At 42.8% G+C, this 72,089-nt stretch overlaps 2 protein-coding genes across 15 annotated transcripts; one reads left to right on the top strand and one right to left on the bottom strand.

Moving 5' to 3' along the window:
* The first annotated feature begins 13,256 nt into the window (after nucleotides 1–13,256).
* Nucleotides 13,257–17,713, top strand: LOC116945409 (uncharacterized). Its single transcript, XM_032959732.2, has 3 exons — nucleotides 13,257–13,870; nucleotides 15,599–15,949; nucleotides 16,584–17,713. The coding sequence occupies exons 1-3, from the start codon at nucleotides 13,781–13,783 to the stop codon at nucleotides 16,803–16,805; spliced, it is 663 nt and encodes a 220-aa protein (XP_032815623.2). The 5' UTR covers nucleotides 13,257–13,780; the 3' UTR covers nucleotides 16,806–17,713.
* Nucleotides 17,714–37,187: 19,474 nt separating this feature from the next.
* On the bottom strand, nucleotides 37,188–60,165 carry LOC116945426 (uncharacterized). Of its 14 annotated transcripts, none has more exons than XM_076071229.1 (6): nucleotides 60,047–60,165; nucleotides 44,444–44,552; nucleotides 40,940–41,001; nucleotides 40,060–40,119; nucleotides 39,845–39,947; nucleotides 37,188–37,632 (listed from the first exon to the last, which is right to left on the bottom strand). In XM_076071229.1, the coding sequence occupies exons 2-6, from the start codon at nucleotides 44,483–44,485 to the stop codon at nucleotides 37,603–37,605; spliced, it is 297 nt and encodes a 98-aa protein (XP_075927344.1). In that variant the 5' UTR covers nucleotides 44,486–44,552; nucleotides 60,047–60,165; the 3' UTR covers nucleotides 37,188–37,602. The 14 variants fall into 14 exon arrangements, 10 of the variants coding, with proteins under 10 accessions (XP_075927344.1, XP_075927341.1, XP_075927329.1 ...); XM_076071226.1 differs by having other exon boundaries at nucleotides 39,845–39,950; nucleotides 60,047–60,164; XM_076071214.1 differs by having other exon boundaries at nucleotides 39,845–39,950; nucleotides 40,940–41,147; nucleotides 60,047–60,162.
* Nucleotides 60,166–72,089: the final 11,924 nt, after the last annotated feature.

Genomic DNA, 72,089 nt, shown 5'->3' with positions numbered 1-72,089 from the left:
GATGGTCAAGAATAATAATGGATTGGCAGCCAAGAGCACGTCCAACGAGCAGATGGAGCGATGAAATCAGTTCATGTGCAGGTGCTGGGTGGATTGTTACATTTCAGGATCGTAAAAGGTGTCAACAGCTTGGGGAGGCCTTCATCCAGCAGTGGATTGAGCAATGCTGCTGCTAACTGTGTAAGGATTTTTTTATTTTTTTGGTCATGGGTAGTAAGTGTCATTTCCTAATTATGTATACCCCAAAAGTACAGAAGATGGCTATTATTCCCCAAAAACTTTTCTTTTGTGACCAGAACATTGATATTTTTAAATTGACCAATTTTGCAGAACATTCCAGATTTGATTCAGTGTTGAGTAAACTTGGAGTAACTTCTAGAACATTGTAGAACTTTCCAGTAATATAAATAGGAGTATAAATACAGTTTAGTTCCAGCTGCCTAAGTGGATACATATCTGCATTTTTCTGAGATGGCATCAAGAGGCTGCAAGCATCCGGCAGACGCATTTTACTATGTCTGCAGCCAATTTATCAAGACAAGAGCAATAAAGTACTCTGTGGAGGCATCTGCTAAGATGTGTGAGGCCTACAAGGCATATTTCGGCATGTCTTTCGGGGATCAAGACAAACCCTGGGCACCTCCTTTCACCTGCGAGCAATGCAAAACAACTCTGGAAGGTAAGATAGACAATTGTTGCTTGGAATTGTATGGAAGAAATTTGTTAAAATATTTTTTTAAGTTTTGAATTTTTAAATGTTTTACAATGTTCAATGTTATTGAAAAAAAATATCATATATGAAAAATGTTGCGAGAATCTATTACACATTAGTCATGGGTGAAATAAATGTACTTTTGTAGGATGGTACAGAGGGGGAAAGAGAGCCATGAGGTTCGCTAGCCCAATAATTTGACGGGAACCCACTGACCACTTTATCAACTGCTACTTCTGCATGGTGGACCCTTCCAAACGTGGGACAGGCAAGAATGCACCTGCTATCATGTATTCGGACCGTCCTTGATCCATCGCCCGGTGCCACTCTACCATGAGCTGCCCGTACCCACTCCTCGCGCGGAATCAGAGCTCAAAGTCCCTTGTATGTCAACCGGACCCAGGTGAGAGCCGGAACAGTGGGAGAGAGTTCCAAATTGCTGGTGCAGTTGCGGAGAAATGCCGCTAAGCCAAAATAGTCCTGGTTCTGGGTGTGATGTATACGTTGTTTTATGTGCTCCGTATGATGCGTAGGCTCACTGTGATAATGAAGCTGTGTTCTCCCTTGGTCACTCACTCGGCCATAGTGGCTAGAGAGCCGGAGGTGGTAGGAGTGTGGAGCGAGAGGTGGGAAATACTGAATGGGAGAGGATGAAGCCACACATACTAACGATTCATGGGAACACAACTCGACACAGCTCAGCATAATTCAGACCGAGGTACGCCTCTGGCTCATTTATAACACTTTGCTTCCCACAAATCATCCAGGCCCTCCATGCTCCTTTACGTGAGTCACTGACCCGCTCTGACGTCATGTGAGTCACCTATATAAAAATATATTCTCTCATGGCATACTAAATGATCTCGCAATGTTTTAATTACATATGTAGGGACAGTGCGGAAAGAGAGAGATGGTGCGTGGGTGGAGATAATGAGGGGATCGGGACAGTGCGTGGTCAGGTGGTCACGAGGGATAATTACAGGAGGGAACCATGGGGAATGTTCGGGTTGGGCCGAGCCATTTCTTGAAAGAGGGCGTGGCCGGGGGTGGGGCGTGGCTGGGGGCGGGGCGAGGCCACACCAGGGGGGAATAAAAGGGGGAGTCTGAGAGAGCTCGGGGCTGTCTTGGGATCGGGATGGACTGGATCTACGCCGCCGTTGCCTTCGGGCCGTCGCTGTCTCCATGCGGTAGTTGCTTGGGTGCTGTCCTAGGCAAAGTATCTGTAGTTATCCTAGCCCAAGTATCTGTTGTTATACTAGCTCAGTACTGTATGCTAGTCGTAGCTAAGTACTGTAGGATATGAGAGTACGTTATCTGCGTCCTAATAAATAAAGAAGAAAGAAATCAAGTGTCCGAGAGTCATTACACATACATAAAGCTTTGATGACGTCCATACCGTATTATCAATATGTAGATTTGTTGACGGAAATGATTTGAATGTATAATTGGATGCATTAATAATCATGCATTTCAGAGAAATGAATTATTTAGCTTCATAGTTAAGTGCTTTGATGTTCTTTTCCATTGATAGCCATTACTGAATATTGTTACCACATGATTAAAAACTGCTGTGAGTTTATTGCTTGATAGTCATCCCGATTAATGTTAATGGGTGTCGTTTTTTAATAGCCCGCCTGTGTGTTACTGCGAGTGTATTTGTATTGGGAAAGATGGTGCAACCGGTACACAACTGAGGAAACGTATCTATCAATGTTTAAGTGTCTCCCTGTTCAAACGGGCATTGGATGGAGTGCATCCCCTCTGAATGTAAACATCAATAACTGGCAGAAATTTTTCATTCGCTGTGTAGCACCAGTCTTTCCATTGTGATTTCCCATAAAGTGGTAATCATCTTTAAAAACCCTGGAGGGATGTTTGGCTGAGATTTCCCCTGGCCAGCATTTTAACTTGTAACCTTCCACTGGTGAGTCAAGCATCCGATTCATCTGCCTAGCCAGACCATAAATAATATACCTACACATTCGTTTCAGTCCTGGTGTTCAGTGTTGATACACTGGAGATATACAATGTATACCCAAAGTAAACTGTTTAGAGAACATAAATTATGTATCGGGCCTATGGGGCCCTATGAACTCCAAGTGTTATTTTGTGTAAAAAAAATACTGGACACATTGATTCAACTATATGATACCCAGTGGGTGTCAACAAAAAAGATATTACAAATTACAGCATTCACCTTGAACGCACCATTAAATAATTTTATGGTAGGTTTATTTGAACAGTGAGAGACAGAATAACAACCACAAAATCCAGGAAAATGCATGTAAAAAATGTTATAAATTGATTTGCATTTTAATGAGGGAAATAAGTATTTAACCCCTCTGCAAAACATGACTTAGAACTAGGTGGCAAAACCCTTGTTGGCAATCACAGAGGTCAGACGTTTCTTGTAGTTGGCCACCGGGTTTGCACACATCTCAGGAGGGATTTTGTCCCACTCCTCTTTGCAGATCTTCTCCAAGTCATTAAGGTTTCGAGGCTGACGTTTGGCAACTCGAACCTTCAGCTCCCTCCACAGATTTTCTAAGGGATTAAGGTCTGGAGACTGGCTAGGCCACTCCAGGACCTTAATGTGCTTCTTCTAGAGCCACTCCTTTGTTGCCTTGGCCGTGTGTTTTGGGTCATTGTCATGCTGGAATACCCATCCACGACCCATTTTCAATGCCCTGGCTGTGGGAAGGAGATTCTCACCCAAGATTTGACGGTACATGGCCCCGTCCATCGTCCCTTTGATGCGGTGGAGTTGTCCTGTCCCCTTAGCAGAAAAACACCCCCAAAGCATAATGTTTCCACCTCCATGTTTGACGGTGGGGATGGTGTTCTTGGGGTCATAGGCAGCATTCCTCCTCCTCCTCCAAACACGGCGAGTTGAGTTGATGCCAAAGAGCTCCATTTTGGTCTCATCTGACCACAACACTTTCACCCAGTTGTCCTCTGAATCATTCAGATGTTCATTGGCAAACTTCAGACGGGCATGTATATGTGCTTTCTTGAGCAGGGGGACCTTGCGGGCGCTGCAGGATTTCAGTCCTTCACGGCGTAGTGTGTTACCAATTGTTTTTTTGGTGACTATGGTCCCAGCTGCCTTGAGATCATTGACAAGATCCTCCCGTGTAGTTCTGGGCTGATTCCTCACTGTTCTCATGATCATTGCAACTCCACGAGGTGAGATCTTGCATGGAGCCCCAGGCCGAGGGAGATTGACTGTTATTTTGTGTTGATTTCATTTGCGAATAATCGCACCAACTGTTGTCACCTTCTCACCAAGCTGCTTGGAAATGGTCTCGTAGCCCATTCCAGCCTTGTGTAGGTCTACAATCTTATCCCTAACATCCTTGGAGAGCTCTTGGGCTTGGCCATGGTGGAGAGTTTGGAATATGATTGATTGATTGCTTCTGTGGACAGGTGTCTTTTATACAGGTAACACGCTGAGATTAGGAGCACTCCCTTTAAGAGTGTGCTCCTAATCTCAGCTCGTTACCTGTATAAAAGACACCTAGGAGCCAGAAATCTTTCTGATTGAGAGGGGGTCAAATACGTATTTCCCTCATTAAAATGCAAATCAATTTATAACATTTTTGACATGCGTTTTTCTGGATTTTGTTGTTGTTATTCTGTCTCTCACTGTTCAAATAAACCTACCATTAAAATTATAGACTGATCATTTCTTTGTCAGTGGGCAAACGTACAAAATCAGCAGGGGATCAAATACTTTTTTTCCCTCACTGTAGCTTCAAATCAATAATAGTGGATGCTAGACATAATTGCTTTGTGGAAAGGATATTTCAGCTCCCATTACCAAATAGGAAAATTGCTGGCTCACTCCATTTAACACACGTAAGTCAGCCCAGTGCATTTTCTTATTTAGGAATGACAGCGTAATACAACTCTTAATGATGCATGCCTGCATTGTACATTGTGTTTGATGGCTGACTGGTGACAAGCTTTAGTAAGCCACATTGCCCATGGTGAGAATGGACGGCGGGAGTCAAGATTATGAGCTGCTATCCTGGATTTTGACCAAGTGTGTGTGGGTTTAATTACTGCCAACACAGCATTCTGCGACAATGTTTTTTCGGGCCAATAACAGCTTCCCAGAGGGTAGCACAGCGGTTAGAGTGTTTGGCTTGTTATTTTAACTTCATAAGCATTGTTACTGAATATTACGAGTGCCACTTTGTGGAAATTCTACAGTGGATGTCCTATAAAGAGACTGCAGCCATTAAAGGAATGTCCACCACTGACATAAAAGGAGATGAACATTACCCACTGCTCTCTTGAGCTAGGATACACGAACTTTTGACTTTGATATAGCAGAGTGAGGCCAAGACAAGTGACACTAATGCCTCTCAAATATTGGAGTTGATTGACATGTTAGGGCATACTACAGAAATGTATTGTGCTTTTTTGCGTGACACTAGGATATGAAATGGATGTCCTGTTTAGTTTCACATCATTTTGTTTTACCAAAGTTGATTCCCCAATATCTGAAATATCCATGTGTGCTGAGAATAGGTTTTCCCCTTTTTTCTGGCAACAAAACAGGTATTAAGATGTTAAACCACCAAACTTAAACCTTTTACAAGGAATAATTTCTGCATTAACCACAATACTTGTGGTCAGCATGCAAACAAAAAACGTACACTGATCATATTATGCATTGTCTTTGAAACTTATTGGTCAACAATCAATGCTTGTCTTTGTGCTGTACGCCTTTTGGCGTCCTCTGGTCTAACACCGCTTTGAGACGAGGCTCAAAAGAAAGCTGTCTCTGGTGTAGACCAATCAGTTTCAAAGACAATGCATAATATGATCAGAGTACGTTTTCTGTTTGCATGCTGACCACAAGTATTGTGGTTAATGCAGACATCGTTCCTTGTAAAAGGTTTCAGTTTGGTGTTTTAACATCTTAACACCTATATTCTTAGTTTTTCGGTAAAGTCACGTTGAAGAGAAACAACAAAATAATAAAATATATATAAAACAATAAAAAATTCTCACGACGTTTCGACCATAACTCAAACGGTCATCTTCAGGTGTGTTGGTTTGCATAAATTTATTTTTAAACGGCGCATTTATTTATTTATAAAAAAAATTTATGCAAACCAACACACCTGAAGATGACCGTTTGAGTTATGGTCGAAACGTCGTGAGAATTGTTTTATTGTTTTATATATATTTTATTATTTTGTAGTTTCTCTTCAACGTGACTTTACCGAAAAAACTAAGAAAATGAATTACTGCAGTCACGAAAGCTTTAAATCAAAATCTTAACACCTGTTTTGTTGCCAGAGAAAAGGGGAAAACCTATTCTCATATTTTGGTACTGACAAAGGAGGTCCCATGATATCCATGTGTGCTATTTACAGAAACTCTTTATTCCAAGAAGCCAAAAATGGTCACGGTTAGATGTAAAATTGACGTGGTGCTTTTTTTAATGCATGATTTGCGCGTGAGATCGTTGATGTGAATAAATATTGTCTGGCTTGTCATCGCACGCAAAGTTGTAGCTCTTACCACGCACACTTAAGCCCACACCTTTCCACCCTGTCAAGACACGAAACCCATTACAGCAACACTGTCAGCAAACAACATTCAAACTGGCATGCAGTCTGAGCACATGCCTCATGATGTTTTAACTTGTCCTATGTGTTTTTTTAATTACACATCCTTCTGAATAATATTCCAAAGGATTGCCTTCTCATATGAGTGAACATCAGTTAAAAGTTGAGTTATATTTGTGCATGTGCATCATCGATGCAGTCATAAAAAAAAAAGTCTGAATCTCATGGCTGAGTGCAAATTATTCACATTTAACTAATTTAGTACTTATTTACAGGTATAATTATAATTGATTCAATTCGCAGGGGTTGAACCCAAAAGATAACTTTATTTAAGTAAGAAATATATCGTGCAATAATTTGTTTTCATATTTTTTACCTTGTAAGGGACATGATGTGAACAAATTTGGCAGCCATGAAAACAAGTTTTATGTTAATATCGTATTTCATATTTACTAAAAAAAGTTAATTACACTCGTATATCATGTTAGCCTTAACTCGATTACAGTTACGTACATCGATAATGTGTTTTTAATACCAGCATGGCAGAGAAATACAGGACAATGGGCAAAACAGAATAAACTTCCTTAGAGCTGAATTTGGTGCTGATGAAATGAAAATTAAAATTGACTTAAAACTTGTTGATTTTCATGTTGTATAAGTTATAGGGAAATTAATACAGCAAAACAAGTCACGGATAAAGGTAAAAACGTAGATGAAACATTTAAAATCTATAATATTGAGTTATATTCTATTGTGACAAATTGAACAAAAATGTTCTTCTTGCCTTTTCAGATATATAAACATAGCTGCTGGCTCAAATAATTCTGTCGAGAGAGGACAATGTATTTGCGGAAGACAGATCATATGTAGTTGGGCTAAGAGGCTCAATGTTTCGTATATCACAAAGACAAGCAGTCGACACATACAAAGACCGATTCTATGAAACTCTCCTAATGAAATCAAACCATGGCACAAAAAATGTTAACAATTTCAAAGGGAAGTACAAGTGACTGAATTGGTTGTCCTCTGGATTCTGGATAAGTATGACTTACAGAATGCACGTAAGTTGGGAAAACAAAAATAGCAAGCGTACACCCCAGCTGTTATGCATCCAGGTACCTAGTAATCAATCATACCAAGACTGGGCTTCAGACAGACACACAAGCGTGTGGGTTTGTCTCAGATACATAGCCGTTAAAGTAGTGCATGAAAATCATACAAATCCCTTCCAGACCGGTTGACCAAATGTATTTGTCATTCAGAATACAAATAAACATCACCATACATGGTGGCACACATCTCTTATCCATCGCCCTGGAGATGGAGTTGGTGGATCACACTGAGATCATTATTCACGTGATACTCATCTAAATGAGCCAAAGGGGTATTTTATGCAGCAGTAGATTTGGAGTGCTTCTTCCTCATATGAGTGGGTTTTCTCAAGGCACTCGCATTACTTCCCACACACAATAACACTCGAACAATTACTGGCCAAAAAATGTCAGGTAGGACCCTCTTGAAAAAATATTCTTGAGACTCAAATGAGACTTGTCAAGGTAAATAAAGGACTGATTCTATTACTGTGTTATGAAAGGAGACATTGCAGTTGCCAAGCTAAGGTAATGGGATACACCAAGTACAATCTTGCAAAGGTTTTGTGATATGCATCTTAATATTCATGAAGTCACTTGAATAGTTTATGAACTGACACTGGTCTTACAAGAACTTGTGTCAAGTTAGACAATGGAGTTCAGTACAACTATGCCTTGTTTAAGGTTTTTTAAAGAAAGTAAGAAAAAACCCACCATGAATAAATGATAACCTTTTGAGCCCATTTTGTGGGATGGGAAGTAATCAGACTGTTTGTCGTGAGCGCAAGGTATTCGTGAGCCTTGATGTAGAAGCAGACAAAAATACTCTACCGCAGAGAAGTAATGCTTTGAACCAGGACTCTTCCAGTCCAGGTATTAGAATGCGTATTGTTTTGTATTGTATTGAAGGTTGCCAGTAGATTTTGATTTAAAGCTTTCGTGACAGCAGTGATTCATATTCTTGGTTCTTTCGGTAAAGTCACGTAGAAGGGAAACAATAAAATATATATAAAACAATAAAATTTTCACGACGTTTCGACTGCAACACAAGCAGTCATTATCAGGTGTGAAAACCAACGGCAAGAACATTTGAAAGAAGTGGCGGTTAGTATTTCTTTATTTTTAAACGTTAGCACCACGGATAGCGATTTGATAGTTTGTTTAGATGGACGAGTCCATCTATGTTCGGAAAAGAGGAAGGGGGAGACGAAAAATTAATGTATGCTGTCTGAAAGCCACCGTAAGCGTGAACAATCAATTAAGACCCGAAATGGTTTATCATATATAGGTTGCCAGTAGGTCAAGATATACATTGTATTATCAGGACAGGTTCTCCGATGGACTGCATGAAGCGCTTTGGAAGAATGTTAAAAGACGTGTTTGAGGCAGGTATGGGTTCATAAGGACGAGCTGTAAGAAGCAGGGCCGTATTATCCAATAGGCACAGTGTCTACGAATTTTTTACCGTGTTTTTTTATTTGTATGATCAAATTAATGCAACCAATATATCTTCTTGAATAAATATATTTCTATAGCAAGAATAGGCAAAGTGTATATACAGAGGCAGAGTCATGGCAAATTTGTTTTCATAAGCTTAGAGAAATTAACACCGGAGATTAACTTTTCGAGATTTTTTCATTGCAGAATTTGTAATAACATCTTCAAATGGTGTTTTCCCTCTATTGAGAGTAGTGCAAGGTAAAACGAGCGTTGTTGTCCATGGTTGATCGGAAACAGTTTTTTTTACAAAAAATCTGATTTAGCTTCGAAAAAAAATGCTTCCACTCCACATTTATAAACATGTGTTTAGAGCATTTGTCTGCAATACACATCCACATGACAAGCTACTCAATTGAGCTATCGTTTGTGGCCAGGTCGCTTGTGAAAAAGAGCTATACAGTTCAGTGGGCCTTACCTGGTAAATAAATAAAGTTATATACAGCGTGAATGTGCCTCATTTTTCTCAGTGATGCATGTCCCACTATATGTCTGTACAGTATATTATGTACAGCGTCGTGTGCCTCACATCTGCTATACAGATGCAATATAGAAAATGTAGAGCGAATTGTATTGTACCGCGGTCACTTCAACAGCCTTCTCTCAGCCGACACATTATCTGTAACCTGTGCTGTTTGTTTAATGTAATTCTCAAAGCCGGAGTAATAGTTTACAGGCCTGGATCAAGGGTCATGTTGGGTCATCGAAGTCGTTGCACCATACTTGACCAACTGGGTCGGTGCAGGTTAGTGAAGTGGGTGGTGGGGGAGGACTAGTTTCACCACTGATGTTAGCTGTGGCTGGGAATCGAACTCAGGTGGCCACTTACATGGTGCAGTTTACCAGCCACTGTGTCACTGCTGAATTAAAAAAACAAATGTCCATCCTATATTTTGTGCGGTCATCGGTGAGCGTGCTGAAACGTCAACTCATTGCACGTGAACATCTGGGCTAATCAGAGACGGCTGAAACCTGGATTCGAATCAAGAAATTCAGGTCAAAGCAATTGAGCGTAGTCAGCTCAGTTGCCTCCGACAGGGATTTGAGCCCCGAGAGAGCCACCCAGTAACGTCTGTGCTGCAAAGCAGAGGCATTTGCCGTGCCATCATAGCCACATGTCTGCAAAGGGGGTCAGCTGCTATTGGAACGCTTCAGCCCTGACACTCACATAAGCAGGGGACAGATGCCCCAAGCCTGGGTTCTTCCTTGTGCATAAACGAGTTACAGCTCGGGTGCGGGCTGGAATCCTCGGTAGGCCATGAGCCGTCTGTGCCTCTTAAAAGCGACGTTGTTTTGACTGCGACGTTCTCACTGCCACGGAACCCACGAGTGGCAGCCAACGGCAGCTCCTGAAAGATTAGCAATTCAAAGTACCTGCTTTATATGAAGAGTGCCATGTCTTTGTTTGGGATTCACCACCTGAGTTATCAGATGAACGATCTTCATAAGCGTGCGCATGTACAGCTGTGTAGTATGCAAGTAAAGTGCCTCAAGAGTGGTTCTTTATTCAAAATCCATGCATGAGCCAGCAGTGGAAACTCCACTTTCCTATTGTGATGCTCTATCACAAAAGGGGAACCGATGTCGATTTTCCACAGGGCTGTACCCGTGTTATCAACCCTTGGAAGACGATCCGATATAACAACAACGGACAAAATGTCCATCACTCTGATAGACGTTTGGTTAAACAGCTCTGATGAGTGGCAATGAGAATTAATGATTTCCCGAGCAACCATGTCCACCACGCAAGATGCGGGTCACCTGATTTCCCAGAAGTCTGCTTGCAGCGCATTATAGAATGGAAGTTGAAGCCAGACAAACGATGCCGTTTCATGCACGTGTACGGTCACCGTTTCCAGCTCACGTATAGTCATTGAGGCGGTGCTCATCTCCCATGTACAGCCTTGGGCCAGTGGTGAAAAGTCCACGTTCACATGGTGGGTGCGAGTCACGCAAAGCGGTGACTCATTCACCTCTCACCTGTCCGCGTGGGCATTAACGTGAAGTGAGAACACGTGGGCTTTGTGCGTGATGGCTGCAATAAGGATGCTGCTATACGCAATGTTCGTCATATTGCTGCCTACAGCCGTCTCGCATTTCCCATCCAGCCCCTTCACGGAGGACGATATATCCACCACCATCCGACAGCGCGTCATGTGTTGGCGATCAACATAGACTCATCTGTTGCTTAATGTGTCCAACCATGTAATTTCCCCCCCCCATTTTCGGGTCTGCTCTGCTCTATCAGCCCATCTATTCGTCGATCGTCCTCTGCCACTCTTAGCTTCCACTATGTATGTATGTTGAACTTCTTTCGCACCGTACGTAGCCAACCGTGCTAATCAGAGGTGTGGGGGAAGGACAAGGAACTGAATACAAAAAGCAGTTCCAAAGAAATTAGTTTTCCACTAGAGTTGCCCTGTTGGCCCTACTAATTACCGCAAAGTACCGGAAGCCCTCGTTTAACACGGTAGATGTGTTCCTGAAAAGTGCCGCGTTAAGCGAAACATGCGTTTAGCGAAAACGAATTGACCATCAACGATGTAACTATAACGTTTGGCGAGATACGATGTACACACACACGGTAACATGGTGGGACAAATGACAAGAGGCTACGCTGCCGCGTTATAATATCATTACGCATACTGTAGCGCTCAAACACGCAACTCATAAAAGCAGTTCGTCGTCGATCGTTTAGAAACCGCATTGTCACGGGGTAAGCGTTCTCCGTTGTAACGGCACGCGTTCCGCGTTGTGCGAAAAGTGCTCCGTAATGGAAGAACCGCGTCATTGCGAACGCGCGTTGTGTGAGCACGCGTTAAGCGAGGACGCACCGTACGGCAGAGTCTCACAAAGCGACCCCCCCCCCAACTCACGGCCACACCCCAAACTCACAGCCGCTCCCCACTCTCGCGCTCCCCACCGACTAGCGCGCGTTTTGATTGGCCGCAGCCCACGTGCCAGCCAGCGCGTAGGGAGGGGTAGGCAGTGGGCTCTGGGAGTCCCGCCCGTGGGTGGGGATGTGCGAGGGGGCCGAGTGGGGGGGGGGGCGTTGGGGGAGAACGCGAGTGGGGGGGGGGCTAGGGGAAGCGAGTTGGGCGGGGGGGCCCCCTTTGTCGTACTTTGTGGTACGACTTGGATCCTTGCCATTTTTTGCTCTTTCTGGATTTCGGTTTGGCGCTATCACAGCGCTGGATGGTGCCAAAGGGAGTACCTGAGCACGTGGTGCAAGCCGTGATATGAAGAAGGCCCATTGCCCGAAACGTCGCATATTATATATTTTGCTTTTAAGGGCATAGTGCTATTGACGCCCGTGTTGAGTTTGTGTTATTGTTTGTGCTGGTGCACCAAATATATACTGCATTTTTAATCGCAGAGATAAAGGCATTGTGACCAATGAAAATCGAGGAAACAGAGTTTGCCCAGAACAGCCGAGAGGACTAAGACAGTTTAACAATTGAACAGTATAACGATTCGTATTTATATGGCGCTTAAACGCCTCTACAGCATAACATGTCAACCATTGCTTTACTCTGCGACAGTCTGAACTAAGGTGAGCCCCCAGTGGGAGCCATCCCTTCGCAACACTGGTCTACAAATGGGTAAAATAAATGTTAATAAATGAGGTGTAAATAAATCAGAATTACTCTTATTGGGCTAAAAATATATCAGCATATCAAAGCTCCGGATAACACATTCGCAAGCAGTTTATATATTGTTTTAAATTTTTATTATTTTATTGTTTCCCTTCTACGTGACTTTACCGAAAGAACCAAGAATATACAGTTTATAATGTTTGATTAACAGACGGGCGTATATTCTGCATATCGAGGTTGTTCTCCATGAACTGAAAGGTCCGTGTGATAATTACGCGTGAGTTTGGCTGTGTTTTAAAGTAAGGGCAGGTGTGAGTCACCTGCGGCTGGGATATAAGGCAGTGTTCTGCTGCTGTATTTTCTTTGCATGCAACTGAATCGCTCCTATGTGGATGCTTATAACCAGTTGTGGGCATATTTATATTCTTGGTTCTTTCGGTAAAGCCACGTAGAAGGGAAACAATAAAATAATAAAAATATAAAACAATACTAATTTCTTGCTGTGGTTTTCACACCTGATGATGATTGCTTGTGTTGCAGCCGAAACGTCGTGAGAATTTTATTTTTTTATATTTGTATTATTTTATTGTTTCCCTTCTACGTGGTGACTTTACCGAAAGAATCAAGAATATGAATCCCTGCAGTCACGAAAGCTTTAAATCAAAAATTCAGTTGTGGGCAGTTGCGCAACTGCCCATGGAACGTGGAAAGTTGGGGCCAACGTTGGGGCCAACGTTGGTCCAACGTTGGTCCAACGTTGGTCCAACGTTGGTCCAACGGTTCCAACCACACGCCAGAGTTTTTGCCCAACGTTGGAATGTTTACTTGGCGGTTGCTGACGGTAGAAACGGACTCGACTCTAAAGCCATCGGCGCAGCGATTTGTGGCGACATACCTCAATTGTAATTTCCTTATTGTGCATCTGCTCGCGCGGATGGACAAAGCAGTTGTATTCAATTGAGTTGCGCTCTTTCGAGAGAGAAAGTTTTGTTGGGTAACTTATTGATCGCTCGGGTGAGGACCCGACGTTAGGACAGGCGGGTCATTGGGATTACGGCCACGAACTGTGGTTAACTGTGGTTAGGGCTCGACTCAAGCCACCCTTCAGTGCAGTGTGGTCATTTCCATAAGCACCGTGGTTATATAATGCGTGTAAATGTGTGACAGGAGGGGGAAGCCACGTCACCCTCTTAAAGTTATCCTTGTGACGTGACCACGAACGCACGAGTGATTTGAAAATAATTGCACGCAAAAAGGTGCGTCTCGTGACTTATTAACACGTCTCTCGCTTGAATAACAATGGGAGAATGCAACGTGAAGACTACGGGGGCGTTTGAACTCAACTTGCCTCCCAGGAGGAAACCGGGAGTGACTGAGACACCCGCGGAGGTGAGTGGCTACCGACCGACTCTGGCACGTGAACACTTCATGGCCCATGACTTTAAATATCTACCCCACCCGCCCCCAGACGTGATGGGCAAGGGTAGGCCATTTCTCGTGCCTAATTTGTTAAAATTAAAAAGTAGCCTGCAAGTTACTCAAGTTGTTTCACTGTTCTCTACTGAAAGCCCTTATTGCCAGCTCGCGGCGATGTAAAGCGCTCAGGCGTTAACGGCGCTATATATTTAAAAAAAAAATCACATCGTTGTTTTTGTTAACGGCGATGAGGTGTGATGGTTAGCCCACTGGATTTGCAATCCAGAGGTCGCCAGTTTGCGCGGCAGTTGAAACAATGAGCAAGCTTCTTAAATCTCCCCCGCCTCTGTCCACCCAGCAGTACGAGTCCACCACGGGCAATCGGCAGGTCGCGTGTAGTGATGTAGAGTGTGGGGACTCCCACCTCTTACCAAGCTGGGGCGCCGCGGGGGAGAGATGCCAACTGCCTCGCCTGGTATAGAGGCGTGCGTGGGATTCGATCCCGACCCCTGACGGTCACAGTCCCTATGATCACTGTTACATTGCATTTATGGCTTTATTTTGGTGATTTCGAAAACGTTTTTTGGTTTGGCCATGTTTTTGTTTATTGTAGTACGGAGTTAGACTGATGGCCTTAATCTTAATTGTCTTGTGGTTGTTGTTGTTGTTTGACTTGCATCCCACTGGGATTTTTGCACACAGCGTTGGTGTACGGTGCTATTTCATGAATATTTTGATGTTTTTTCCTGGATTTTCTGTTTGCACAAAGTCACATAGTCACTTTAAGATGTTTTCTTGTTCGTGTTTTTGTTTGTTGCGGTTGCACCCGATTCAAGAGCAGAATGGCTCACAGGGCTATACCAAAATAAATGGAACTATTAACTATGACGCCTACTCATTGGTAAAGTCACGTATGTAGAAATACCATCAAATTATATTAAAACAATATAATTTTAATATCATTTTATGGTATTTCTACATACGTGACTTTACCGAAAAAAAAACAATGAGTAATTTATGCAGTCACGAAAGCTTTAATTCTTTATGAACAATGACGCCTGTCTATTTGAAGTCTGCACGTCTCTCTCCGTGGTTGCGTGGATTTATTCGGGTCCTCCGGTTTTTTCCTCCACGTTTATAATTAACATGCGTTCCGAACATTTGGCTGCTACGCATTTCAACATGTTAAGTCACTTTGTTGAGCTATCATTTTGGACCCAGGTCGCTTCTGAAAGAGAGCCGTATAGCTCAGCGGGCCTTACCTGGTAATGTAAAAAAAAATGTTTTAATAGTTTAATTTAGTAAGTTGTCTGAGTAGCGTGGAGTAGTAGAGCTCCCTCACAAAGCAAAGTTTGTGGGGAATAATAGCCATTTTCTATACTTTTTAGGCATAAGCAATTAAAAAATAACACTTAGTACCCAAGAACAAAAATTGTGTTACATAGTGTAATAATTTCACAATTGTCCAATGACATGATGCTGATAGCACCATTAACAATATAACGCGAATTGCTAAAAAAAATATAACATGAAGATTTTTTATGTACATACATTGACATGACTGGATGCTCAAGGAATGTTGATACTGTAAGGGTTATTGTTAATATTATAACATGTTCAGATCAGGTAATGACACTCAAGCCTGATTGCAAATTACATGTAATTCATAAACACGTTAAACATTTTTTTTTTCCCCCATAGGACACATTGGATAGCTTTGACCGGGCTGTCACTCACTTCCATAAATGGATCATTGATACGGTCGATGATATTGATGCAGTCCTCCAGCAAACCGATGAGGAGTTTTCACAAGCTGAGGCCAGCTTGGACAACTTATTTAAACCCTTTAGAAGCACGGCAACAGACAGCCTGGAGGATTATGTGATTGACAATTGTGAATGGCCCAAGAAAATTGATAAAAGCCACTGGGATGGTAGCACCGAACCTCGTCATGATATTTATTCTGAAGTCAAGCAGCAATCCAGGCTTTTCAAGCAGCAAGAAATGCAAGATGCGGAGGATAACTGCACTTACCAGAAGCCTCAGGAGCAGGTACACTTGAAACTGTATTGTATTTTCAGCATTGCCATTTTTAAACTAGGCTTTTTTCACCTGAAGACGATTACTTGTGTTGCGATCGAAACGTCGTGATATTGTTATTATTTTGATAATTATTTCTATCTACGTGGCTTTACCGAAATACCCAAAGAATAGGATATTAATGTCTCTGCTCGTTATTCATGTTCCTTTTTTGTATACCTTGGTCCGATTATTAGAATTGCCAGTGCTAGACATGATGTATGCACGTTCATGCAGATGGCACCCATAACGTTGTGAACATTAATCATCTTCAGCAAAAATCAATCCACTACTAGATAAAGGCTCCCCAAGTCATCAGTATCGCTGATAGTTCTGCGACGCAACAATCCACCCAGCACCGGCACACACGCGGATTTCATCGCTCCGCTTCCCCGGTGGAAGTCCACTTGGATGCATTCCATTCCTTGGCTGCCACCCCATCACTAATCTTGGCCACCGGTCATCATCCCTTCTAGCAACGTGTCCTGCCCAAGCCCCTTTGCTTTTCTTGACAGTATGAATTGTGACATTAGGAATACGTGTACTTTGCAAAGAGTAAATTGAGCCGAATCCATCAGGGTGACCCTTTGCTTCTCTTTGGTTCCAGCTGTACGTCCATGGCCCTGGCGAAGACGTGGAGGTGCTTGGTGCCAGCGGCTCTGATGAGAGCCGTGAGCGAGCCGTCACCGTGCCGCGCCCCGCCAAGGAGCACCTGCTGCGGGCACGGCCATGTCGATACCTGCGCAGACTGAGCGGCAATGGACGGCACAGCAGCTGGTTTAGAAGGCTCATTTTCTCAGGGTGCATGGCTTCCTCAAAGCAAGAGTAACAGCAAAAGAGCATTTACTTGGGACATTTTGCAGACGTGTTTCATCAAATGAATATTACCAAGAGTCATGGGTATGCAGAAGTGCTCATTTAAATGTTGTGACCCTGAGGTCATGAAAGGGGTTGTGGGGAGGGGGGGGGGGGTTTGGACTGATTCAGATGTCACTCACCACTGATGTTAACTATGTCCAGAAACTAGACGCAGGTCGTCAGGTCCACAGCAAAATGCCTGAACCAATGCACCATCGCTCCACCCAATTGCATTAATTGTAAAAAAAACGAATTAATATACCAGCTGGTTGGTGCTCTGGCAGAGCACTTGACTCGCAGTTTGGAGGTCACGTGTTTACATCCTGATCTGAGGTTAACGACCACACTTTCCCATTTGCTTGCATAATCCAGCAGCTCCTGCGGGGAATGGACAAACATTTTACAAGGCAGAGAGAGAGAGGTGTTATGTTTGTGAAGTGGACTTGTAGCTGGGCTAGTGGATTTGCCACCGGCTGGCACTGGCAGTTTAAGGACCGGCATCTGTAGAAGATGCTTATGGAGGATACCACTGGGTTGACAGTGGTGGCTGCCCTCCAATAACAACAGGCGGTGGAGGAGTAATGCGCCGAGTAAACAAAGAGCCAGGCGGTGTTTCGGCAGCAAGTGGGGTTGTGGAGGCCTCAGTTGGTGTACAAATTGGCCCACGTTGGCCTGCAAATCCAACAATAGCACATGGGTTTGTCCTTTGACCATCTGTCAATAAGCCTTTAATGCGTGTGGTTGTAAAGAGCACCAAGTCAACATAGAATGCTACTGTGACGCCATCGTCATTTAGTGGTGAATGCTGTACGTAATTGCGTTTGTTGCCTGGGGTGGTTCTTGTACACACTGACCACAATAAATATAATGATAAATATAGCTGTGACTTTAGTATTTATTTCTCTTCAATGAGGTGGATATTTGTTGTATTTTACAAAAACGGAATACAAATTAATCGAATCCATGCACAGCTGTGTATAGGTACAGATTGAAAATACCTCACCGCAGCTGTCACGAACAATTCTATGGTCCACAAAATATCACATACAAAATATATATAGCAGAGAAAGCATTGACAGATATTGACAAAAATGCCTCCTCAGCTCTGCGAAATGGCCATTGCCCAATACTTTAGCCTCTGATATATGTTTTCCTGAGTTCAAGTCATGGTCTTGGGTTTCACTTGGTCAATAAAATTAGCAACATTTGTGGGAAATCAATAGTGATTGCATTGCAGAGGCTTGTCCCTGGCGCAATAATGTAGCATTTCTACTCCCGGTTCACAGCCACCAAGAGTGGCGAGGCACAAACAACCTTTTTAATTGAAGGAAGTGGTGACGGAAATGGCGAAGATGTCTTTTTGTCCATTATTTTTTTTTATAAAAATATGAAATAAAATTGGCTGTGTCGGGTGGTGGCAGGTTTAATGGCACAATTGTATTTACGGGATCTAACAAAAAAATGTTGTGGATATGAAATAAATGTTAGTTATGTTCTAAAATTGTAAGTGTGGAATTGCGATATTATTAAGTCTGAGGAGAAAATATATTTTATGATTTCGCAAATGTCTTCTGCTCAAATAAATATTGGGGTGGTTCTCATCTCTATTAAAGACCATACCTCACATCGATAATTCCACATTCTTATGGAATGGGCCAGTCTGTTCATTTAACAATTTTGCCTTCCCACTCGGCAATGCTCATTTCAGTTCATCAACCCCCAAGGTATAATGGGCTGAGTTAGCCCTGAGTAGGATGTTGACTTCTACAGTTCAAGAGTTATTGGATAAAGTCGGCCAGCTTACAATTGAACTCTCAAAACACCCCAAGTTAAAGATAATTTAAATAAATATGTAAGTGGGTGCCTCAGAGGTCAGATTTTCGAGTTGGCAGTAACTGTGATTAAACTCGGTTCTTGGGTGTAGTGCATTGATGATCTCAGCATGGTCACCAATGATTCATGAAATAACAAAACATTAAAATTTTGATTTAAAGTTTTCGTGACTGCAGGGATTCATATTCTTGGTTCTTTCGGTAAAGTCACGTTGAAGGGAAACAATAAAATAATAAAAATATAAAACAATACAAATTTCTTGCTGTGGTTTTCACACCTGATGATGATTGAATGTGTTGCAGTCGAAACGTCGTGAGAATTTTATTGTTTTATATTTTTATTATTTTATTGTTTCCCTTCTACGCGGTGGTGACTTTACCGAAAGAACCAAGAATAACAAAACATTTGTTTCACTGCAAAATTTGGCCCAGCCCAGTTCCGTTGAGTAATATGTTCATTATCAATGTAACAAACTATCTTTACAGAAAATAATGGAGTGACATCTTGTTTTGCTTGATAGAAGACTATGAAAGTGATTCTAAATGTAGTTGTCTGGCATCATCTGCTGGAGCTGTTATCTCACACTAGCCTTTTGCCCGTCCAAGGACGGGTGTATTTCAGTAAATCTGAAACTTGCAAGCGAAAAGCAGACTGCGACGTGTTATATTCATTCCATCCATTCGTGTGCAATTTGTAAGGCCGCTGTGACACAGACTTATTTCATGTAAAGGTTATAAACCCTTGTTCATCATGACGTCCTTTTTACTTTGATGTCTCAATAGCGTTGCGGAGATCACGTGACGTGAGGGTTCTGCCTTTGATGCTGAGTAGGGGGGAGGAGGCGCCTCGCCGCCCCCCCCCCCATGTGGAGTGACGTCACCCGCTAATTATTAATAACAGGGGGGGGGGGTGTCCATTTGGAAGACGTCACCTCTTCATGATTATTTATGTGGGGTGCTGTTCGATATGGAGTGACGTCACCTGCTCATGATTATTACTGAGGAGGGGGGGTTAGTGCTACATGTGTATTGACGTCACCCACTCATGATTATTAATAAGGGGGGCTGGCCGACGTGGAGTGACGTCACGCACGGGACACACAGACATTCTTGGCTCATTATAGTAATAAATGATGTGATGTCCTCATGACTGTGAGAATGTTAGAATTACATCTGTCACCTCATCACGTGCCTCTGAAAACTGAATCGGCATATGATGGTTATAAAAAAAAGAAGCAAAATATAAATCAGCTGTCTGAAGGATGTCACCATTCGAGTGGCGGGCTGCGAAATTCCTCTCTCCCCTGCACATCACTCTTTCTCTCTCTCTCTCTCTCTTCCACTGCACAATAAAACACATTTTAAAACCGACAAAATCCTCCTCCACCGTACATTGAGAAAGAAGCCGAGACAGTTCCTGCCCCCTCACCATCGACCTCACACTTATTTTAGGCACTGTTGTGCACATACAGTGCCCGTGGAGATTTTTAAAAAATATCTTCTGACAACCAAAGATCATTATTTGAAGCATCTAATGAAACTCAGCACCCGCTAAGGCTTTTATTCACAAAAAATGTGCAATTACTATATTGTTTAACGCCTTCAGTCCTCACAAAGACTTTGTTGTATAATTAATCCAATAATCAGTTGATTATGGGATCAATAGGTGAATGTTAGCTGTTGCAGAAATAATTTACACGTCGTTATGCAATATCGCTGCTTACTTGTGCATAAACATGTCTGTACACTAAGTAGTCATACAGAAAGTAGTTACATTTGAGCTTGTGGTGGAGTATGCATGTATGTTGAACTTCTTTCTCACCGTACATAGCCAACCGTGCTAATCGGAGGTGCGAGGGAAGGAAAACAAACTAAACAGAAAAAGGAGTTGTAAAGAAATGAATTTTAAATCTGGATGATTTAAAAGTGCATAGCTCCAGTGGCTTCATAATATCGGAAGAAAGAGCATTCCAGACGGCCGCAGAAGCTTTACATTACACAATAGCCAGCATGGTTTAAGTATGGTTAAAAACTACCCTACTCAACATGACGTGGGAAGACCTTCATCCATTCGTGGATTGAGAATGGCTGAAGACTTATATTTTACAGATTATGTGCTGAATCATGTGCACGCTTGCTATCCTAAAATCAGCTGATGAACCATCATATAATATTCTTTCAGATCAAAGTAAAATTGACTTCTTGCTTAAACAAGCCAATCAAGGTCTGCACTTATATCCATCAGAGGCTCTCGGACAATAGTTGGGATTCCACATTTCTATGGCAGGGCCAGTATTTTCATAGGACGACCACTGTTGCATTCCTAGAAAGTTTCATTAATTTCATCGAGCCCAAAGGGATGGGTCGACCCCTGGCCAAGATAATTCTCCACCTTACATTTTTTAATCAAATGCTTTAACTACAGAACTGCCACCAGCCAAATTAACAAGTAGACCAGTACCAAAAAAAAAATCACAAATAGATACAGACACCTCTAAAAGGTTCCCAGCGGCATATCTAAAGTGACTTAACGTATTTACAGATTCCTTACATTAGAAAATGTGACCGCTTCAATTATAGTAGGGCTGTGTTTCTGTCACGTAAAAACAATAAGAGAAAGAAACGAAAGCATGTCATTATTTGAGTATTGATGATATTAAGGTAAAGCTGCCTGACAGCACAGCTAACAGCTTTGGTAAAATACAAAAGTACCCTCTGTCATGTGTGCTCGTAACCACTACAGTCTTTATGGCATCAGGTGATGGATCTACACAGATAAAAGGAGGAAGAATAAAATAAATGGAGCCCCTGAGGTGTGCCAATACAATTTAGGTCGTGTCCTGAAAGAACCCCATTCAAAAATGCCTTTTGTGGTATTTGTAAAGACAACACATTCCAGCAACATTCGTAGAATTTCAGGATTTAGCAGTTTTCATAAGAAAACAGAGTTGCAGAGAATGTTTTAGAACGTATACATGTGTAGTGTTGACAAAGGAGGCAGAGACTTCTTCGTAGGCAACACTGTTTATTTACTCTAACGGCAGAGAACGTGCCTAACACAGAGAGGCCACGGCCTCTCCCACCCGATAGCCTAGAGGATGATACGTCCTCATACTTACTGTGCCCTCCTCACACTATACTCCGCTTAACGGGTACCGCCACTGGGTAAGTTCGGACCTGGCACTGACAAGGGCCAGAGGTCGGAAGTCCCAGGGGGCACTATCTCGATGTCTTGAGTCTTGATGTGAGTGCGGACTGACTCACGCTGAGAGAGCTGCTGCTGCCCTTTATATCCTTCCTCTCCCAGCCGTCCTGTCTCTCGAGAGGGTCTGGGTCCAACCGTTGCCCCCCCCAGCCCTCTCCCTCAGTGGGCTCTGGCCCCCTCACCCCTGGTCAACGGTTATTGTTGCCGTGACTCATGCAATACTGCTTCGCAGGTAAGTATACATGTTGCGCGTAACAATGCCGCTACGTGTGTAACTGAATAGTTAGGGACCAATGGTGTGGTGTGTGGCATACTGTGCTGGAAACTCAGCTACCTGAGTTAAATTTTCAGCCACAGCTAACCACTGTAAGCTATGTCGGAACTTGTTCCAGGCCCACCTCCTAGGTCGACTCAGTCTTAAGGGAGTGCCTGGCATGGTGTGTAACCGTCAGCACAGAAGAGATGAAGGTGGCCTGATATGGTTCTGGTCACACCGCCCCCTCATGCATTATGCCACTCTTTATAGTTGATTGCTAAACAGCACTGAGCAAAACAGTAATGAAATGGCTCAAATGGGCCTCTTTGTCGTTATTATTATAAATGTGTATATAATGGGTAAAATTGCGTTTGCCAAAAAAACAGAAGGGAAATAATTGTATTGAAAATGCATGTTGACAAATACCATGTTTGTGATGCGTGCCGTTAATCTAGCACTTTGGAGACAGGGGTGGGAATCTTGCAGGTATCACATATCCGGGACATCCAATAGGAAGGGCTACGATGTGGTAGTAGATGGTAGTACAGCAAGTATGTTGCTAAATTGTCTCTGTATATGTATTCGTGCTTTTCCCTCATATAAAAAACACAAATTTTAAAAAGAAATTGTCGAAATGCAGATCTCTCATGAGTAAGTCATGAGACTCAGTGAAACTTTCCTGGATAAATACGTTTTATTATCATTATATAACATAAATCACATTTGTGGGATATCTCCAGGCACTCCAGCTTCCTCCAAAATGCAAAATACTCTATAGAATTGGCCAAACATACCGATCTGGGACTGACCCTCTTGATAAAAAAAGTTTTAAGAGTCAGTGAGGCTGCCTTGCATGTTACCCTTTGCACTGGTCTCTATATGATTGTATGCTAATAGTGGGAATTTGCAAGATAAACATCCAGGCTGTACATATTGCTAACCCTTGATCATTGTGTCATAATGAGTGTTTAATGTACTATGAGTGAAAATATAGAATGACAATCACGAAAAATGATTTTAATCTAGATTTTAAAAATACAATTGAATTCTGAATATTATTTTATGGTTGTCTAAAACTCTATGCATTCACTTACAAAAAAACTTAAACAGGACTTATTGAATTTTTCAGTCAATGTATTTATCCACGTTAATTACCGCAGAAATATTAGCTTTAACTATTCTGGAACACGTGCAAGGAGGCTACCACTTTTCATAATAACTTAAACAACTTTATAATTAAACTTTAGGAGTTGAACAGATTGTCCAACGCTGGATTGAGGTGATAACATTTTTGGAGAGGATACTTTTCTTCAAACCAGAAAACTGGAGAAACTCCGAATTAAACGAATGAAGCTGTTGTCTTCACTGGCGTTCCTCAAAAGATGCAGAGATGCAAAGGTAATTCCACACGCATTTAAAGTAACTCATCACATTAAGTCACATAAAGCTCATCAGATACGACATGAAGCTAGTGAGTTGTTGCTAAAAGAGAGAATACAGCACAATAGAAGTGAAGTTATTCACACTTCTAAATCACTAATGTCCTTACGCGTAAAAATGAGTAACAGTGTCTCTACAGATCACTGGAATATAATCGACACAATTACACAGCAATCGGCTGATAATGTATTTAACAAAACTAATACTACCCAAATGAACAAATTTTCTAGACTAACTAACAAACAACTCTCAACTAATACTTAACATTTCATGAACAAAACGGTTATCAACATGACTAACGTTGAATTATCCAGCGATGTGATATCAGTCCTGTCTAAAGGTCTTAACTTGCTGTTGCCCCACGTATAATCCCTGTCGATGAGATAATTGCTGAAGTGGAATCAGCAGTTAGACATCTCCCCCATAATCAAGATGACGAGGTACGAGGTTGCCAAAATTATTGAGAACAGCAAAGTGCCAAAAACAAATGTTAACTTCAGTGAAGCAAAATCCTTAAGAGCAAATAAAAATATCAAAATTCTTGCTGCTAATAAGGGCCTATCGACTGTTGTGATGCCCCTTGAGGACTGATAATAAAATCAAAGATTTACTCGATGAAGATGCCTAACAACTAGCACCTTCGAACGTAAAACAACGGCAATCATTGCCAAGTCATCAATTCCCAAGGAAGAGCAATACCTGATGAAACCAAGGGCATAAAAAAACAAGACTTTATGGGCTACCAAAAATTCACAAACCTGATGTCCTATTAAGACCCATAGTACAATAGGCTCTGCCACATACAAATTAGCACAATACGTAACGAAACAAATACAGCCTTACATCGATAGGACCTCTTCATTCATCAAAAACTCTGAACATCTCCTAAATATGATAAAAAAAAATATTAAGCTTAACCCTAAATTATATTATCGTAAGTTTTGATGTGACTTCTCTGTTCACAAGGGTTCCGGTCAACGAGTAAATTAAATTACTCGACACTGGTAACGAACAACGGTTTAGCCAAAGATATCCCAAGACTAGCTGAACACTGTCTAAAGGAAACATAATTCTTGTGGCAAGGTGACTTCTATAAAGAAAAGAAAGGAGCAGCAATGGGCTATCCTTTGTCTCCTGTGATAGCGAATTTGTACTTGGAAGATTTTGAAAGAAAAGCAATAGCTTCAAGCACAATAAACCCCTCTGCTTGGTTTAGATATGTGGATGACACATTGGTGGTCTGGCCACACGGCAAAGGTACACTGAACGCATTTCTAAATCATCTCAACTCGCAAACCCCATCCATCCAGTTCACCATGGAAGTGGAAGCTGACAGAACTCTGCAATTTCTGGATATTCTGCTCGGACGGGGTAGAAATTGTAAAATAACATACAGTGTTTACTGAAAGAAAACGCATACTGACACCTATATGAATGCAGAGTCACACCATCACCCCGCACAGAAATCTGCTCTTATCAAGACGCTCATTCATCGAGCTAAGAAAGTGTCAGATGGTGACAGTCTGAGAACTGAAATTCAACATTGTTAAAGAAGCCCTGCAAATGAACGGTTACAATGATGCACAAATCAACAGGGCATTGAATTCCAAAACCAAATCCAATATCAACAGCATTGAAACTGCCCAAGTAATTAAAACGATCAAAATACCGTACATTGCGGGAGTAACTGATAAACTAACAAAACATCCGAGTCAGATTTGGCACGGTACATAAAATACAGAATTTAATATCTTGTACAAAAGATGTATTACCGAAGCTATCAACAGAAGTTGTGTACAGGATTAACTGCACGTGTGGTAAATGTTATGTTGGGCAAACAGGACGAATGATCAGCACGAGACTAAAATAACATCAGAGAAATATTAAATTCTGCCAAATACAACTGTCAACTGTAGCAGAACACGCGTGCCAACAAGGACACTCAATTGATTTTGATAATGTTGAAGTTTTGTGCAAAACTAGCTGCTACTGGCCAAGACTAATTAGAGAATCTATCGAAATTGAAATAAATCAAAATAACTTTAACCGTTTGGATAGCGATCGTCTTAGTGCTGCATGGAAGTGAATCAACAAATAATACATGATTTAAATGCGTGCCATTGTAGTGCTCCCAAGACACCGTCGTAGACGTTGTCTTGGGAGCAACACTATTTATTTCACCAACTCAACACACAACATAACGTAACCTACACTTGGGTGTTGAACGCCCATCTAACCACGCTACGGCAGAACTAGACACGGTCCCGCTATCCCGGTCCGGACCACAAGCTGGGTCCCGGACCGCGTGGCTAGAGGCTTCCAACCCGACGTGAATCTTCGTCACCAACAACCCGAAGAACCCCTAACCCCTCACGGGGCCCCCGTTATATCGGCCTGGGCTGGGGCTGGCTCCGCCCCTCGCCCCGCCCACCTTCTAGATGTCTCTCGAGCTCTTTCCCGAAGTCTCTCGAGAGCTCCTCTATACCACGTGACCGCCCAGCGGCCCCCGTCCGCCGGTGGCTCCCCTCCAATATCATCCTGTCACGTGTCGGCAGGTCAACCAGCGTATCATGCCCCAACGTGGCCCTGGCTGGCTGACACTTCCTCTCGCTCCCTCACCGGGAGCCCGCACCGCACGCTGTACGTGGTGCCTCTGCGCGAACCAGTGCTCACCCAAGCCCCGCTAGGGCTGGTACTACGCCCAGTAACCGGGCTGCACATAATGACAACGCATTATCCACCGTGGCCTCGCAAGCCCGGCGCCACACCGTGACATTCACAGTCACTACACCTACAAAGGGCAGCGTACTTCAATAGGGATTACCGTTGGTAAGGCTATTTTAATAAACACTATAGATAGGAAGGACAAATTCCAAGGGCTCGCATAATGCACGTGCAAATGTACGTTGCCTCAGTAATCACCCCCCCCCCGTCCCACGTTGTGCAAGACCGCAGAAGGGTGGTCAACACATCTACGCCTCTATATAAGGAATGAAACAGTTAGACTTCTCCACAAATCTGGCTGTCGCCTGATGATGCCAGTTGTAATTACTGACGAAACGTCGTACTCAGAGTGTAAATGTTGTGGCTTGGCTCTCCAACACACCGGTGTGCTGTACTAGTGACGAATTGGCGACGTTCTGTTTTATCGTGACAACTCTTACTAGTGGGCTGTGTCGGGTGGTGACGGATTTTAACGACACATTTATATATTTAGGCGATCTAAGCCAAATAAAACCTATTATGGATTATATTGGTCGCAAAAGCCTACGTGTTAAAGATTTTGCTGTTTGGTACATTGAGTAAGTTGCCCATGCACCAGCAATCAAGCTGTGCATGAGAGAATGGCTGCTGTGATGTTTAACCCAATTTTGTGAGAGCATGAAAATCAACATTCAACAGGTCCCTGCAGGGTGGGCTGGTAGGAACATTGGAATTTTGCGCAATTTTATTACACCCAACAGCACGAGATTTCACTTCGTTAAAGTATTGAAATGGGATGGACGGACACATTAATCTATTGCAGGCTGGTACACTCAGTTTACAACTTCGTTCCTACCAGTAAAAGCAATATTACTGGTTTATATGTCCAAGAAAGCCTCACTGAGTTTCAATTAACTTTTTTCAGACGGCCCTTTGGGAAGTATGCCCAATTCCCCCATGATGTTTTGCATGTGGGCAAAATAAGAGAACCTGCAGAATACCCATGCACCATGCCACGCTAGTTTGCGGAGGGATATATGCACACATAAAAATAAGTAAATGTCGTTTTAAGCCTGAATTGAAAACACTTCAGAATTGTATGATTATCATTAACCCTGTCTGCTCAGTTTAAAAATCCCACTTGTTTTGGCAGGTGTCAGTAAAACGCATATTACCAGCATTTACATAACAATTGCCGATTAACCTTAAACTAATCTTGATGAGAATAATAGGGTTTTTCCCCTTTTTTTCTGGCAACAAAACTTAAACCTTTTTACAATAATTCATGTCTTTTTTACAAGAATTTATGTCTGCATTAACCTTGTATAAAGGTGTCAGTTTTGGTGCCAGATAAAAGGGTAAAAACCTATTACTATATCTTGCTACTGGAAATGGAGGTCTCATAGTGTAAATGCTTGCCCCGAGCTCTCAATACTCTGATAGTGCGCTGTTTTTGAGTTGTACGCCTTTTGGCGTCTTCTGGTCCAACACCAGTGGAGACTAGGCTCTAAGAAAAGCTGTCTCGGGTGTGGACCAATCAATTTCAAGGACAGTGCATATCATTATCAGAGTTGTCTCTTTTTGTTTGCATTTTGACTGCTTGTGTCGTGGTTACTGCAAACATGATCCCTTGACTAAAGGTGTCAGTTTTGGTGCCAGATAAAAGGGTAAAAACCTATTACTATATCTTGCTACTGGCAATGGAGGTCTCATAGTATATGCATTGTCGTTGAAACTGATTGGTCCACACCAAGGGACGGCTTTCTTTTGAGCCTCGACCCAATTGGTGCTCGACCAGATGACGCCAAAAGGCGTACAGCTCAAAGACAATGCACTATCAAAGTAATGAGGGCTCGGGGTGAGCATCTACATCATTAGACCTCCTTTGCCAGTACCAATATGTAATAATAGTTTTGTTGCCAAAGAAAGGGGAAACACCCTATGATTACATTTTGGTACTGGCAAAGGAGGTCTAATGATGTAATCTTGATAAGGTTAACATTCCCATTAATATTCTACTCATAATACACTGAACATATTGATAAAATTCGCATGGTCATGACTCTGCAGTCCTAATTTGTTAATAGAATAAAAAATAATTAACACGCAATCATTTGCGGTTTACCCCCTTTCATTCACATGTGACTTTGAATTTGTTAAGATGTTAAAAGATATAATTTTTTTTTAATATGACTTGACTATCTCTATATTAATCAGCTTACTTTTTTTTACAAGTGCAGGGAAGAGAGTGACATTTATTGATATGATCTGCTCCAAATTACCCAGGAAGTATTAAAATATCTCTTTGCTCAAATGACCCATGGGACTTTGCTCACCTCTGGTGGCAGCCCTGAGCCAATGGTAGAAAATCCACATTTTGGTGGCAGGGCCAGATTCTGCATCAGAAAACTACAGTTGAGTTCCCAGAAAGTGATACTAATTTAATCTGCTCCAATGGGATGGGTTGAAAAAAACAACCCTTTCAGCTGTGAATTCAAATTCGCAGACTACTGTGCCTGCTGGCCAAATACACAGACACGAGAGGAACTATTGGTTGACATTTTCATTATTTTCTCAGGCAGTGACAATTTTTCCTGAGTGATTTTTAGTCTTGCATTCTTAAGAAAACTCATCTTTTCAAAATATTTCAAAATATCCCAACAATATTTTTCATAATTGCTTTAAACTTGCCCAACATATTGCGTCAAATATTGAAAAATATTGTGTCAAAGCAGTTATTTACATTTATACACAAATTAAGTTATCCTTGGGCAAGTGTCTTTACAAAAAAATGAATATAAATGGTATGCATTTTTTTCATATTTGGAGATTTTTTCAAGCTATACAAGGTCATTTATATCGACTTGGGATGGTTTTTCTGAACTAATTTGAACCCTTTCATGCATAGCTCTAAAAAAAGTTAAGTTCAGAGTTAAAGAACCCCTCAAATGTGTTGTGTAATATAATTTCGCAAGTCATATATAGCATATATGCAATTGCAATACACCTCAGTGGACATGATGCATGCGAGGGTTTCAATGGGTTCTTTTTGGGTTGTTGGGCCAATTCCTTAAAAAAGTATTTCACAGATAGGACATCAACCTACATGCTTTGCTTCTTGAGACATGATCCTCATTAACTTGCAATTGAGCATATAATTTTGAATGGCCCCATCTCAACCCCATATCAAAGTCGCTGCAATACAGCCATTCTTCCGCACTCAGTTAATACCCATAATCAATCAATGAGGATTGATTTGAACAAAATGAACCGTATTAATATTACAAGGTAACTTTAAATAGAGCCATACTCTGTAGATTAACTCTGAAGCCGAGCAGAGACAAGAGACAATAGAAACAGGTTCATGCTTCCTGTCGGAGTGACTCAGGGAGTGATATTTTAATTAATATAAAAACACTATAATGTACAGTTGCTTTAGGTGGATTGTGACCAGGCTAAAACAAAATGAATCATAAATGTTCATAAAAAAAATCAGTGTTTCGGTGTGAAAGCTAGTTTTACATAAGTAACTGATCATGTGGATAATTTTTTTACGCACTTAAGTTAAAGTCAGAGTAAAATTATCTACATGCTCAAACAATCTCTGGAGCAGCATTAATCTCTTTGTTGCCCTGGACCAGTGGTGGATATTCCCCATACATGGTGTGTCCAGTTTATCCACGAACACCAATAAATGTTGCTTATCATATATATTTTTAGCGAGATGTCATTGACAAATGTGTTAACACCATTGGAACCTCCATTGCCAGTAGCAAAATATGATAATTGTTTTTTTTTACCCTTTTTTCTGGCAACAAAACTGACACCTTTTTTTAAAAAGGAGTCATGTTTGCATTGACCACAATACCTGCGGTCGGAATGCAAACAAAAAACATAACTCTGATAATGTATGCACTGTCCTTGAAATTGATTGGTCCACACCCGAGACAGCTTTTCTTAGAGCCTATTCTCACATGGTGTTGGCGTCATCTGGTCCAATCAATTTCAAGGACAGTGCACACTTTATCAGAGTTATGTTTTTTGTTTGCATTCCGACCGCAGGGATTGTGGCCAATGCAAACATGACTCCTTGTAAAAAAAGGTGTCAGTTTTGTTGCAAGAAAAAAGGGTACAAAATCCAATTATCAAATGTGTTAACGTTTTGTTGTTTGTGGCATAGGCCAGGTATTTTATCCACCAGAGAGGATGGACTTCGTTGAATGTGAAGCGTTATAATTGCACATGAAATGCTTTGCAAGTGCCACACACCTGAAAATATCAACGTAAGACACCGGAATTATGGTGGGCAAAGTGAAAGGAGTTCTACAGAGGTATGCGAGAGGCTGTGGGAAGCAATAGGGATGCGCACAGTATAAGAGCAAGAGAGGAGATGATTGAGGAGAAGGGGGAGAGGTAAAGAAAGCGTTGGAACATGCTTGAACCAAACACAGGTATTATTGCTGCCCTTCTCCCACACCTTCAAATTACCCCGGTTGGCTAAATATGATTAGAAAGAAGTTTAACATACATACAATGTAGAAAAATAAAAGTTTCCATCAGGGTCAGTAATTGTTTTCTCTCAGTAATTCAGAGGAGTCCACCTCTGTACCATACAAAATAATCATCACATCTTTCTCTTGTGCCAGAATTTAGTTTCATTCAGAGATCTTGAAGACTATTCACGTCGTGTCAACAGTTAAAATTCACGTGGTGAAACGATCAACGTGCTCCTTGAATACGACTACGTGGTCATCATTCTGGACGGCATCTAAGGCCCTTGTGGACTTTTCTCACAGTTATCGTACCATATTATTTTGTCAAAAATGTAAAAACATTTATGCTTGTGAGGCATTCAGCATTTGCAGATTGTTAAGTTGTGAATATTGAGCAGTTAAGAGAAACGGAATTCCTCTTGATTAGGCACATATTATATTACATATATATCCAATCTCAATTTGACTTTAAATTAGCGGTAAACTTTAATTTGACCAGATCAATGTCAAAGTGCTACATTTAACAACCTAATTGTATTATTGTTTTATATTTTAATTATTATATCGTTTCCCTTCTACGTGACTTTACCGAAAGAACCAAGAATATGAACCTAATTGTATATTACAAGTATTGTAATGGAATTGCAACATTTCAAGTGTCCAAAAAATGTGTACGTTTGGTAGCCAAGAAGCCTCCGTTTCCCAATAGGCACAGCCAAATGAGCACCGTCAAAAGTTTCTAGATGAGTAGACTGTGTTGTTTGTAACTTGAGATAATAAAAGCTGTCAATCACCGGAATGCATATTGCACAGCCGCAACAATGTGACGACTCAAAGCTTCGAGTAAAAGCTTCAGCTTTCCTTCTCTTCGCCATTGGAAAGTCGAATGTCATCCTGCTCAAAACGAGCGATGGGGCAACACTAATGTTCATTGATGGGTTTGACCCAAGTGAATTTTCCACATTCCCATGGCAGGGGTCAGCCTCTTCATGCTACAATCACTGCTGATTTCCCTTACCGTGATACCACTTTATATGCACCAAAGTAATACGTTTTGAGAATAGGTTTTCCCCTTTTTTTCTGGCAACAAAACTGGTGTTGAGATGTTAAAACACCAAACTGAAACCTCTTACAAAGAATCATGTCTGCATTAACTACAATACTTGTGGTCAGCATGCAAACAAAAAACTCTGATAATATATGCATTGTCTTTGAAACTGAATGGTCCACACCAGAGACAGCTTTCTTTTGAGCCTAGTCTCAAAACGGTGTAAGACCAGAGGACTGGCAAAGGAGGTCCCATGATGTAGCTGCTCACCCCGAGCTCTCATTACTCTGATAGTGCGTTGTCTTTGTGCTGTACGCCTTTTGGCGTCTTCTGGTCTAACACCGTTTTGAGACTAGGAATCAGCTAACTATCCCAATAAAGGAACATCCGCAAAAAGGAGTATTGAAATTGTATGTCCTGGTAAAATAAAGAATTAACGGTATTACAATATCCAGCTGTATGGTGCAGCGGTTTGGGCTCTCGATGCGATCGTACATTTGCGAGTTCAAATCCGAGGCAGGGGCCAATACAGGCGAACAACCATCCAGGGGCAATACAATAAGTACCACTTCTAGGGAGCTCAATCAAGGTCATCTTAAGGAGAAATTGAGCTCCAGCTATAGAAATATCGAATTTTCACAATGGATCCAGCACTGCCAATGAAGATGAACAATGTCCAAAACAAATTTGAGAAGGGAGACCGTTTGACTGACATTGAGAAAACTAGCACATTGCAATAATAAATCAGGCAAAGCTCTTTTCTTTCTCGTTGCCAAAATTAAATACTAACCCATTGATCAAACAGGTCCCTGCAGGGTGGGCTGGTAGGAACATTGGAATTTTGCGCAATTTTATGACATTGTTACGCATTCCTGTTAAGTGACTTCCAAATGTTGGGTGCAATAAGACATATCAAGTCTCTGCGCTGTCTATTGCTGATTTTACACCCAACAGCACGAGATTTCACTTCGTTAAAGTATTGAAAGGGGACGGACGGACGGACACATTCATCTATTGCAGGCTGGTACACTCAGTTTACAACTTCGTTCCTTCCAGTATAAACGCTCCATACCAACATTTTAGACAGGCCTTGGTATGGTTTTAACTTTGCTGAATCTCATCAGCAACATGTGGCTGCCTGTTAAAACATTGTACCTGTGCCGTCTGATATTATACACACGACCCATATAAACATTGTGGAAGCCTCTGTTGCTTATTTCTCTATTCCCGTAATCCTCCTGGACAGCACATGATCATATTTAAAATATTTATTTTCAAGATATTTAAGGAATGAACAAGGCACTGTTTATGCCCCCTTCTAAATACCAGGGATGCTTGAAATTGCACATTAACCTTGAACCAACCCTGCCGACTCTCTTGACACATACGAATACGTGCCTATTTCGACTGGAAACACTGAAGACATTATTAACAGTCGCAATAGCATCGCCCTCGGTAGCGAACAAGCCACACATGTTCATTGCCTCCCATTCATTTATTTTGAAAGGGAATGATTTCAGACCATCCTCACTATTTTTCTCCAGACGATGTTATCAGCATTAGAACATGCATATCTTGACAGACTTGTCCCCATCTCAGCAAGGACCTATGGAAGAACATACTTTGTTTACAGATATGGTCGTAACAATCTATCATTGTCCTGTGGGTAGTGTGTGTGGGTGGTGCGACCTTGATGGCAATCAAAGCAATTTCGTGAACCTGCTTGTTTTAATAAAGCATGCGTTTGACTTCACGTTTCAATGGAACAATGTCAACGTGTATAAAGGTTGGATGTATAAAACAAAATGGGAATGCTGCAGCCAGAATTATTTCCAGAATCCTAGCATCCCAAGCTTCAGATTCTTTAAACTCCTCCCAAACAAATGCCAAATCTACTCCAAGATGTAACTCCCCTTATACGGACCCTCTCTCCACTTATTCCCTGTGCCACCCAACTTCAACAACCTTCTGTCAATATGCTACCCAAGTTCCACTTCTGCTCAATGGGAGATTGCTCATTCTACGCTGCTGCTCCCACTGTTTAGCAATTCCACCCTCTCCCTGCTTGTCCACATTGCTGACACCCCCCCCCCAACTCTGGTCAAGTCCAGGTTTAAGATTGTACCACATGCTTAATTTGCATCTTCGCTGCAATGATTGCAATTACAGTGAAGATGCAACGATTGACATTGCAGTATGTCCCTCTTCCAATACGTACAGCAACGTGAGATAGTCCTATATACTGCATACAATGCATGCCGTCTAATGTCAGTCCAACGTAAGTGGAGGGCTTTGCCACACCGTGTCCGTCATGAGGGTTATTTTACCTTGCTTGACAGTGCAGGTTGGTGGTGTACAGTACACCTATGGATCTTTCTGCACTGCCCTCAGCTGCCCAGAAAGCAGCCCCACAGTAGCCTATAGCACATGTTTTATCGATGGTGGTCACTCATCCAAGCACTACGCAGGCTCAACTCTGCTTAGCTTTCAAGCTTGACAATATTGTGGCACATCCCAGGTGAATTGCTCAGAAGCATATCTATTTCTATTAATTATATTTAAACGCTTTTTTTGAATATCCACATACCATTGCATTAGGTTGTATTATACGTGCAAAATGGCTTTAAGCTTGAAGATACTAGGGAATACTTTAATTCCATATCACTTGGAACCCGGGATGCGTCTCCTGTTGGCAAAGCAACATTGCAGGCAGCAAAAGGCGTTGGAGGCTTTCCTTCGTCTAGTGGATGTGTCCATTGCACCTCCAATTCGAAGTCAAAGAGTCCATGACCGTGACTGGAGACGTTTTAAAAGGAGGGTGATCAGGCAGCCCTCTGGGTTGACATCAAGGATGACTCAAACCAGGATTTGAATTGACACTTCAGCAGTGTCATTAAGGACAAGTTTCTCATGTGCATTCAACTTATTTGTCTTCGCTCTGTCACCAATGACTGCACAAACATAAATTACGTTACATTGAGTTTGTCACCTTGTAATTTTCCATGTGCGAGACGTAAATAATTTGGTATAGCTTTCATGCTAGGAACACCACTTTTACAGGAACTAAAAGCGTGCACTGCCTCGCGTGGATGAGAGGCCTGTCATTTAAAAAGTAGGTCTATAATGTTTGAGGAAACATTCGCCGACCAGATGTGTCATACAGACACTGTCGGTTTAAAATGAAGGATTTTTTTGTCAAGGGGTATGATTCCAATAGCTCGACTCAAATATATATGAAAAAAACATTTTAAAAAGGATAATGGAAATGCACTTCTTTAATCGCTAAAAAAATATAATCACCATTGAGCACAGTTTAGCATTTTAATATGTTGGGATTATTAACGATTGTATCATTTACCACAGAAGACAAATGCATATGTCTGTAGGCGCAAATTCGAACATGACAGTGTGATTGTTAGGGAGGCTGCCCCCCGCCTCCCCGTCCTCCTGTGACCCACAGTCCTCCTGCTCTCCCCCCTTAGCTGCTGCGCCTCGGGGCACGATTTCAACAGCCACACCACCCAACGCACAGCCACACCACCCAACGCACAGCCACACCACCCAACGCACAGCCACACCACCCAACGCACAGCCACACCACCCAACGCACAGCCACACCACCCAACGCACAGCCACACCACCCAACGCACAGCCACACCACCCAACGCACAGCCACACCACCCAACGCACAGCCACACCACCCAACGCACAGCCACACCACCCAACGCACTCCTCTCCCTCCCCGTGCTCACAGAGACGACACGACACGGGTTAGTGTCTACTGGTGGTTTATTTTCTGTTTAATTAAGAGTTAATCCCCCGTGCCAGTGTAGACCAGCAGGACAGATCTAACCTCTCTCTCTCTCTACTGTTTAGGGCTCAATTTGCCTAGTCTCTCCCTACTCACCCCTCTACGGGATTTTATCCTCAGACTTACCTCTCCACTCTATACTTACGCTGCATAAGTGTATAGAGCTGGGAAAGCTGGCCCCGGCTGCTCTCTTGACTCGTCCCGCGGACGTTCGAGAGGCAGGGAGCATGACGACTCTTCGATTGCCCTCTCCAGTTGACCCCCAGCACAAAGAGACCTTGCTTCCCAATGTCACTCCCTTTCATCCCCAGCTTCAGAGCCTACGTGCCGCCGACCCGCCGGCCCCTTATCCAATCGGTAGCCTCGCCTCTGCCGCCGCACCCCCCTGTCGTGTACTCTTCCCAAAGGGTCAACCGGTGCCGCCCCGCTCCCCCCTCATTGTTTGACGGAGTGCGCCGCGTCATGGGCATCGACCTTCGCCGTCCCGCTCCACACCTGCCTGCTGGTCCGCGGGTGCCTTGGGCATTTCCTCAATGCGGTTCTCGGCGAGTTCGCCGTGGCCGTACAATTTTAAGTCACTCCACGGCGCCGCAGTGTCGTTCGGCCTGGGAGGGAGGGGGCCTGCCAATTCCCTGGCCCTGAGACACCGTGAAGCACCCCCACGAGGGGGTCCTCTAGGGTAAAAACTCAGGGGCAGGCGACCCCCCCCCCCCCGCCGCGAGGCCCTACGTGAGGGCAGCTGTGTGTGTGTGTGTGTTTATTTGGGGGGGTGTTGGGGGGGGGATCGCTGTGACGGGAGCCAGGTGGCTCCTCGGCCACAGCAGCACAGCGACGGTCCCGGTCTCGACGGAGCAGCTTCGCTGCCGTGACGTCACAATCGTGAAGCAAAATGGTCACCGAGAATATCACCGCTCATTATCTTGACGATTTGGCACGGAGGTTGCAACCATAATTCCGCCGATGCGTATGCATTAATACGCCCACAAAAAAAACGTGTCAGATAATTCACTGTATATGTTATGAACCCCCAATGTGCCATTTTTCTGGCATGACAATCGTAATGGACGAGTTAGCCTATGTCTGCATCTACGGCACTACAACTATGCTTCCTGCTGCACGTATTTATTTCCTCAAAAACAGGGAAGTTCAACCTATATAGGCCACACGACTTCCTCTTTAACCTGCTCCCTTCCGCCTTTAGGTCCCAACCCTTTCTAATTAGGTCCCAGCCCTTCCTACCCATGCCCCATCTCTTCCTTTTTAAGCTCTGCATCTTTCCTTTTTAAGCCCCACCTTTTCCTCTTTAGGCTCCGCCTCATCATGATTAGCCTCCGCCAGGCCTCTCCCCATTTCCATTTAGGCCCCTTCTCCCACACATGGGTTTTTGCTGGTTTAGGGGTAGTGGCGAAGGTTGTGAAAGGGGTGGCGGAGGTCATTAAGGGTAGGGGTGGCTTCAGAACCAAAATCACTTTCAATGAGCTGCAATATAATAAGAGATGTATGATGTGTACACATCAGACATGAAGCATTCAACACCGCATTATTCAAATACTGCCTTTTCAAAGTTAAAATTGGAGGAAACATTTAATAACAAAATAATCACACGTTCTTTTTATACAACTATGAAACCTTCACCGACTAGAATGTTAAAATATTAGATTTTCCCTCACAATTATGCATTATCCTGTGGTAGAGGACGTCACAGACATTCTTCCGAGCCTCTTGTTCACGAGGATGTTTGGCATCTCCTATTTGTGATCACTATGCAATTTTCCACACTCAATACTTCAAAAGATGATTTGAATTCAAATAATGAGTTATTTTGGTGCCAGCGGCACTTTGCACCAGTTTTCTCCGTTGCTCCAACATGACAAGGCGTTGCGCCTTTGGTGCACTGTCCACTTGCTGTACCCCATGTTTCCCGCTGAGTAGCTTGGTGCAAGTCGCATTTGTGTCGTCCGTTGCTTTTCTTTCCATATTTTATTCATTGCTTGCACCAGATGTGAAGAACTGTGGAAAAGAGAAGGAGAAAGAATTGCAAAATGTATTATTTCACCTCCATACAGCCGACCTGGCCACGGTTGAAATAATAACACAGAGCAAAGGCAGAATTATTTCCCTACGTGTGACTCATGCCTCAATTGTTTGACATGCATTTTAAATTTCTTATTATTCATTATCACCAGACAGAAGCCCAATCTGTAATAAAAATCGTGCAGTTAATGAAAAACACATTTGCTGATTGCCTTAATAGTGTGATGTTAAGGAGGTCGAAAGAGCTGAGTTTTACTGTATTTGGTGTATTAACTCCGAGCATGCTCATACTAAACGCTTTATTACTCAAGTCTACGGTCAATTAACCAGTTTTATTACCGTTGAGCCTTCCAGCATTTATTCTAGATACATGGGAAGGGCGTCTACGAATATATTATTCAGCGATGTCTGCAGGAGCGGAAGTTTTTTCAGGCACACAAACTCAAGTATTGAGCCCAATTAGGTGAAATGTCATCACCCTACCTACGCTTGCAGTAGAAACTCTAAAGCAGAAACCACACTTTCTAAACTGTGTGATATCAATGGTCGTCGACCGTATTCCATCCACCACTACCTCCATCTCAGCGATACCTACACTTAAGCACATCATAATTGCAGGGAATTTTCACCGACTACTACTCCTTGCTGCAGTGAAATGTCTCACCTTGTAAAATATAAATGATGATATTAAATGATACACTTGACTTTAGGAACATTTCAACATCTCCATAATCCGCTAAAATATAATCTCCTGTTTTGTTATTTTTCACCACCTTTCACAAATGTTTACTTTCCTGTAAATTATTTAAAACTTTCCTGAAGTCACTCAAATAGATGCTAACCAATGACTCAAACACTTAACGGTGAATTAAATTAGACTGAGGATGTAGTGCACAGAAAACTATATATTGATTAAAATGTTACGTTCTTTAGGGCATGGGGGACAAGGAGGTGTCATCGTGTTCCCACTTCGTATTTTATTCATTAATCAATACAGACGCCCTCTTTTATTTCAATGCCATTAATCTACTGTTCCCAGAGGTTGGATTTTTTTCCCTCACTTGTGGCACATAAATGATTATTACAAAAGGACACCACATCTAACCAATAATGGCTGTAACAGTGATTAACAGTGTGCTCTCCCACACACTGAAAGGCGTACATACAAAATGGTTCGGGAAATATACAATCTAAACCAAACGCATAGAGTTCTCGGTGCTCCCGCAGGACAGGCAACCAAAAACACTGGTTGTGTACGCGTGCTCGGCAATATATCCACTACCACACGCAAGCAAACAGGTTCTTGGGAAGGATGTCAATTAGTCAATATCATATGGCCAGGTGGTGCTGTGGTTTAAATTCCGGACTCACAATTCAAAGGATAACACTGACACAATTTTTGTTCCTGGGTAGTAAGTATTATTTTGTGATTGCTTATGTATAAAAAGTAAATAAAATTGCTAATATTCTCCACAAACTTTGCTTTTGTGACCAGGACAGTGATATTTGAAATTCACCTATTTTAATTGAGAAAACGGGCGAATGTGTCTTTTTGTTCACGTAACGTCAGAAATAAAATAAAAACATACGAATCAAAATTAACATGTATTTATGAAGTAATACAAAAAAGGACTACAAAAGATTTAGAAGCGAGTAGTTTTTCGAGATTTACGATTATACTGTAAATCACTTTCACGAATCAGTCCACAAATGTAGTCTCCCAAACCGTTATACCTGCCCTTGGTAGCGGTGTTCAAAGTCCAGTATATCCTGGTGGAAACACTCGCCTTGCTCCTCCGAGTACGCTCCCATGTTCTCCTTGAATTGATCAAGATGAGCATCAAGGATATGGACTTTGAGGGACATCCTAAGCCCATTGTGCCTTAGTTTTTAACCAGAATCTTAACCAGCTCCTCAGTTTGACCTTGTGATTGCCCAGGAAGCCACGAACCACCGCGACAAAGCTCTTCCAAGCCGCTTTCTCCTTACTAGTGAGCTTCTTGGGGAATTCATTGCACTCCAGGATCTTATTTATCTGTGGTCTGACGAAGACACCGGCTTTGACCTTTGCCTCAGACAGCTTAAGGAAGAAGTCTTGAAGGTAATTGAAGGCTGCCGACTCTTTATCTACAGCTCTGACAAATTGTTTCATAAGGCCCAATTTGATGTGCAGTGGTGGCATCAGCACCTTCCGAGGGTCCACAAGTGGCTCCCACTTGACCTTGTTCCTCCCCACAGAGAACTCTGTCCGCTGTGACCAGTCCTGCCCGTGGTAGTGCGCCTTGGTGTACCTGCTGTCACAAAAGGCAAAGATGGCACGGAAACTTGGTAAAACTGCCTTGGAGACTCATCAGGAATGCCACCATTTGAAGTCTCCAATGACCTCCCAGTCACTCATCATACTTAAAAGCGTCCAGCAAGGCCTTGATGCTGTTGTAATCCGCTGAGGTGCACCGAGTGAGCCTGGGGAAGAGATGGGTAGTTGTTACCAGTATGGAGCAGCACAGCTTTGAGGCTCTTGAATGAGCTGTCAATGAAGAGGCGCCACTCATTCTGGTTACAGGTGATTCCAATTGCCTCCAACAGACTGGTCACATTGTGGCAGAAGCAGAGCCCATCTTGACGGGTGAAGAAGCTGCAAAAAGGTTGGTGACACACTTCCTCTGGTCTGTGCTTGCACACTTTCATCCAACAAGTTCCACTGCTTGAGTCTAGACGTCAAACGCTCGGCATTGGACTTGGCGAGACCAAGATCTCTGATCACGTCGTTGAGGTCTTTTTGGTTGGGGTAGTATGGGTTTCTCTCCTCAGCTCCACCTCTGAATTTATAATCTAGATCTACAACGTCTTCCTCGTTCTCCGACTTGCTGCTCTCTTCTAAAGACGGCTGCTCTCTCTCCGGAGGAGTGGGTACGGGAGCTCATGGCAGTGTGGCAGCAAGGCGATGGATGAAGGAAGGTCCAGATACGTGATAGCAGGTGCATTCTTGCCAGTCCGACATTTGGAAGGGTCCACCATGCAGAAGTAGCAGTTGCTTGAGTGGTCAGTGGGTTCCCGCCAAATTAGTGGGATAACGAACTTCATGGCTCTCTTTTCCCCTTTGTGCCATCCTACAAAAATAAATGTATTTCACCCATGACTAATGTGTAAGAGGTTCTCGCAACATTTTTGCATATATATTTTTTCAATAACATTGAAAATTGCTAAAATTTTTAAGTTAAAAACGTTTCCAATTTTTAAAATTTTATAATGTCAAATTCCGAGCAACAATTGTCCATCTTACCTTCCAGAGTTGTTTTGCATAGCTTGCAGGTGAAATGAGGTGCCCAGGGTTTGTCTTGATCCCTGACAGGCATGCCGAAATATGCCTTGTAGGCCTCACTCGTCTTAGCAGATGCTTCCACAGAGTACTTTCTTGCTCTTTTCTTGATAAATTGGCCGTAGACATGGCAAAATGCGTCTGCCAGATGCTTCCAGCCTCTTGATGCCATCTCAGAAAAATGCAGATATGTATCCACTTAGGCAGCTGGAACTAAATTGTATTTATACTCGTTTTTATTTTACTGAAAAGTTCTAGAATATTCTAGAAGTTTCTCCAGGTTTACTCAGCACTGAAGCGATCTGGAATGTTCTGGAAAATAGGTAAATTTCTAAATATCACTGTCCTGGGTCACAAAAGCAAAGTTTATGGGGAATAATAGCCATTTTCTGTACTTGAGGGATAAGCAATTAGGAAATGACACTTACTACCCAGGAACAAAAAAAAAGTTGTTACACAGTATAATCATTCAAATGCCTTCTGGAGGTCAGCTTAGCCCATCATTCCTCTGCAGTCACATTTCGTGGAGAGTCAACTGTAGTCATCCTACAGCAAGACTGGCCCCCTGCCAAGAGAATGTGGAATTTCTAGCAGCGGTTCAGGGTTGTCAGACATGTGCGATTTTTCACTGTTTGAGTTGGGAGATGCTTGGCCAATTTAAATTAATAGCAATGAACTCTGGGCTAATGCGAGGCCACCAACGACCCTTCAATGCTGGCAACCTGATACTAAACAAATTCTCGTAAACCAAACATCCTGTCATGGTTGTAGAGAAACGTGTCATTTTTTCTGTACATGTAGTAATCAAGGGTCTGTTTATTAGGAAGCCACCGGAGCTTGCACTTTTAAATCTAAAATGAAAATTCACTTCTTTAAAAACTGCTTTTTGTGTTTAGTTTTTGTCCTTCCCCCGCACCTCCGATTAGCAGGGTTGGTTACGCAGACGGCACGAAAGAAGTTCAACATACAAATGCAGTCTAGGTCAAACTGCGATTACATTACAGAAGAAACATTGCGGGCAATTATTTATAGAGTGGACACATTGTGTTTATGTATATTACACTTAATTCCTATGTAACTTAATGGATACATTATGGAAATGATTGAGTCAGTTTATTATAGCACGAGTTGTTTTGGAAAATGTAATTTAACCTCCACGAGGCTCTCTTCCGCAGAGCCTCGTGCGGCACCGCAGAGCCTTCTGCACGTATCCAACGAGGGTATCAAAACCACTCCCCATATGTCCTTTGCAATAGAGCAGAGCTGCTGGGATTTATAAATGAAGCAATATTCTCAGCCTTTTGTTACTCTGATGAATTCAGAAAGATGGAGGATGCCTTCACAGGGCGTTCGCTTTGTGAATGTTCATATTAATCAATGAATCAGAATTTTTATGCCGAACCAAGCGTTGAGATGCAATATCTATTTCTGCAAAGGAAATTAATATCTGTTTAACACCTATGCTTTCGCGACCAATCTTATTCATACAAAGAGTTTTGGGTTAGATCGCGTTATTTATGTGTAGCAACCCTCCACCACCCGACACAGCCAATCAGTAAAAAAATGTGTCACGTTGACAAAATACAAATAGTTCACTACTTTAGCTTACCGGTGTGTTGAAGAGTGAATCCACAACATTTAATTGAGTACGACGTTTCGCTGGTAAATACATCCAGCATCATCGGGCAATTTGCCAGAATGTGTGGGTGTGGTGAGGTAAGGGCTGGATGTAATTACCAGCGAAACGTCGTACTCAAAAACTGTAAATGTTGTAGATTCACTCAACACACCGGTGGGCTAAAGTAGAACTATTTGTCTTTTGTCAACGTGACAGATCTTTTACTAATTGGCCGTGTCGGGTGGTGGAGAGTTACGACACATTTATAAATAACGAGATCCAACCCAAAAACCTTTATTATGGAAATTAATATCTTCCTCCACCTAGGCTACATTCTCTTTGGTTATTTCGGTAAAGTCACGTAGGCAGAAAAATAAAATAAATACAAAATAATTTAATCACGACGTTTCGATCACAACACAAGCGATCGTCCTCAGGCGGAAAAAAAAATATCCAGCAGTGGAACTGCTGAACCAGGAATAACACATCGGGGTTTTTTTTTTACCTACGTGACTTCACCAAATGAACCAAAGAGTATGGATTCCTGCAGTCACGAAAGCTTCTAATCTAGGCGACATTCTTATGCTCCGTGAGATTATATTTCTTGTCTAAGGCTTCGCCAGTCAAGCTTGCCTGTACAACTGTTGAAGTGTGCAATCAAAACGTGCAGGAAAGTGCCTTATCCGAATCACGTGTACACACTCCTGCTCAGACCAATTTCCCTGCCTACCCTGTGGCTTGCCTTTCAGGCACTCACCCCCTTTTATCATTATCTTTTTCCATTTGATGCCCCGTAAAAAAAGTGTGTTAGGTTGGTCTCTATCAAATCAATGCCCATTCTTTTGGAACGCCTGTATGTGGTTAAATTTACTGCAAACAATCCTGTCATTATGTTTCAATAGAGCAGGGTAACATGAAGCCATGTAGTACTCTGATCTTCTCCAATCCTGATGCACGAGTAGTCTAGTTTTTTCTGTGATCATTTTGGTTCATTTATCTCCAACGCTGCCAGTAACAGCCGTTTCTCGAAGAGACATACTTTAAAAAAATGTTGTTCAACTGGCTGCCATTTACTGACGCCCTTCCATAAAGTCTGGGATCATGACCTCCCTGGAATTAAACACTTCCAGAAAAAAAAGAGGGGTGCCACCCACCCTTTCCCATACCCACCCCACGCAACTTTCCCCACGTCCCCACCAGTTTCCCTAGCCCTTACCTCCCCACACCCACACAAATAAAACCGGATGGATTCCAACTGGACGAACATTTTCAATGTTATTATTGTTTTTGTTATGCTACTTCGAGTCACATTTTTCAATATGATGCACTTTAAAAAGAACAATGGTGTTTTTTTTTTATCCAGAAAACCTCTAGACACTATCAGGTGGACCCTGAATTATGTAAATGAAGATTGATTTTGCATTTAGGACGAAGTGATTTAGAAAAGTGAGTGGGGGTTATTGTAATGGCGGAATTTTAATTGGCAACTTACGAGCTACAGGGATAGAGATATATTGTAATAAAACAATAGTTGTATCAGTCCAGATTGACGTAGCAATATGCATTCAATGCCGCGGCATTTGATTTCAGTAAAAGTCACTCATCACGCCAATGCGGTCCCAGCCACATGATGAAAACGCGAGCACAGGAAGGAGTAGTAGCTGGCAGCCTCTGTACACGGTCTATAGCAGATTGACTGCACTTTGCACCGAGACTGACCTAAATTCTTGCTGGCACCAGCACAAACGTGCAATGAATGCCCACCATATATGCCATACATAGCGTGAGCTGCATATATTGTATGTGTTTCTCTAACAGTTTATGGTGGGAGATAGAAAGCAACGACTAACCTTGATGAAGCTGTTATTTTCAACAGTTGCCATGAAGCGCATATTCCGTCCATGTTCCAAGGCTTTAATTCATGTCTAGAAGAACTTTTCAATTTGCTCCACAGAGCACCTTTTCACAGAACATCACATAATTGTGAGTAAAACATAGCACTTTCCCCCTAAATCATTTCAACTCTAGAAACATGCGGGACAAACTAGTAAACCGGTCTGGTAAGAATACGTTCTGCAGATTTCAGTGGATTTTCTACAATTTGTATCGGGGTTTTTTTCAGATATCTATGTACGCCAGTTAAAAGACAAATTACATTTAAAAAAAGCACATGAGAGCAAATCTATTGCCATTACCTCTTGTAATCTCCTCCTCTAACAGTCGCCTGCTGATATAACGCCTTCGAATTTAGGCCATGGATTTTTCCCATCATTTTTTCACCAGTGATTAATTGCATAAGTAGTGCCGAGCGACACAGCCCAGACAAGTATTATAATCCCGTAAGTCGAGATATTCGGAATGGTATTAGTTACGCGAATGGCATATCGCTAAGTTAATCTGTGGGCTGCTGACTATTTATGCCAAATTCTCCTTGCTCAAATGGGCTTTTGGAAAATCCTCCTACCTTGGTGGCCTTCAGCCAGGCGGCGAAATTTTTGGTCTCACTGCATAGACCAGGATAAACACCGCATATAGTAGCGGTGTTGCATTCACACCATATAGTAAAGCATAAATGAGTTTCCTACGTCAGTGTATAGGTATTCTTGATTCGTACGACAACGGGCCATTTTTTTAAATAATTAGAGTTATGTTAATCCACAGGTGATAAGTAGATTAATTTGGCAGTTCATCAGTGCTTGTTCTGTGGAGATCTTGGCTCCACCACAGTAATGTGGACTTTACACCATTGGACCATCGACTTTGGGCCACCGAGAGAGGAGCACCAACTCAGGAGACGCATTTAGCGTTAATTAAAGCTCATAAATACAAACACTTGTGTTTTTTTGGGTTAGATCGCGTAAATATATAAATGTGCTGTTAAAACCCGCCACCACCCGACACAGCCAACTAGTAAGGGTTGTCACGTAAACAGAACGTGGCCAATTCGTCACTAGTACAGCACACCGTTGTGTGTTGGAGAGCCAAGCCACAACATTTACAATCTGAATACGTTTCGCTAGTAATTACAACTAGCTTCATCAGGCGACAGCCAGATTTATGGAGAAGTCCACCTGTTTTGTTCCTTATGTAGAGGCGTAGATGTGATGACCACGCTTCTGCACTCTTGCGCAAAGTTGGGGGGGGGGGGGGGGGGGATTACCGAGTCAAGTTACATTATTGCGAGTCCTTTGATCTTGTCCTTCCTGTCCATTGTGTATATTAAAATAGCCGTACCAACGGTAATACCTATTTTAGTATGGTGCCCTGTATAGGCATTCATTTAAAGCAATGAATTATTTAATGATTCGCTTCCACGCAGCACTAAGTCGGTAGCTATCCGAACGGTAAAAAAAAATTCGTTAGATTCTCCAATTAGTATTGGCCAGTAGTAACTAGTTTTGCACAAAACTTCTACATTATCCAAATAAATTGAGTGTCCTTGTTGGCATGCGTGTTCTGCTACTGCTGACAGTTGTATTTGGGAGTATTTAATATTTCTCTGTTGTCCTTTTATTCTCGCGCTGATCATTCGTTCTGTTTGCCCAACATAACATTTACCACACGTGCAGTTAATCCTGTACACGCCGTCAGTAATACATCTTTTGTACCAGATATTAATTTCTGTAGTTTATGTACCGTGCCAAATCTGACTTGGAGGTTTTGTTTTTCAAAACATCTGGCTAGTGTATCAGTTACTCCTGTAATGCAAGGCGTTTTGATCGTTTTAATTACTTGGGCAGTTTCAATGCTCGTGTTATTTGATTTGGTTTTGGCATTCAATGCCCTGTTGATTTGTGCATCATTGTAACCGTTCATTTGCAACGCTTCTTTAACAATGTTGAATTTCAGTTCTCAGACTGTCACCATCTGACACTTTCTTAGCTCGATGAATGAGCATCTTGATGAGAGCAGATTTCTGTGCAGGGTGATGGTGTGACTCTGCATTCAGATAAGCGTCAGTACGAGTTTTTTTGTTTTGGTTAACGCTTTGTTATTTTACCATTTCGACCACGTTTGAGCAGAATATCCAAAAACGGTAGAGTTCTAGTTTGATTTAAAGTGTTCGTGACTGCAGGGATTCATATTCTTGGTTCTTTCAGTAAATTCACGTAGAAGGGAAACAATACAATAATAAAAATATAAAACAATAAAATTATCACGATGTTTCGACTGCAACACAAGCAATCATCATCAGGTGTGAAAACCACAGCAAGAAAATTTGAAAAAAGTGGCAATTTCAACCGAGAAGATGGATTCTGGCTTAGCAATCATTGGAAGGATTTAATCAAACATTTCGGGCCTTCATTGATTGTTCACGCTTATGGTGGCTTTCAGACCGCATCCATTATTTTCGTCTCCTCCCTCCTTTTCCGAACATAGATGGACTCGTCCATCTAAACAAACTGCCAAATCGCTCTCCGTGGTGCTAACGTAAAAAAATCGCCACTTTTTAAAATTTTCTTGCTGTGGTTTTCACACCTGATGATGATTGCTTGTGTTGCAGTCGAAACGTCGTGAGAATTTTATTGTTTTATATTTTTATTGTTTCCCTTCTACGTGACTTTACCAAAATAACCAAGAATATGGTAGAGTTATGTCAGCTTCCACTGCCATGGTGAACTGGATGGATGGGTTTTGTGAGTTGAGATGATTTAGATATTCATTAAGTGTATCTTTGCCATGTGGCCAGACTACCAATGTGTAATCCACATATCTAAACCAAGCAGCGGGGTTTGGTGTGCTTGAAGTTATTGTTTTTGTTACAAAATTTTGCCATGTACAATTTCGCTATCACAGGAGACAAAGGAGAGCCCATTGCTGCTCCTTTCTTTTGTTTATAGAAGTCACCTTGCCACCAGAAGTAGGTGTTCTTTAGACAGTGTTCAGCGAGTCTTGGGATATCTTTGGCTAAACCGTTGTTCGTTACCAGTGTCGAGTAATTTAATTGACTCGTTGACCAGAACCCTCATGAACAGAGAAGTCACATCAAACTTACGATAATATAATTAGGGTTAAGCTTTATATCTTTAAGCATATTTAGGAAATGTTCAGAGTTTTTTTTATGAATGAAGAGGTCCTACCGATGTAGGGCTATATTTGTTTCGTTACGTATTGTGCTAATTTGTATGTGGCAGAGCCTATTGTACTAACTATGGGTCTTAATAGGATGTCAGGTTTGTGAATTTTTGGTAGCCCATGAAGTTGTGAGGGCCACTGTCCTCCGACTCTTCTGTCATGATCACGCTACTGCTCTCTGACTGCTCTGTCAGGTTCGAGCTACCGCCCCCCAATTCCTCGCTCCCCTGTACCCCCGACTTTGCTGCTGCCCCCCGCGTATTCATGATTCAATTGGTGGGACTGACTACTTTACGCTTACGACGCGCTACGCTGGCTCAGGGGTGGACGTGCTGCGGTGAGCGCGCCCGCGGAGTAAAACCTCGTCTCGTGCGTAAATAAAGGGATACAGCACGCCGACGCGCGACTCTGCGGCCGCACCGAGCGCCCACGCATGGGACTCGGGGTCAGAAGTCAGGGGGCGTCCACCGTGCGCGCGCCGCTGATTGGAGGGAGTCACTCCGCCCCGGTTTAAAGGCCGTTTAAACAGCCGCGCGTGTACGCGAACACCAGGCGCTCTACCGAACGGTTGGATGTAATTACCGTGCACCCCGGCGACCCGACCCACGACACTCCACCCTCCTTCCCGCGCTCACAGAGACCACACGACACGGTTTATACTCTCCTGACGATTTATTCGCCGCAACTCCAACGTAGCTCAGAGTGCCAATGTGGGTCAGCAGATGCCAGTCTATCCCTCGGTTGACCGGAACTTAACCTTAACCCATCTCTCGTAACCTATTCGGCTGGGCGCTCCCTTATTCTCCCGTTGTTATTTAGCCCAAACTCACCTCTCCCTTACTTACGCTTACTCCCACTCGGATGCGCTGGAAGCTGTGGAAGGGCGGTGCTGTACGTTGTCTCCGTGGAGAATTGGGCCTGGCTGCGTTGAACCTCGTCACACGGACGAGTCGAACGGCTGGCTCCAACACCCCGCTGATCGATGCCTTGAAGAACACTGCCCGCCACTCCCTGGTTCACCCTCTTTTATCGTTCTCCCTCACAAAGAGCACCGCGCTGCCCCGCCCCCCTGGCCTCCCGTCCAATCAGGAGTCCGGATTTTCCCGCTCTTTTGATAGTTGGATCCTAGCTCTGGTGACGTCACCGCAGTGGTCCCCTCGACGTCCGCTTTCTGCTCCTCCCGCTACCAGCCCACTGACCCATGTTGCATGTGCGTGTCTCCATCCGCGGTGGCTCAACAGCCCCTGCCGTGACCATGCAATTATAATATCAGGTCACGGCGCCGCGGTGCACGTCAGCCTCGGGGGGGGGGGGGGGGGGGGGGGGGGTAGGTCGCCCAATTCCCCAGCTGTCGGAAACCATGAAGCTTGATCCCATTAAGGGCTTCTGGACGAAAACCTGTCGACCAGGTGACTTCCCCTCGGGCTCTATGTGGGGTATGCGTGCGTTCACGTGGGGGGCAGTGAGGGGCGAGCAGCGTCGGTGCCGTCGCTCCTTGGGTGGCGGCGTCACGGCGGTGGGTACGGCCCCGACGGAGCGGCTCCGTGGCGACGGCACCACAAAGTCTTGGTGGTTTTGATGCCCTTGGTTTGATCAGGTATTGCTCGTCCATGGGAATTGATGACTTGGCAAAGATTGCTGTTGTTTTACATTCGAAGATGCTGGTTTTAAGACACAATGGACAGGAAGGACAAGATCAAAGGTGACATGTCTAGGACCGTGTTCGTGAGCACAAGGCAGATTTGACACACGGGAGGACCAACACGTCAGCCGTGGCTGATCATTGTTTTAATGTGGTTGGCTCACACGAAATTAATTTCTCAAAGACGAAGGTACTTTGCAAGCCCACTGGCTATCACCAAAGATTCGTTCATGAAGCCATCCATACTCGACAATCATTGGAAGGACGTCATCAACAAGTTTAAGTCATGACCAGCTGCGATGTTTCCATCTTGTCACCTTCCGATGTTAGTGTCATTTTACTAAAGATGGGACAAGCAATTCCAGTTCCTGCTGTGTCACTCCTGCATTGGGTGTACCGGTTGTTAATTTCTCTACGGCTCATACATCTACTCTATTAACATTGCCGCTGGTTTACCAGGATGCTTGGGCTACACCCATTTTGAACCTTTAAAAACAGCTTGCCTTGGTTGCCACCCCCCCCCCCCTCTTTTTCAACTGATGACAATCGCTTGTGTTGCGATCGAAACGTCGTAGTTTCTTGGTTATTTTATCATTTGTTGAACCTATCCACGTGATTTGACCGAAAGAACCAAATTATATGAATTCATACCGTCACGAAAGCGTTAAGTAAAGCTTTAAGGTCAAAGGGCTCGCATAAAGCGCATGCATAATGTACGTTGGCTCATTAATCCCCCCCCCCACTCCCCACTTTGTGCAAGAGTGCAGAAGTGTGGTCACCACATCTACGTCTCTATATAAGGAACTAAACAGGTGGACTCCTCAAACAAATCTGGCTGTCACCTGATGAAGCTAGTTGTAATTGCTGGCGAAACGTCGTACTTAGATTGTAAATATTGTGGCTTGGCTCTCCAACACACCGGTTAGTGCTGTACTAGTATACTACACCATGCACTACACCATACACCACGCACGAGTGTTGTACTAGTATACTACACCATACACCACGCACGAGTGTTGTACTAGTATACTACACCATACACCACGCACGAGTGTTGTACTAGTATACTACACCATACACCACGCACGAGTGTTGTACTAGTATACTACACCATACACCACGCACGAGTGTTGTACTAGTATACTACACCATACACCACGCACGAGTGTTGTACTAGTATACTACACCATACACCACGCACGAGTGTTGTACTAGTATACTACACCATACACCACGCACGAGTGTTGTACTAGTATACTACACCATACACCACGCACGAGTGTTGTACTAGTATACTACACCATACACCACGCACGAGTGTTGTACTAGTATACTACACCATACACCACGCACGAGTGTTGTACTAGTATACTACACCATACACCACGCACGAGTGTTGTACTAGTATACTACACCATACACCACGCACGAGTGTTGTACTAGTATACTACACTATACACCACGCACGAGTGTTGTACTAGTATACTACACTATACACCACGCACGAGTGTTGTACTAGTATACTACACTATACACCACGCACGAGTGTTGTACTAGTATACTACACTATACACCACGCACGAGTGTTGTACTAGTATACTACACTATACACCACGCACGAGTGTTGTACTAGTATACTACACTATACACCACGCACGAGTGTTGTACTAGTATACTACACTATACACCACGCACGAGTGTTGTACTAGTATACTACACTATACACCACGCACGAGTGTTGTACTAGTATACTACACTATACACCACGCACGAGTGTTGTACTAGTATACTACACTATACACCACGCACGAGTGTTGTACTAGTATACTACACTATACACCACGCACGAGTGTTGTACTAGTATACTACACTATACACCACGCACGAGTGTTGTACTAGTATACTACACTATACACCACGCACGAGTGTTGTACTAGTATACTACACTATACACCACGCACGAGTGTTGTACTAGTATACTACACTATACACCACGCACGAGTGTTGTACTAGTATACTACACTATACACCACGCACGAGTGTTGTACTAGTATACTACACTATACACCACGCACGAGTGTTGTACTAGTATACTACACTATACACCACGCACGAGTGTTGTACTAGTATACTACACTATACACCACGCACGAGTGTTGTACTAGTATACTACACTATACACCACGCACGAGTGTTGTACTAGTATACTACACTATACACCACGCACGAGTGTTGTACTAGTATACTACACTATACACCACGCACGAGTGTTGTACTAGTATACTACACTATACACCACGCACGAGTGTTGTACTAGTATACTACACTATACACCACGCACGAGTGTTGTACTAGTATACTACACTATACACCACGCACGAGTGTTGTACTAGTATACTACACTATACACCACGCACGAGTGTTGTACTAGTATACTACACTATACACCAAGCGTTAGTGCTGTACTAGTATACTACACTATACACCACGCGTTAGTGCTGTACTAGTATACTACACTATACACCACGCGTTAGTGCTGTACTAGTATACTACACTATACACCACGCACTAGTGCTGTACTAGTATACTACACTATACACCACGCACTAGTGCTGTACTAGTATACTACACTATACACCACGCACTAGTGCTGTACTAGTATACTACACTATACACCACGCACTAGTGCTGTACTAGTATACTACACTATACACCACGCACTAGTGCTGTACTAGTATACTACACTATACACCACGCACTAGTGCTGTACTAGTATACTACACTATACACCACGCACTAGTGCTGTACTAGTATACTACACTATACACCACGCACTAGTGCTGTACTAGTATACTACACTATACACCACGCACTAGTGCTGTACTAGTATACTACACTATACACCACGCACTAGTGCTGTACTAGTATACTACACTATACACCACGCACTAGTGCTGTACTAGTATACTACACTATACACCACGCACTAGTGCTGTACTAGTATACTACACTATACACCACGCACTAGTGCTGTACTAGTATACTACACTATACACCACGCACTAGTGCTGTACTAGTATACTACACTATACACCACGCACTAGTGCTGTACTAGTATACTACACTATACACCACGCACTAGTGCTGTACTAGTATACTACACTATACACCACGCACTAGTGCTGTACTAGTATACTACACTATACACCACGCACTAGTGCTGTACTAGTATACTACACTATACACCACGCACTAGTGCTGTACTAGTATACTACACTATACACCACGCACTAGTGCTGTACTAGTATACTACACTATACACCACGCACTAGTGCTGTACTAGTATACTACACTATACACCACGCACTAGTGCTGTACTAGTATACTACACTATACACCACGCACTAGTGCTGTACTAGTATACTACACTATACACCACGCACTAGTGCTGTACTAGTATACTACACTATACACCACGCACTAGTGCTGTACTAGTATACTACACTATACACCACGCACTAGTGCTGTACTAGTATACTACACTATACACCACGCACTAGTGCTGTACTAGTATACTACACTATACACCACGCACTAGTGCTGTACTAGTATACTACACTATACACCACGCACTAGTGCTGTACTAGTATACTACACTATACACCACGCACTAGTGCTGTACTAGTATACTACACTATACACCACGCACTAGTGCTGTACTAGTATACTACACTATACACCACGCACTAGTGCTGTACTAGTATACTACACTATACACCACGCACTAGTGCTGTACTAGTATACTACACTATACACCACGCACTAGTGCTGTACTAGTATACTACACTATACACCACGCACTAGTGCTGTACTAGTATACTACACTATACACCACGCACTAGTGCTGTACTAGTATACTACACTATACACCACGCACTAGTGCTGTACTAGTATACTACACTATACACCACGCACTAGTGCTGTACTAGTATACTACACTATACACCACGCACTAGTGCTGTACTAGTATACTACACTATACACCACGCACTAGTGCTGTACTAGTATACTACACTATACACCACGCACTAGTGCTGTACTAGTATACTACACTATACACCACGCACTAGTGCTGTACTAGTATACTACACTATACACCACGCACTAGTGCTGTACTAGTATACTACACTATACACCACGCACTAGTGCTGTACTAGTATACTACACTATACACCACGCACTAGTGCTGTACTAGTATACTACACTATACACCACGCACTAGTGCTGTACTAGTATACTACACTATACACCACGCACTAGTGCTGTACTAGTATACTACACTATACACCACGCACTAGTGCTGTACTAGTATACTACACTATACACCACGCACTAGTGCTGTACTAGTATACTACACTATACACCACGCACTAGTGCTGTACTAGTATACTACACTATACACCACGCACTAGTGCTGTACTAGTATACTACACTATACACCACGCACTAGTGCTGTACTAGTATACTACACTATACACCACGCACTAGTGCTGTACTAGTATACTACACTATACACCACGCACTAGTGCTGTACTAGTATACTACACTATACACCACGCACTAGTGCTGTACTAGTATACTACACTATACACCACGCACTAGTGCTGTACTAGTATACTACACTATACACCACGCACTAGTGCTGTACTAGTATACTACACTATACACCACGCACTAGTGCTGTACTAGTATACTACACTATACACCACACACTAGTGCTGTACTAGTATACAACACTATACACTAGTGCTGTACTAGTGTAGAGGTGTTAACTACGCGCTGTTGCGTAACCCGCGTTGCCACCAGGTCGGTGCAGCATTACCCCTGGGTACAACGGTTGGGGTCAGTCGAGGTGAAACGGATCGTGGCCAGGGTTTGGTGCGAACCAATCAGACGGTTCCACGTGGGAATGTATGATTGGTTCTACCTGGCCACGAAGGGGTATAAGACGGGTGACCCAACGGACCTCGAGGAGTTCTCTCCCTGCACGAAGACAGAAGACTGGGCTGAAGCCTAGCTAGGACCCTGGACCAGCCTTTCAGCCCTTCTAAGGGCTAAGGCTCGGCATACCCAGTGGTCAGGACCCACCGGGCCAGCGATGGGTCAGATAGCCTCCCCTAGGTCCTAGCCGGAGGACTAGGATAGCGGTAGACGTGTGAGTCCCGGCAAGTCCGGAGGCTGTAGCTCACTAGGGTATCGGGTGAGGGGACCGAATATCCCTCTGTGAGTGTTAAGCGTTGTATAAGGAAATAATACAATAAACAGAGTGTGCCTCCATAAGAAGTCTGCTCGTCCTTACAACACTACACTAGTATACTACACTATACACTACAGTGCTGTACTAGTATACTACACTATACACCACACACTAGTGCTATACTAGTATACTACACTATACACTACAGTGCTGTACTAGTATACTACACTATACACCACACACTAGTGCTGTACTAGTATACTACACTATACACCACACACCAGTGCTGTACTAGTATACTACACTATACACCACACACTAGTGCTGTACTAGTATGCTACACTATACACCACACACTAGTGCTGTACTAGTATGCTACACTATACACCACACACTAGTGCTGTACTAGTATACTACACACCACACACTAGTGCTGTACTAGTATACTACACTATACACCACACACTAGGGCTGTACTAGTATACTACACTATACACCACACACTAGGGCTGTACTAGTATACTACACTATACACCACACACTAGGGCTGTACTAGTATACTACACTATACACGACACACGAGTGCTGTACTAGTATACTACACTATACACGACACACGAGTGCTGTACTAGTATACTACACCATACACCACACACTAGTGCTGTACTAGTATACTACACTATACACCACACACACTAGTGCTGTACTAGTACACTACACTATACACCACACACACTAGTGCTGTACTAGTACACTACACTATACACCACACACTAGTGCTGTACTAGTATACTACACGATACACCACACACTAGTGCTGTACTAGTATACTACACTATACACCACACACTAGTGCTGTACTAGTATACTACACTATACACCACACACTAGTGCTGTAATAGTATACTACACTATACACCACACACTAGTGCTGTACTAGTATACTACACTATACACCACACACTAGTGCTGTACTAGTATACTACACTATACACTACAGTGCTGTACTAGTATGCTGCACTATACACCACACACTAGTGCTGTACTAGTATACTACACTATACACCACACACTAGTGCTGTACTAGTATACTACACTATACACCACACACACTAGTGCTGCACTAGTATACTACACTATACACCACACACTAGTGCAGTACTAGTATACTACACTATGCACCACACACTAGTGCTGTACTAGTATACTACACTATGCACCACACACTAGTGCTGTACTAGTATACTACACTATGCACCACACACTAGTGCTGTACTAGTATACTACACTATGCACCACACACTAGTGCTGTACTAGTATACTACACTATGCACCACGCACTAGTGCTGTACTAGTATACTACACTATACACCACACACTAGTGCTGTACTAGTATACTACACTATACACCACAGTGCTGTACTAGTATACTACACCATACACCACACACTAGTATCGTACTAGTATACTACACTATACACTAGTGCTGTACGAGTGCTGAATTGGCATGTTCTGTTTTAACGTGACAACCCTTACTAGTTGGCTGTGTCGGGTGATGGCGGGTTTTAATGACACATTGATATATTTACGCGATCTAACCCAAAAAAAACATCTATTATGGATGCTATTGGTCGCGAAAGCCTACGTGTTAAACTTATTAATAGGGTTATGCCATGTGATATTGTTGAAATAAAAATTGGACTGGATATGCTGAGTAACTGTGAATTCAATATATTACTATGTGTTTCCCCAGCATGACATTCAAGCCTAGTAGAATATTTACCCTGAATAATGTTCTCCCGAGGCTTTCAGCCACCTATCGTTTGTTCACAATGGCTTGGCCAATTATTTCCAGCGGTTGGGTTGGTAGATACAATTGCTTATTGTGGGCTGGATTTCAAATGCATAGCCGGCTAAAGCTTGGAACAAACGGCCGCAAATGTCTCTCTGTGGCAGCTTAGGTGGCATGGGTCTTTTCCCACAGGATGCAAGCTGGCTTGCCCTACCACCAAAACTTGGTACCTCACAGCAGTGTGCTTCAGTTCATGCTGAAAGCAGATGGCATTAGCATGGTTGGCCATGTACTGTGCGAAATAAGTTAACACACCAGTGCACAGAGCTGCCAGCCAGTGTGGAAATCCTGCATGGCTCACACACGGACTGGTGTGCAACCCTTGCGACTGAATCGTCTGTTCCCGTCTAATCAACGTGAGGAGTCATTTGTTGAATCACCAACCTTTCCGAATGATGTATTAAGCAGCATCGATGGATATTATATTACACCTGTGCCCAGAGTAAATGGTTGGGAGGATGATGCAATTCTAGTCATTGGAAATATGAAGTTATTATTAGTTTCGGAAACATTTTTTCCGACCATAGCTCACAATAACCATGCAAATGTAACTTGGGCAAGTAATTATTCTACCGAGTAGCTGCGTTAAATATTAAAAGGTATAAAGGTGTGCGGCTAAAAGTTACGTGCACAAATGCTATTGTGGGAAGGCAATGTACAATTAAAACGAAATTCGGGCAAAAAAATATGAAGCTCTTAGATTTTCACAGCATGTTGACAAGACATTTAAGTTAAACGAAGCCACAAGTATATTAATAAAACCTCATGCGATTTGCCATCTATAGACGATTATCCTTTAAAAAGAGCGTTGTGATTGAAAATTAGGACATTCTGTATTGTATATGCATAGTGTGGACTGCCGAAACAATAATGAAATTAAACATTTTAAACGCTACCAGCGCAAGGTGTGGTGCTCGCCCTGACATGCCCCTGCCCGAGCAGTGGATGAGGACTCGGGCACGTAATCCCTGCCTGGTAAATGGCGAGTTTCTGTACGCGAGCATTACTCCGTTCAAGCAGTGGGAGGTGGGATTCAACAATTGCCTTGACTTTTTTACCCTATACTGTCCAAGGGCCACTCTGGGCTGTAATAATAAAATGTAGTACTTATTATAACAATAGCTACTATGATGCTACTGCTGATGCAGGATCTTAAGGCTGCAAAGTTTAAATCCCAGACAAAAAAGGTACCCAGCGCATCATGTTTCTGTCGATACAATTGCGATCATTTTTTTTGTAAGTCAACAGTTATCCTGGATAAGACCGACCATTAGAAACGTGGCATTCACCACTGGTTCAAGGTCACCAGGGAAGAGAACTGCTCACGAGGAAGGTAACATCGACTTGTTTTATACCCAGCGATACGGCAGCTTGAAATGCATTTTTTATCATGATTGACAGGCCTTCCTCTGCTATATGAAGGGCTCTTCCACAACGTGTTAGCCATGGCTGTTATGCAGTCACACGTCACCACAGTAGAGATAGGAGCTTTAAGAAAAGAGACATCGTTGTAGACAACGAAGAAGATCAATATAAAACCTGCACTTATTCAAGGATGTGGGCAAAGCATACGAGAAAGAGCAAGCCCCCTCCTCCTCCCACCCAGAAGAGTTTAATGACTACTACTATAATAGCCCAGAAATGTGAAACGCGCGTGACGTCACTCCACATGCCGCCCCCCCTCCCCCATCATTAAGGTCGAGCGGCAATATATAGTCGCAAATTAGCTTTAAGTTTCACGTTTCTTTATTTAAAGTGAATCTAATAAATAAATCTACGCAGCAACAAAGTGGATTTGGGGGGGTCTTTATTTTTTTCTTCTTCAGCATTTGAGACGAAAGCCAAGTCTAATTTATGCTTCTACATTTTGGTTAAATAGACATTTCTCGGTGATTTTCCAGACATTGTATTGCAATCCAATTTATTTGAACTCCAGCGATCGAAAGAAGAAGATAAAGTATCAGAGCAGTGAATTAGAACAAATTGAAGGTCAGTTATATACAGTGCTACAGTGGCATGAAGTGAAGTGTTTGATGACTTACTTTCGTGCAAGATTCACTGTCATTCAATTTACACAAAATACAATTATACTCTGCTCATTTTTTCCCGTAAATATTACAGCTTCTGTCCTAGGACAGGCAAAAAAGCTAGTTTCTTAGATGCTCTTGCGGTGACCAAACAATCTTGGAAAACACAATACAGCTGTTCTAGATTGTCAAACTGCTCAGCATTATGGGTTGGCAAATAACATGTACGAGGAAAAAGCATTTTCCAAAATAAAAAAAGTCAACGCGAGGAATGGAAATAAAGCAGTTAACAAATTAGGAAATTAGTGTCGATTTTTCGAAGTTTGTGATGCTAGACCCCAGGAGAACTGTAATATTTTTTAATAACTATACTTTATCATTCCAAGAATTTATATCAGCCAACCTAATTAAGTATCCCAAAAGTAAATCTCATTCCAATGAGACCCAATCTTTAAATATTCCATCAGCACAGGGGTAGAAGCCTGCGCACACAGATACATAGGAGACACATTTTACCACTACATACACTTAAGTCAGGTAAATAGATTACCTCCATTTCTAAAGTAGGGCAAGATTCAAATTACAACAGGAGACTATTCTAAAAGGGAGACCTGAATATTTTACTTAATAAAATTAATCCAACCAAAAACTATCCTGTGGAGCAAGTGCTTGATACATAAAATCACAAGCCTGTGATCTTGAATACCCCCCAAAAGGAGTGGAACTATTTGGGTTTGATCAACTGGGTACCGATTTTTAGGACGTCAACAATTAATCATTGCATTGTGACACTGCCAGAATGTCTGTTAATTATCAGAACCAGTCAAAATAACCATGAGCTACATTTTATTGGAGCAAGAAGACTTGTCGTCACCTTTGTACTCTCGTAGATGGCATTCACCACCGCTATCCAGGGGCGGAGCCAGGATTTTCAGCCCGGGGTGACATTCAACAAATGTTAATTTCAAGAATGATTAGAGAGTCAGGCTGTTGAACTAGACGCCATCGGTTGGCGACACACTCTTACAATGCAGTTGCACGGAGTCCGCCAGACCGAGTGTCCTACACTTATACGCAGAATGTTTCAGATTTTCGAATTTTTTTTCGGGGGTGACAATTGTCTACCCTGTCACCCCCCTGGCTCCGCTCCTGCCACTATCGCTTGTGCCCTCAGGGAATTTAGTCACCTCGCCACGGTTTAGGTCTTCTCCGGATGCAGCACACGGCCAGCACACGGCCATCACACCCCCCCCCCCATCCTAATTTAAGTCACCACGCTCAAGCGGTGCAATGTCGGAACCGTGAACGACGAGTCCGAACAAAGGCAGCAGATCCTCGACTTCTGGACGCTCTCAGGCAAGGGTCATCCCCCCACGCCTCCCGCAGGATGGCGGTAGAGGCAGCCCTCCTTGCTCTCGACCCCCCACTGCCGAGTTATGTCCGTTGATCTCGCTCGTCTCTGCTCCCCGACCTGACGACCACGGAAACCACACCAGGGGACTATCCATTTCCGACCCTGGCGTGCTGGAAAGCAACATATAGTTTCAGAACTATAGAACCAGAGGCGGAGGCCACGTGTGATGCAAGCCGGATACTTACAGAATTCGGCTTGGCTGTTTTTGGCGGGTCGCTCCTCTCTCCACTGCTAGCTGGGTGGTGTCCTCCTGCTGCGATCTCTTCCCGCATCTTTATTGTGTGGGAGGGGTTACCCGATGAATTGTATGATATTTGAGCTGAGTTTGGCGCGTTTCATTGGTTAATTACCTGCTACAATTAAGCCCCGCGCCTATTCTGAATACAACAACGCACGCGTCTTTCTCCACGCGTTCTCAATTAAAATCAGAGCACGCGATTCCTCCGCTAATCATTATTTTGACTCAAAGCGCTTGCTGCACCGCTGATGAATTGGCCACCCTAATGAGGCTCATCAATTCCATCGTTTGGCAAACCCAGAACCAGCTCTTCCTCTGCCAGTTCACTAACCTCCCTCGTTCAAATACCTTGTCCACCTCATGGACATTGTATCGGGATTGAACCCCCACAAATACGCCGCATTTAACTCTCACCTGTTGTAAGCAATTTCAACGTTACACCTTGAGGCTTTATTGTCGCACGTAACACCGCCTCTTTGTAGCGTAACAAACTGCTGGGACAAGTGTTAGCGAGCAACACTAAGTATGCATGGCCACCTTGGAGTCCCCACTGCTGATGTGCGCACACTGAACGAGGCTAAGTTGACTTAGGGGAGGCCTAGAATTGATTCAGAAACCACTTCACATTAATATTGTGCCTGGCCAAAAATGTAGACCAACTTGACTTGATTGGCTTCGCTGGGTGTCTTAGGGTAGAGCTGAACATTGGCATGCGCGAACTAACCCATAAATAATTAAATATTAATCAATGTCAGACAGTTATCCCTTTACCTGATATATTTTGTATTCCTTACTTAAGTTAGCTCCTCGATGAAGTGAGCTGGCTTTTTCAGGGGGAATATGGTCATGTGACTAATATTATTTTCAACCAAGGCTACTAAAATCAGGAAAACAACAGTTTTGCTCAACCATGAGGAAGTCTCAATAATTGTTGCGAATTCATAGCAAAACATGTCAAGAGAGCAAGTTGGGCGCCGCGATGGCGAAATGTTTACTCCCTCCCCTGGTATGCAGGAGGTTCTGGTTTCGATCCTGACCCTGATGTCTGTATATTTGGAATTTGCGTGGTCGCGTTAATTTTTCTCCAGGTCTTCCAGTTTTTCCTCTCCACATTTAGAAACATGCGTTTAGAGTATTTGGCTGCTATACATATCCACGTGATAAGCCACTTCGTTGAGTTATCATTTGTTGCCAGGTTGCTACTGAAAAAGAGCTATATAGGCCAGTAGGCCTTATCTGGTAAAATACAAAAAATAGTTTAGTGAAAAGTGAGGCCGCAAAATGTTTCTGTCGTTGCCAAATAATGATGATGTATGTATGAATGCCGTGGTGCTACCATGGAATTCGATTATTGTGGAGACAGCCGAAGTGAATGCACACAGCGCACACAGATCTTCCAGAAGATTTTAGACAAATTTCTGTGACAGCCATGCTGTTAGCCACAAGACGAAGGCTAATGTGCCACATCTTGGACAGCATAACCCTCGACTGGGAAAATAAAATCTCTAAACAAACGCAAATAATAAACAATACACTATATTCTTGGTTCTTTCCATAAAGTCACGTTGAAGGGAAACAATAAAATAATAAAATATATAAAACAAGAAACATTTCTAGCTGTGGTTTTCACACCTGATGATGACTGCTTGTGTTGCAGTCGAAACGTCGTGAGAATTTTATTGTTTTATATATTTTATTATTTTATTGTTTCCCTTCAACGTGACTTTACCGAAAGAACCAAGAATATGAATCACTGCAGTCACGAAAGCTTTAAATCAAAACAATACACTATCACACGCTTGCGTTTTTCCTCAAACTGGAAAATGAGTGGTAAACAGGCTTAACTGAGGAAATCAACAGTGATGAATGATTCATGTTTTAATTTGTTTACCTTGTAAGAAAGATATGCATCAAAATTCACTACTCATAAAAATTTTCGGGAGGATCTGATTTTAAACAATTTTCCAATTTCTGATTTAGTATTTTACATGTGGGTTTAAAAGTATCTCGAGAGAAACAGAAGACAGAACTCAATTAATGATTGGATCCCTTCAAGTGACCTTTTGCACCCTCACACTAGAATGTGTTACAGATAATTGTTTATCAGGAACAATGTTTTTCATTGTCAGAGCTGGAATTTAGTCAATTTGATTGAAAACAATCAAGAATATGTTTTTTTTACCCAGCCGAGGCCATCAAATCACTCCACACCATCTGATAGCCCACTAAAATCACAGGCGCCTATACGGGATTCAAACCAAGGATCTCGGTAATGTTGGCTCAAAGTGCTGGCCCTTAAGCCACCTCTAATAGATAACAATGTTACCATCCCCATAGGGATGATGGGTTGAGTTGACCCCTAACCAGAAATTGAACACACTGACCACACTGCCACCTGGCTGGGTAACAACTGGAATATCGTTATACAATTGTATATGTTTTAAAGCACTTCCAAAAAATGTATTCAGGTATGTAACAAGGGAAGAATAATGTACCCAGATCTACTGGTTGAAATATGCTGTGAAAATTGGGTTGTTGTGTCCTTTGGGTAAGATGTTTGGCTCTTGGTACACTTGGGATGATGGGAGAGAGGGCCCAATCCACTTAATCAAAGTTAACACACTGAAGAAAATGGGGTCATTGACGAACCTGAGTAAACCTGTGCAGTTTTCAATGAGGATATTTTATACCGCTTATATTGGACTGGAGGCTTGGAATTAATTCAATAAAAATTACTTTAATGTTGGACTGCAATAATTTTTACACTCTTTACCGAAATGACAAAAAGTATGGATTCCTGCAGTCACCAAAGCTTCAAATCAAGATTGAAATAATTTTGTCGCAGAATTACGAAAACAACACTTGTCATTTCCACACAAAATGTCTATGTTTGTGTTTTTAAAATGTGTACTGGTCTATGCAGCTGTAAATCTGTTTACACAAATGTAGGCCATTGTTTTTAACAGACGATTGTCTGTGTAAACACAGCTCTGGAATGATGCACATATGCTATCTAATTGAATGAAGGAGTTATAGATAATATGCCTCAGTATATTGTGAGGTAAAGCTCTGCCTCGAGTAAAAATATCCAGCCAGGTGTCAATGTGGGAGAGCACATGACTCACATATAGAAGTACATGAGATCAAATCTTAGCTGAGTACTACATAGTTTATCCCTCTGGCAGGGATAAAATTAGTACCACTTTGTGGTTGTCCTATGGTATAATGTGAAATTGTTATCACTGGTTGAGAGCCACTGACAGCGGTGGGAATCATCCCCCTCTGGTTTAAACGTGGAAACACTCTGCCGTTTGAGAAATAAGAATTGCAGTTACTGGCTATGTATTGGGTTCTGTGAGTCAAACACTGAGTCTTAGGTTTTCCAGATTAAATGTTCACCTCAGCCACACTGATAACATAGTGTGCGTGAGCATTATCTCGGGATAAATCGACAGGCCAATGAGATAAATGCATGGATTTGGAGAATAAACAAGAAACTGAGATGCTTCGATCAATCTTAGCAAAGAAAAATGGGCCTGGGCCAGACATTTCACCAGATGGGATAACAATCAATAGCCAAAACTAGAGCTGGAAGGACAGCCGAGAGAGAGAGAGAGAAAGCGCACAAAAGAGAACGAGAGGCCTCAAGATGGGACGGAGTAATGGAATTCTGGCTCATGTGGGAGTGAAATGGATAACAGCTTCGTGTCTGGAAACTGATGAATCAGCATGGATGTAACCCAATTGTGTAATATAATTAAACAGCCTAAATTGCATTGATTAACAATCATGCTTGTGATGATGATAATTTGGACATAAAATATCACTGGTAAACATGTGAATCAGAATTTCAAGTTCCACAATACAAGAAACATTGCCTCTTTTGCGATGGCAACCTGGGTAATAGGCTTATTTCATGAAATTCATTAAAACAACATTCACATTTTCTATATCGATTATAAAAGCCTGGCGTTCTGTGTGTCCATTTGCCTGTTTGTCCATCAACTAAATTATGAGAGCCTTTAAGAAGGCCTGAATCAAAAAGTTAAAGAAAGTGGACCCACCCAGATGTGGGGCTAAAACATCTATCCAAGCGGTTTTGCAAAATTGTCAACTCCCCCCCAAAATTGTTTTTCACCCCCCCCCCCAAAAAATAAATTCTATAGGCTTTTATGCCACCCTACATACAATAGAGTCAGCAGTATCTGCACACATTGAGGGGGGGGGGGGCGGAGAAGAGGACATCAGTGGGGGCAACGGGCAAGGCGCGAGGCGCAAAGATGCCCTCCACAGGAGCCAGAATAAGGCCAGAATAACTAGGGCGTCGAAATTCTAGTTTCTTGAATTTAAGTGGGCAAGAAACAGTGAAAACGCAGCACTCATTCCCATGAATGACCTTGGCCACGTGGAGGACGTTCTACATTCCCATGGATGGAGGCCAGCCTCCAATGGATAGCCACAGTTCATTTGCCACAGCGGGGTACTCAATCATAATAATAACAATGACAATTTCATATGCTATAGCGTCATTCATGCTAATTGCATCTCACAACTATGTACAACATTTATATCCATAATCACATTTAGGACTACATCTTATCTACATATCTAAAAGGCAAAGTTGTGAATAAAAATGTTTAGCGTACTTCCCGACATGCAACAAACTGGACATTTGCCATGTGGGTACTTTCCAGACTGTACACCATGCAAAAATTTATAAAAATACACTTTTTTTGGGGGGGGGGGAGCTTAATAATGCATATATTTTTTGCACGGCAAGTGAGCTGTGACGTCAAATCTGTCACGTGACCCGCGCACGTGGAAGCGTAACGCATTGTAGTGTAGTGGTTAGCGCGCTGTGTATGTGTCTGTGTGTGTGTCTGTGTGTGTGACTGTGAGTGTGTGTCTGTCTGTGTGTCTGTCTGCGTGTCTGTCTGTGTCTGTGTGAAAGCGTAACGCATTGTAGTGTAGTGGTTAGCGTGCCGCGCTACAAACCCGGCGACCCGAGTTCGATGATTCCTGCTCCTGGCCACCACCGGTGACGATTATTTCAACTGGTCCTGGGCCTCCCCTAGGTCGGCTCAGCCTCAAACGAGTAACTGCTGTAATGTGTGAACATCGCCACTGGGGAGACAAAGGCGGCCGGGCGTGATGGATCCAAGTCCCGGACGAAGCCGGGTAGTACAGCTAGTTAATTATAAACTGAAAATACGCCAGTCTGGGGTTTGAACTCGCAACCTTCCAATTGCAAGGATATTGTTCTAAGCACACCTGGATCGATTTTGGCAATGTCATTTTGTTAAATTAACAAAATATTTGTTTACCAATGTAATGACACTCGAGTATACCTGTGGTGTGAGTGGATTAGTGGCCACGGGGATAATGACAGGGGAGTCAGCCTACAGTGTTAAAGGACTAGTGGCCACGGGAGGTAATGACAGGGGTGCCAGCTTGGAGTACGAAGGGGGACTGGTGGCTACGGGAATTATCGAGAATAGGAGCATGGCCAGGTGACGGAAAAGGATGGTAGAGTCTGCTGGTGGAGCGAGCGTCCAGAGCCAGCGAGAAGGTTCGGGAAGGGGGGGCGTGGCCTCGGTCCGTATACAGTGAGGGAAAAAAGTACTTGAACCCTGCTGATTTTGTATGTTTGCCCACTGACAAAGAAATGATCAGTCTATAATTTTAATGGTAGGTTTATTTGAACAATGAGAGACAGAATAACAACAAAAAAATGCAGTAAAACGCATGTCAAAAATGTTCTAAATTGATTTGTGTTTTAATGAGGGAAATAAGTATTTGACCCCTCTGCAAAATATGACTTAGTACTTGGTGGCAAAACCCTTGTTGGCAATCACAGAGGTCAGACGTTTCTTGTAGTTAGCCACCAGGTTTGAACACATCTCAGGAGGGATTTTGTCCCACTCCTCTTTGCAGATCTTCTCCAAGTCATTAAGGTTTCGAGGCTGACGTTTGGCAACTCGAACCTTCAGCTCCCTCCACAGATTTTCTATGGGATTAAGGTCTGGAGACTGGCTAGGTCACTCCAGGACCTTAATGTGCTTCTTCTTGAGCCACTCCTTTATTGCCTTGGCCCGTGTGTTTTGGGTCATTGTCATGCTGGAAAACTCATCCACGACCCATTTTCAATGCCCTGGTTGAGGGAAGGAGGTTCTCACCCAAGATTTGACGGTACATGGCCCCGTCCATCGTCCCTTTAATGCGGTGAAGTTGTCCTGTCCCCTTAGCAGAAAAACACCCCCAAAGCATAATGTTTCCACCTCCATGTTTGACGGTGGGGATGGTGTTCTTGGGGTCATAGGCAGCATTCCTCCTCCAAACACGGCGAGTTGAGTTGATGCCAAAGAGCTCTATTTTGGTCTCATCTGACAACAATACTTTCACCCAGTTGTCCTCTGAATAATTCAGATATTCATTGGCAAACTTCAGACGGGCACGTATATGTGCTTTCTTGAGCAGGGGGACCTTGCGGGCGCTGCAGGATTTCAGTCCTTCACGGCGTAGTGTGTTACCAATTGTTTTCTTGGTGACTATGGTCCCAGCTGCCTTGAGATCATTGACAAGATCCTCCCGTGTAGTTCTGGGCTGATTCCTCACCGTTCTCATGATCATTGCAACTCCACGAGGTGAGATCTTGCATGGAGCCACAGGCCCAGGGAGATTGACAGTTCTTTTGTGTTTCTTACATTTGCGAATAATCACACTAACTGTTGTCACCTTCTCACCAAGCTGCTTGGCAATGGTCTTGTAGCCCATTTCACCCTTTAGTAGGTCTACAACAGGGGTCGGGAACCTTTTTGACTAAGAGAGCCATGAAAGCAAAAAATTTGGAAATTTATTTCAGTGAGAGCCATATAATATATTTTAAAAGTGAATTCAACTAAATGTCAGTATAATAAGCCTCTGAATTTATTCTTTTAAATAATGTTGTTATAACACTCACCATTAATGCGACTTCTGGTGCTGCATGGATTTGCTGATGTCTTTGTAGTCGGGTTGGTACTTGGTGAGGTTAAGCTTCATGCAAGCGTTGAGGCTTTCATCCGTTAAACGTGATCGTAGGTTGGACTTGATGTTTTTAAGATGTGAGAATGACTGCTCACATGCATACGTAGATCCAAACATGGTCAATACAGCAATACTCACACGCTGCAGTGTGTGGTATGTGACAGGAAGCGCGTTCCAAGTTTTGAGAATCAGCTGGTCTTCGGGTTGGAGTTTTTTCATTTCTGTCCACATGTGCTTGCTCGCCAACTCCGCTTTCTGTCGTGTGATTCTTTCCAAATCTTCATTCAGTGACTTGAACTTATTCACCCACATGTCTGAGGCCTTCAGGTCAGCCACTTCTGCTTCAAAATCTCTGACGGAGACACCAGGGATGTAATTCAGGTCGGCTGTGTTCAGTGAACACTCGTTTGGATGGGTGATGAACTTAAAAAGACGAGTGTGCTCACGAAATTCTCCAAAGCATGCTTTGAAGGACTGTAGGAGACTGGATGTGCAGCCAGCTAGCTGGTGGAGATCAAGGTTTTGAATGGGCTCACTTGCTGTGCATGCATCTTTAAATTGGCTCAGTTTTTCAAAATGTAGTAAACGACCTGTTTCAAGATCCGTGATGAAAAGCTCCAGCTTGTTTTCAAAAGCAAATACAGCTTGTTGAAGGGATAACACTGTATTTCCAATGCCTTGCATTTTCACGTTGAGCTGGTTCAGATGTTCAGTCAGATCTACGAGATAGTAAAACTTGAGGAGCCACTCGGTGTCGGCTAGCTCAGGATGCCCGACGCCTTTCATTTCAAGGAAAGTCCGGATTTCGTTCAGGCAAGCCGCAAAACGGCTAAGCACCTTCCCTCTTGACAACCAACGCACATTGCTGTGCAAAAGCAGACCAGGATAGTTATTTACAACTTCATCCAGCAGTGTTTTAAACTGGCGATCATTTAAGGCTCGGGCAACAATAAAGTTGATCACACGAATGACCAGCGACATCACTTCGCCAAACTGCCTGTCACACATCTGAGCACAAAGTGCCTCCTGGTGTATAATGCAATGGAAACTTAGGATGGGTCTATTTTCATGTTCACGGAGAAGCGCCACAAATCCTTTGTTTTTCCCCACCATACACGGAGCACCATCAGTACACACTGAGAGAAGTTTATCCATAGGTAGACTTTTTTCTTGAGCAAACTCCATGAAAGACTTGAATAAATCCTCACCTCTTGTGGACCCTTTTAATGGCAGAACAGCAAGACTTTCTTCGCGCAGTGTGTCACCAACAGCATATCTTGCAATCACGCTGAACTGCGACAAATGGCTCACGTCTGTTGACTCATCCAAAGCCAGAGAAAAGAACGGCGCTGCATTGATGTCCTTCACTTGCGTTTCCTCCACTTTGTTTGCCATCACGATGGTACGATCATGAACAGTTCTTGCCGACAGAGGCATGTCTTGTATCCGTTTGATTATCTTGTCTTTGTTCGGAAGATCATCAAAAAGGTCATTGGCTACATCTAGCATGAACGTTTTAGCATACTCGCCATCTGTGAATGGTTTTCCGTTCCTCACTATTGCTAAAGAACCAGCAAAGCTAGCCGAATTATAGTCACCTTGCCGGGTCCATACGCGGAGTTGCTGCTGGCTAGCTTGCACCCTGCTCAGAAGCTCTTGGCACGCTTTCTTTCTGCTGTCTCCCGCAGGGTATTTTGATGCAAAGGTAGCGTGGCGCGTGTCGAAGTGCCGCTTTACATTCGACCGTTTCAACGATGTAATTTTGTCATTGCAAATTAGACACACCGCAGAACCCGCTCTCTCCACAAAGGCGAATTCTTCGGTCCATTCGTCCTGAAATGTACGATACTCGTCGTCTTTTTTTCTTTTCGCCATCTTCTTCGTCGAAGGGTTAGCTTTGAGCTAATGACCGAGCAGACGCAGTCTCAGACTGATTCAAAAGGGGGCGTTTACCTGTTTTACCCAGCAACGGCAAACGTAGGCCAGTATCATCCAATTAAAATAATGGACAATTGCTCCTGCAGCCCTGAACAGGACATGCGCAGTGAAAAATCGATGGATGGATTAAAACAAGTGAGAATATTTTGTTTTATCTGCGAGCCATATGCAATCATCAAAAGAGCCACATCTGGCTCGCGAGCCATAGGTTCCCGACCCCTGGTCTACAATCTTGTCCCTGACATCCTTGGAGAGCTCTTTGGTTTTGGCCATGGTGGAGAGTTTGGAATCTGATTGATTGCTTCTGTGGACAGGTGCCTTTTATACAGGCAACAAGCTGACATTAGGAGCACTCCCTTTAAAAGTGTGCTCCTAATCTCAGCTCGTTACCTGTATAAAAGACACCTGGGAGCCAGAAATCTTTCTGATTGAGAGGGGGTCAAATACTTATTTCCCTCATTAAAATGCAAATCAATTTATAACATTTTTGACATGCGTTTTTCTGGATTTTTTTGTTGTTATTCTGTCTCTCACTGTTCAAATAACCCTACCATTAAAAATATAGACTGATCATTTATTTGTCAGTGGGCAAACGTACAAAATCAGCAGGGGATCAAATACTTGTTTCCCTCATTGTATAAGGGAGATGCGCCGGAGACTCGGGGCTGTTGCAGTGGGGTCTCGGCCTGTTTGAATGAATGTGCCACATCGAATAAAGAAACCATCTCCAGACATGTGTGTCAAGTAGTCATTACACCAACATGTTACCGATGTGTAAAGAATAACTTTGTCTGGTAACAGGTTTTAGCTTTATTATACTTGGGAAAGCTTTTTAAAAGGATAATATAGCCACATTACGAACCACGAAGAGACAGCCTGGGAATTCATCAAATTTGAGCAATTTTCCCACAAACACGATTGAAACACATTTTAACCTATTGTTGAGAACAACTTTGTGGAACCTTTCAGTCTTTGAAAATGAGCAGATTGGCATGCTCATTTCATAATGTCAGAGTGCTGAGTAAAATGTCCTTGAAAAAGGACAACTGTGTGAAATATGGGTGTGGTATTTTTAAAAACCAATATATTGTATTTGCTGGCATTTGGACTAGTGCATAACATTTTAGATATTTATGAGCCTGCGTTTGTATCGTAACTGTATACAAAAGACAGAGATGCCCTGTATCATCTTTTAACAGACTGTGAGGGCAACTGCTGTTTGCAAGCAGTTAATATAGGCTGGCACAATACACGAGAGGGTGGGTGGCCAGCACCATGCCCGGCCGCCTTTGTCTCCCTTTTGGTGATGTTTACCCATCGTACCAGGTACTCATTTGAGGCTAAGTCAACCTAGAGGAGGCCCAGTACATGACTCAGATAATTTTCAGTGATAATGGACGTGAGCGAGAATTGGACTTGGTTTGTAGGGGTTGTCGTGCAGTGCACTGACCACTGCATCACCGATCCCCACAGAGAGAGAAAACCTATAATTTAGTTCTTGGGAGTGGGATTGGTGGATTGAACTGCGATCCATATGCATGAGGCACCCACTTGCAGGGGCAATGATTTGTCAGAGTGAGGCAGTTTTTGCGCTTCTCCTACCTCTCCTCTCGTATGGTTTATGAAGAGCAAAAATGAGAGATTCAGTTGTAAATGATTTAGCCAATCACTTGATTTGTATGAGAGTTGGTGAATTGCAGATACATTTCCAGGCAGTCACATATACAAATGTTAACCAGGCAACAGCCTGCTTAGCTACCGAGACTGGCACATTGATTTGGCTGGCACATTAAGCACCTGTGACAAGTGGCATAACATTCCTTAAGTGTATGTTTTTATCACCTTTTACTCTATATATATAAAAAAAACATGTTGTTGGAAGAGGGAGATTGAAAGGAGGTAATGTGGTGACAGTTAAATCAATTGGTCTGGATTGAAAATTTTGTTTACATTCATTTTGAAAAATAAATTATGGAAATTGGATAATTACCTATAATAATCAAATTATTCATATTTTAAGTAGGCTGCCATTCCATCCCTATCTATTTTCTAGCACCTCTGCTCGGGATGTAGTCTTCCCAAGCCCACGTTCTGTTCTCACGAGTTATTTGCATTTGTTCCCCAATCCATGTGTTCCTAAATCTGTCTCTCAGCGTAATTCCCAGGATGCAATTCTCCATGCCTCTTTGTGCACTTTCAGGTGCGTGACATTTTTCTTTATGAATGCACATGTGTCTTTCCCATGTTTCAGCAAACAATATGTAGTGATTGACAACGTATTTCTTTAGGCACATTGATATGTAATGCTATTTCCTTATTTACATTATACCGTCTCCATTAAACTCAATACTGTGTCCTTGATTGGGATGTGGAACCAATTCATTACTTTGTACGTTTGTATCTACGCAAATGTAGCGAGTTAATGGTTTCAGACTTGACACCAATAACTGCCAGAGTTGTATCACATAAAATGTGTTTTTGCACTTAATATGGCAAAGTTCCAACTCCAATAATTATATAATTAAACATCACGTTGACTGGCATGCATCGAACATTACTCTCACATGTAGAGCAGGTGGGGAAATGCTGCCCTATATTGTGTGAACCAGAGGTCACTTGCTCTATGAAAGATCTGAATGGATTATTTGTCTCATAACATTAAGCTGATGGCACAATCTGTGTAAAATTTGCTGGAAATTATAAAGGTCACAAAAATATTTTTTTTATCTGAGAGGAAGCAGAAGTACCCAGAAAACGCCCACAAATAAGGGAGATAACGCTCAAAATCACAAAGATTTCAACCAACTACCTGGTACACTGTAATGTTCTGGTTAATTCTGTAGCACTGCAGCTGGGGATTCTGGGATACAAAATGAAGTCTGTGTGAGCTCCATCTCCACAGCACTGACAGGCTATGACGGTACTACAGTGTGTAATATCCTCCACTTACGTAGAGAGTCCATACAATACAGAGAGGGTAAGCATCCTGACATTACTCTAGAAAATATGCATTGTGGGCCTCGACA

This window comes from Petromyzon marinus, chromosome 2 (genome assembly GCF_048934315.1).
Source record: "Petromyzon marinus isolate PM22_M1 ecotype Great Lakes invasive population chromosome 2, UKy_Petmar_22M1.pri1.0, whole genome shotgun sequence".
In the NCBI taxonomy this organism is placed as follows: domain Eukaryota; kingdom Metazoa; phylum Chordata; class Hyperoartia; order Petromyzontiformes; family Petromyzontidae; genus Petromyzon; species Petromyzon marinus.
The sequence above is the reverse complement of the archived record's forward strand: the minus strand, read 5'-3'. Positions and strand labels throughout refer to the sequence as shown.

Coding starts and splice junctions, on each gene's coding strand:
- LOC116945409 (XM_032959732.2), top strand. CDS start 13,781: ATGGGAGAATGCAACGTGAAGACTACGGGGGCGTTTGAACTCAACTTG. Junction 13,871..15,598: donor TGACTGAGACACCCGCGGAG/GTGAGTGGCTAC, acceptor TTTCCCCCATAG/GACACATTGGATAGCTTTGA. Junction 15,950..16,583: donor ACCAGAAGCCTCAGGAGCAG/GTACACTTGAAA, acceptor CTTTGGTTCCAG/CTGTACGTCCATGGCCCTGG.
- LOC116945426 (XM_076071203.1), bottom strand. CDS start 60,133: ATGCGGGAAGAGATCGCAGCAGGAGGACACCACCCAGCTAGCAGTGGA. Junction 39,951..40,059: donor GCCTTGCTGGACGCTTTTAA/GTATGATGAGTG, acceptor CTTTTGTGACAG/CAGGTACACCAAGGCGCACT. Junction 37,633..39,844: donor CACTTGTGGACCCTCGGAAG/GTGCTGATGCCA, acceptor TCTTTTCCACAG/TTCTTCACATCTGGTGCAAG.